The 68,080-nt window shown below is 60.8% G+C and overlaps 2 protein-coding genes across 5 annotated transcripts; one reads left to right on the forward strand and one right to left on the reverse strand.

The window, feature by feature from the left end:
* Positions 1-7,636: 7,636 nt before the first annotated feature.
* AGPAT2 (1-acylglycerol-3-phosphate O-acyltransferase 2) lies at positions 7,637-21,393 on the forward strand. The gene is made up of 6 exons (XM_082623814.1): positions 7,637-8,035; positions 16,806-16,939; positions 17,367-17,542; positions 17,769-17,864; positions 19,809-19,881; positions 20,681-21,393. Exons 1-6 carry the CDS (start codon positions 7,854-7,856, stop codon positions 20,854-20,856), a joined length of 837 nt encoding a protein of 278 aa, XP_082479940.1. The 5' UTR covers positions 7,637-7,853; the 3' UTR covers positions 20,857-21,393.
* A 465-nt stretch (positions 21,394-21,858) lies between these two features.
* On the reverse strand, positions 21,859-30,148 carry EGFL7 (EGF like domain multiple 7). Of its 4 annotated transcripts, none has more exons than XM_082623824.1 (9): positions 30,055-30,148; positions 26,083-26,204; positions 25,717-25,833; positions 24,410-24,525; positions 24,103-24,198; positions 23,805-23,969; positions 23,125-23,189; positions 22,404-22,534; positions 21,859-22,195 (listed from the first exon to the last, which is right to left on the reverse strand). In XM_082623824.1, exons 2-8 carry the CDS (start codon positions 26,160-26,162, stop codon positions 22,451-22,453), a joined length of 723 nt encoding a protein of 240 aa, XP_082479950.1. In that variant the 5' UTR covers positions 26,163-26,204; positions 30,055-30,148; the 3' UTR covers positions 21,859-22,195; positions 22,404-22,450. The 4 variants fall into 4 exon arrangements, with proteins under 4 accessions (XP_082479950.1, XP_082479947.1, XP_082479948.1 ...); XM_082623821.1 differs by having other exon boundaries at positions 22,404-22,566; XM_082623822.1 differs by having other exon boundaries at positions 22,404-22,566; positions 30,042-30,139.
* Positions 30,149-68,080: the final 37,932 nt, after the last annotated feature.

Here is a 68,080-nt window from a genome sequence, read left to right on the forward strand (position 1 = left end):
GAACGGATCCCAAACGGAGCTCCAGCGGGTGGGAGGAGAGAAGTCCCCCCAAACCCTGCACAACCCCTGACACCATCTCGGCCATAGGGTGGGCGCCAGCAAGAGCCCAAGAGTGCCGGCCGTCCAGGGCCAACCACTGTGTGCATCGCCAGGGCAGCCAGCCCAGGGCCAGGTTGACTCTCAGAGGGTTGTGCCCCGCTGGGGAGCACAGGGGCCCGGGAAGGGGGAGCGGGGCTGGGGGGCGGTGGGCCCGGGAATCCGGAGCTCCTCCTTCCGTTCCTCCACCCTGCGGCCACGGCTGCTTCCACTAGAAGGCAGTGCTGCTCAGCCGTCGGCAGAGGCCCGGCCAGCTTGGCAGTTGCAGCCGAGAATGAGAATTGGGGCTGGGGTACAGGATGGGGCCCTACTCTGGGGAAGGGGTCACTGGATAAAATACAGGACACCTGGTGAGATTTCCATTTCAGATAAACAACGAATGACATTTTTTAGTATGGGACATTTTTTAGTATGGGACATACTTGTCCTAAAAAAGTATTCCTTGTTTATCTGCCTGAAAGATCTTACCCAGTGCCCTGTATTTTTTTTAAAATTTATTTATTTATTATTTATTTTTGGCTGCATTGGGTCTTTGTTGCTGTGTGCGGGCTTTCTCTAGTTGCGGCGAGCAGGGGTCACTCTTCGTTGCTGCGCGCGGGCCTCTCATTGCAGTGGCTTCTCTTGTTGCAGAGCATGGGTTCTAGGCACGTGGCCTTCAGTAGTTGTGGCGCACGGGCCTAGTTGCTCTGCGGCATGTGGGATCTTCCCAGACCAGGGATCAAACCTGTGTCCCCTGCACTGGCAGGCGGATTCCTGAACACTGAGTCACCAGGGAAGCCCAGTGCCCTGTATTTTTAAAAAATATTTTATTACTGATATTTATTTTGTTAAAGTAATTTTACTTTATTTATTTTTTGGCTTCATTGGGTCTTCGTTCCTCACACGAGCTTTCTCTCTAGCTGTGGCGAGCGGGGGCTACTCTTTGTTGCGGTGTGCAGGCTTCTCGTTGCTGTGGCTTCTCTTGTTGCTGAGCACAGGCTCTAGGCACGGGGCTTCAATAGTTATGGTGGGACTTCCCTGGTGGTGCAGTGGTTAAGAATCCGCCTGCCAATACAGGGGACACGGGTTTGAGCCCTGGTCCGGGAAGATCCCACATACCACGGAGCAACTAAGCCCGTGCGCCACAACTACCGAGCCTGCGCTCTAGAGCCCGTGAGCCGCAACTACTGAGCCCGTATGCTGCAACTACTGAAGCCCACGTGCCTAGAGCCCGTGCTCCGCTACAAGAAAAGCCACCGCAATGAGAAGCCCACGCACCACAACAAAGAGTAGCCCCTGCTCACTGCAACCAGAGAAAACCCGTGCGCAGCAATGAAGACCCAAAGCAGCCAAAAATAAATAAATAAATCAATTTATTTGGAAAAAAAAAAGTTATGGTGTGCGGGCTTAGTTGCTCTGTGGCATGTGGGATCTTCCCAGACTAGGGCTCGAACCCATGTCCCCTGCATTGGCAGGCAGATTCTTAACCACTGTGCCACCAGGGAAGTCAGAGTGTCCTGTATTTTATTACTTTATTTGCTAGGTCTGCTGACCATTCCTGGGACAGCACAGGCAAGCGCAGGGAAGGAGTCCCGGGGGGGCTGCAGCCCCGGCTCCAAGTTCATCAGCTCAGTGACTGATGTCCGGATGGGTCACCAGGAGGTCACACCTGCCCTGCACGGTGACTCAGGTGAATCTTGGCAGTGGTGCTGGCTGACATCCAGGCAGAGCTGGGCGGGGCAGGGCAGGGCAGGGCGGGTGGCTTAGACTGAGCTCTGAAACCTTGCCTCTGACCTCTTACCCAGAAGTAGCAGGACCCACTGACTTTGACTCGGGACTCATTTATCCAGGCCTCTGAATGGTGACGGGTGTGGTGAGGGTCAAAGGCCGGAGAACTGGGTCTGCTCACTCTGAAAGGGACGGCTGCTGCAGTTCATGTTGTTGGAACTCTCTAGACTTGTGTGGTGCACTACCTGGGTAACTGTGCCAGGGGGTCCTGAGCCGTGTCTCTGTTTCCCTCTTCACCCAGGGGCTCTCCCTCATCTCCACCTGCCAGGCTTCTGCTCCCACCACGGTCCCTGTGCTCCCACAGGAGTTTCCTTGGTTCGATGTAGGTCATGAATTCACCTGGAGTTTCAGTGGGTTTATGAACAGAGGTAGGGGCTCTGACTCACCCTCCCATCCGCCACGTGGCCAGCACTCCACTCCACGGCTCGCTTGAGTGGGTGTGTGTGAGTGCCGCAGAGGGGCAGAAGCCAGAGCTCAGATACCCCGCTCCCTGGGACTGGGTCTCCACGGGGAAAGACGGAGAGGGCAGGACAGACAGAAACGGCAGCAGCACCTGAAGCCTGTGTGCAGGTCATTTCAGTGACCAGTGCCTTCTCGTGTCTGCTTATCTGGAGGGCTATCCCTGGCGCAAAAGCAAGCCAGCCGTTCCTGCCAGTGGCTTTTCCCCGATCTGTGGGTGGTGGGCCCAGCTCAGCAGTTCAGGGCCTCAAGTGTCCGCGGACAGCCTGGGAGCGGGCAGGCTCAGGCAGCAGGCGTGCTCCTCCCTGCACTTGTAAGGGAAGAGTCCTTCATGCACTCACTCTCGTGCTCATTCATTCATTGACCAGTGAACTGTTCGGGCCCCGGCCATGGAGCAGGGAGCTGCGTGGAGAGGTCTCAGGGGCCAGACAGTGGGACTTGAGCCAACGGGCGGTGGCGAGGTGGGGCAGGAAGCCGCCTACCTCTGCCCACGGAGCCCCAGGGCCAGCAGGACCCAGGGACACTGGCTCCTTCCCATGCACACAGCACCCCACGGCCCAGGCCTGGCCTGGCTGCGGGGGGATTGGGGGGTCCCTGGAGGCCCTGGGTGGCAGCCATGGGTCACCCAAGCAGCTCGGGGACAGAGAGGAAACATGGGAGAAGGAACCCACGGGGAGGGCCTTGCGTCCCCCGGTCCCTTATTCCCACTGGACCAGGAGGGACGATGGCCCACACAGGGGAAGGCCACTGGCCAGCGGTGGCGGGCGGAGCACAGGCCCGGGTCTCTGCAGAGCGGAGCGCCCAGCCTCCCACCTTCCGCCTCCTCTGCTCAAGGGGCCGCCTGAGGAAGAGTGGAGCGCCGCTCCCTGAACTGAAGAGTCTGAGTCTCCGGGGTGAGTTTGCAGAGCTGCCACCAAAGGCCCTCCCCGACCACATAACGGACCAGACAGACGTCCCACCTGACCTCACTCAGGTGAGGGGCTGAGGGGAGCAGGCCGATTTGGGATTTCGATTCAGCATATGCAGGGGAGGGTGAAGGAGGCCTGGGCAGCAGCGGGGGCACAGCCCCGGCCCCTCCCCCTCCCCCCCTTCACGGTGGAGAGGACGCCCCCACCCGCCCCGGCGCAGGGGGCTTCCCTGGTATCTGTGGCCTCCTCCCCTGCGGCGGTGAGGCAGGACAGAAGGGACCAGGGCCCCTCCGAGGCCCCATGGCCCGAGAGGCAGCCCCTTGGTTGGGGGTGGGGCATCAGCCGAGGCCGGGACTGGGTGGCGTGAGGCAGCGGGCGACCTGTCTGGCCTCCAGACCTGTCCAGCACCACGGGCTGGCCTGCGGAGCACTGGGGCAGCTGACGGAGTCTGGATGCCAGCTGGGCCAGGGGTGAGGCGGCTGAGGGCCGCTGCCCAAGGAGAGGCCTGGCACGCCACGCAGCCTGTCCGCCTTCAGCTCACGGGCCCCACGCACAGCTGAGGAAACTGAGGCCCAGAGAGGAAGGGCTGGGCCGAGGTTATCCAGGGGGCTGGACAGGGATGCCTGGGTCCGACTCTGGGCACCAAACCCCATCTCCCGCTCCGTCTTGCTGGCCGGGGACCCTGGGGGGCCCTCTCGCCCTTCTGGGCCCCTGTCTGTCCAGTGCGGGGCTCAGTGAGGCCATCTCCGAGGACCCATCGGAGGCCTGGGGTATGGCTGATGTCAGGGGCAGGGAGGCCGGTGGGGCCCGTCGGGCGCCGGCTCCAGGGCCTCAGCTCGGCCTCTGCTTGGATGCTTTCTGCCTTCAGCCCCTCTTGTCCCTGCTGCCCCTCCCACCCAAGCCTGGCACTCAGACACGTGTGTCGTGGCCATGAGGGGCTGTGCAAGGGGGCCGCCACCTGGGACGGGGGGCCCAGCTCTCCAGCGATGGGAGGGGCTGCTGCGGAAAGGGCCTCACCCCGGAGCCTTCAGCTCTGGCTCCTCTTGGGGCTTTTGTCTCCCCTGCTCTGTCCAGAGGCATCTGCCCCACGGCCCCGCCGCTCTCCGCGCTCCTCCGGCCCTCTGTCTCCCAGGCTACACACCCTCTCTGGGAGGAGAAGAAGCTGCTCTGCCCTGCCGGCCCCTCCCCCCGGTCTTGTGACCCAGGAACTCCTGACAGTACAGCCAGATGGCGATTTCCTGTTGACCCCGGAGCCTCCGTGTCCCTGGCTCCCTGTGCCCTGGCCAGCACCCCTGGAGCCCCGGCCGCACGGTCCTCTCCCCCATCCCTGGGGAGTTTGTGGCCCCAGCACCGCCCCCTGAAGAGACCTGGGAATCAGGCCCAGAGGCCTCACTTCATCTATTTTTAAGCACAAGTCCATGAAAGATTCACAGGCTCCTTTATTTACTGGTGGTGGGATGGCACTGGTGCCTTGTGGCACACCCACCAAGAGGTCCCAGATCACAGGCCCCAGCAAGCTCACCTGAGTGCCCGGGGGCAGCCCAGGCGCCTCCCTCTGCAGGGCCCCGCTCTGCTCTCCCGACCTTCCTTCCTCCCAAGGAGCTTCTCCCCAGGAGATGAGACTCCTGGAGATGCCTCCCCAGAGGGAGTGGGGCTCCCCCCTGTGCCCCCGACCAGCTATGCAACTGGCTGCTCCCCATCTATGTGGTCCCTGATCTCCGGCGACTGCTGAGGCTTGTCCCCTCCCTGGCTTTCGCGTCCTGGCCTTTTATCTGGGCAGGTTTGAAGGGAGAGGAATCCACCTCCGGATGCCAGAGGCAAAGTCGGGAGTGGCCTTGCTTCCTGCTGGCCTCCTAGAAACAGGCCACAAGGAAACTGAGGCTCGGGGATATTGGAGCTTAGCCATTTCTCTGGAGTTCAAAGGCTGGGCATCCCGCCCCTGCCCCTAAAGCCACATGGCGAGGAGGGGTGCTTTATCTGGGCCTTCCTTCCAGATACCCCACCCAACCCCAGATAAACACAAGGACTTCAGGGCCCCTCCCCTTGGCTGCTGCGGGCTCCTGTGGCCTCAGGAGGTGGTGCCGGTTCAGCCCGATTGTGTCACCTGGTGTCAGGTGCTGTCTGGCTGGGCAGGTCCCAGCTAATGCCCAGGAGGGCTCTCAGCTGTCCTCCAGCAGGGGATGGGACTGACTTAGCAACAAACTCCCCCAGCACCTTCCCTGGGAGCTTGTGGGGACTCGGGGCACCCAAGAGGGTCAGGCAGGACGCTGGTACATCCCTGCCTGTCAAAGTAGCATTCTCCACGTGGGAGGAGCCCGGAGAAAGCCCACGCCAGGCCCTGCTTCGTCATGAATCACTCATTTTAGAGGAAAATCTCATGTCTCGGTATCTCCACCAACCCAGAAGATTCTCTGGTGATTCACTTTCAAGAAACAAAAAGAGTTATTGTTAGCCTTCCAAATGGGGCATTACAGGAGAGTATTGAATATTTATTTCAGACCCAGTGGAGTCTGAGGCCCCTCCTCCTCTCCCTCCCTGTCAGGGGAAAAGTGGACGTTTTCTTTCAACACTTCCCCAGAGGAGGAAGGAACTGGGAAAGAAGGCAAAATTGAGCAACAGCCTGTCTGTCTGTCTGAGGACAAAACAGCGGCGTCCAGAACCACCAGCCCTGGGAGCAGGAGGACAGGGCAGCGCACCAGGCGCTAGCAGCCTTCCCGGGGCCGTGGGTGTGGGATACGGGGCCGGGCCGGCTTTTCCCCTGTCACCTCTGTAAAATGGGGAGGCGCTTGCTCTGGGGAGTATTTGTGGAGCACCTACTGTGTGCCAGGCATTATTCTCTTGGGTGTCAGACGCCAGAGCAGGCACGGCTCAGTGGAGCAGCCCTGGGAGGTGGGGGAGAACGGCCACGAACACGAAAACCCACGAACGCGTAACTGAGTCACGGGAAGCGCTCGGAAGAATGAAGCCCGGGAAGGGATGTGAGGGGTGGGTGGGGCTGCCTTGGCAAGGTTGGTGGGCTGGGAGCTAAAGGACCAGAAGGAGCCCTTGGGTAAAGCAGCTCTGTCTGCCCCTGGTGGTTGTGAGCATGGGATTCCGTTCCTCTGTAAGGACCCTCTGGGGCCTCCAGCTCAGTGTATTTCTACACCCCGTCTGAGAAGCCCTCCTGGGACCCGGCCTCCTGCCCCGGCAGCACTGCTGGCTGTCGTGCGCCCACCTGACCTACGAGCCTTTTCTGGAGTCTCACTGTGGTCTGTCCAGGGAGCCCCAAATCCTGCAGCCAGCCCAGGCACAGCAGTGCCGGCACCCCCTCCCCGGGGGGCTCTCAGGCCTCCTCTAGAGGGGGCAGCTATATCCTGTTGCAAGAGTGGAAAAAGAGACAAGCTGTTCTATTTGATGCAGAATGGTGGCCAGACGGATTTGGAGCAAGACTGAGCTGGAGAAACGCCCCCATAGGCTTGTGAAACGCTAAGGACACCTGTGAATGGGCTGCTCCACCCACAGCAGGGAAACCGCTCCTCTCTTTGGGCCTGGGACCCCCATTCACTCCACGATGGGAGCTTTTGTCCTTGTCAGCCAAAATAGCAGTTTGGAGAGGGGGGAGGCTTCAGTGAAGTATTTCAGTTACAGATCACCTTAGCATCTGAAAAAGGGAAGAGGCCAATAGTAGCGTTCTTAAGGCCCCTGGGGCTCCACACATGCGGCCACTGGTAAATTGCAGCAAACCCGGGACCCAGGCCACAGGTGGAGGGCACTTGTGCAGAAAGGAAACTTGGTTTTACAGCCCCGATCTGCTCTGAGGCCTGCTGGCTGGGCGCGCAGGGGGTGACCCGGAGCACCGGGCAGGGTCCCTGCTCCTTCCTCCCCAGAGCCAGCGCAGGCCCAGGCGCTGGTGTGGTGAACACAGCCGCCTGGCACCGGCCCCGGCCTGGCACCGGGAGCGCTGGAGATAACAGGCGGGCCCTGGCACCCAAAGCCGTTGCTCCCAGCCCCGCCCAGGAACACGCCTCACGCCTACTCAGAGCCCCCTCCCCTCAGTCCTTGCGCCCACTGGGCCGCACGAGGCTGGGTCTCCCCTCAGTCGCTGGCGCGGACCCGAAGCGGCAGGCTACCCGTCGGTCACCGGGCGCGGTTCAAGGGCCCCTTGTGTGGCAACCGGTCTGGCAAGGGCAGCCGCGTCCTCGGCCGCCTTTGGAGCCGCGGTCTAGGGCTCGAAGGCGGTGCCCGCGGCTGGGGGGAAGGCGGCCCGGCGGCGGGGACCTGCGGGGTGCCACGGCCCAGGCGACCCGCTGCGGGGATGCGGGGGCTGGGGAGGGGCGCAGGGCCAGAGGCCGGAGGTCTGGCGGCGGGGCACGGGCAGTGTCGCGGGCGGGGCGGGGCGGGGCGGGGGCGGCGCCGGGCCGGTGACCGAGCGGCGGGTGTGGACATCGCGGGCGGGGCGCACCTAGACTCTTCCTCGCTCGAACTCCACTCGCCACCCCGGCCGCCCCGCCCCGCCGCCCTCGCAGTAAGGGGCGCGGGCGGGTCAGGGCGAGGAGGAGGGTCCGCCGCCGCCAGCACGCGGCCGGAGCCAGGGCAGGGAGCAGGGAGTCGGAGGCCCGCGCCGTCGGGGCTCGGGGCGCGGCCATGGAGCTCTGGCCGTGGCTGACCGCGGCGCTGCTGCTGCTGCTGCTGCTGGGGCAGCTGAGCCGCTCCGCCAAGTTCTACGCCAAGATCGGCCTGTACTGCGTGCTCTGCTTCACGGTGGCCGCGGTGGCCGCGGTCGTCTGCCTGCTGCGCCACGGCGGCCGGACGGTGGAGAACATGAGGCAAGGGGGCCGGGCCGGGTGGGGAGAGACGCCGAGGCGGGGGCAGCGGCGCGCCGCCGCCCGCTTCCGCTTCCCTAACTTTCCCGTGTCCTTTCCCTCCTTCCTGCCCTGCCGCGCCTCTCCCGGGCTCTGGGACCGGCCGAGGGGAGAGCGGGTCGGAGAGCGCGGCTGGGGAGGCGGCCGAGGGTGGGCCGGGGTCCCCGGAGCCGGCGTCACAGTGTCCCCGCGCCCTTGCCCCGGGGCCCCGGCCAGAGGCAGGCACGGAGGGATTTAAACAGGTCTCGCCCTCGGCGCCGCGCGGGGAGTGCGGGGTGCGGGCGGCCCCTAGAGGAATGGGGCCGGGCCGAGCGGGCCGAGGCTCGGTCCTGCTTCCCCGCGGGGAGGGTGGGCCGCCCGCCGTGCACCGCCCCGCCCGGACCCGCCTCCGCTCGGGGCCTGGGGCGTTCCTCGTCTTCTCTCGGGCACCCCTCGCGCCCACCTGCCGCGGGCGATGAGCGCACTTGTGCTCCCGCACCAGGCCGGTTCCCCTTCCCTTTCCTTTCACTTAGGAAGGTGTGGTGGCTCCGCGGGGGAGGGTGGGCGGGCAGTCCTTGGGGTCCAGCTTCTGGGCAGGAAGAACAGGTGGTGGCTGGGACGCCCTCCAGAGCTGGGGAGCTTGGAGTTGCTGGGGTGAGGGGTCAGGCTGGGCCGACCAGAAGAGTCGGGGGGCCTCTCTGGGTCAGAGGCTGGGCGGGTCACGGTGGCCTGAGAGGGGGCTCCTTGCCCTTTCTCCCAGTTTCCGATTGGGAGGGGCTGTTGCTGACGTTCCTCACTGGCTTTTGCAATGATGACCCTTGGCTGTGGCGTAGTGTGGGCATACTGTGGTCGTCGAGGCCCTCGCCACCCACATGCTTACAGGGCAGTGGGTGAGGGTTCCTGGCTTTCTGCCGTCCCTGTCCTTGTTCATCTGGGTGGGCTGGTCCTGCCGGGACTGGCCCACACTCAGTGGGTCCTCCGGGCCCTGTTTTCAGGGGTTTGTGGCTCCTGTGGCACCAGGAGTGGGACTGTGGACTAAGAGTGGGGAGCCTGGTGGGTGGGCCGTGGGTCTCTAGCACCCCCCCAAATGGCCCAGGCCAGCGTCCCAGGGAGCCCAGACCCCAGGGGCGGCCCACTTGTTGCCCTTCCAGCTGTCTTCTCAAGCAGCCGACCCTCTGGGGTGGGGAGGGCCTGTTTCCAGAAATGTATCTCTGAGGGCCTGGCCTGAGATCGAGGATCCCCTGCAGGCAGTGGGCTCACAGCCAGAGTCTCCATTCAGCACCTGCTGGGGACCGGCCTGGAGGGGCAGGGGGAGGGGGTGGCTGCAGGCAGCAAGGGCCCGTGGGCTCCTTGGAGGGGGTGCTGTCCTGGGTTCGGGTGGGAAGCAAGGCTGGAGCAGGTTTTCAGCAGGTGACAGGCGTTCCCAGAGGTGACCCCCCCCACCCCCCGTGTTATCAGGTGGCCTCTTCACAGGCGCTTCCTTGTCTTTCAAAGGCCCAACTCGCTCTTCCAGGCCTGGGCTTCAAAACTGCTTCCTGGCGTCAGATCAGAAGTCACCAGCTGCCCTTTCTGACGCGGTGGCCGGACTGGCAGGCCAGCCTGACCAGCACTTGGCGCTCCAGCCCCACCCTGCCCAGCCCGGCCCTCCAGCCTCTGCTGGCCCGCTCCCCTCAGCCCAGAGCCGGGCTTGGCCCCCAGCCTCCCCCAAGATTCTGGCCAACTGGGGCATCGTCTTCAGGACCCTGGAGGCCCTGATGGTGCTCAGGAGGAAGCTTCCTGCTCTCCTTCCCTCGCCAGGGCAGCCCCCGACTCAGGCTCTGCAGAGGGACCAGTCCAGGACATAACAGAGGTCCTGTGTCCTCCCCAGAGAGGGGCGGGCCTGGGGGTCTGGGAGCCCACAGCCTCCTTCCCCTGCACCCCCAGGTCCCATGGGGTGGGTCACAGTGATGACCCCCAAGACTCCCCAGTGATGGCAAAGACAGGGGGTAGGGACAGGGTGGCTTGTGAACACGAGTTCCCCAAGGCATGCATCTGTGGGGGGCTGAGAAATGCAGAGGATGAGGAGGTGCCCTGTACCTCTAGGTAGCCAGTCCAGGTACAGGGCCCAGGAGGACGGAAGTGGAGGTTGGAGTGCTGTGTGGACAGGCTTCAGGCCCCTCCTGGGCTGGGACCACTGAGCACCATGGGTGCCTGGCTGCTCCCCGCTCCAGTCCCATCCTAACTTCCGGAAGGACTCTGCCCACCATCCTCGACACCAGCCTCTGCTTCCATCTCTTGAGCACACACCATGCGCCGCGGATGCCTGAAGCTTGGGGACAGGGTTTATTACGTGTTCCATTTTACAGATGAGTCTGCAGAGAAGCAGCTTGAAACTCAGGCCTCCAAGGCGGGGAATGGGGAGATGACTGGCAGGGTCCCAGAGCTAGGACATGGGGGCCCCGGGCTGCAGACCCACTGAGAGTGGCTCCAAAGTGCACGCTTTTCATCTTTCCTCTGTCTCCCACGGCATTAGGGACTGGGGGCAGCGCCATGGCTGCTTTGGGGCTGGAGACCAGGCTCGGGGGAATCCCTGAGTTCCAGGAGGGGCAGCCCCACTCCGGCCGCCCCCTCACTTTCCCATGTTCCCGGTGAGCAGCCGCCCCTCCCCATGACGGGGCTCTGGGTGAGCACCCGAGGAGGCCTTTGCCATTTAGTTGCGAGTTCTGAGTGTGCAGGGCAGTGCTGGGAACTGAGAAGCAGAGGCAGGCTCTGTTCTGACCAGGCTGTGGGCTGAGGCTAGGGACCCCTCCCAGAGTGGCAGGGTCCCGCGTTCAGGGTGAGGCTGGAGTAGCAGGTCCTGTTTCCTCGTCCCAGGGGCACATGCTCTTATTACACGCATTCGACAGAGAAGAGCGCGAGGCCCAGGGGAGCGGTGTCTGTTAGAATTGGGTTCCCTGCAGGATCAGGAAACCTAACAACAGTGGCTTAACCCGGAGAGTTTACTTTTTCATGCATCACAGGCGACCAGGGCGGGCAGCCTGGGGCCACAGAAAGCTGCCGGCTCCTCTGTCCTGTGGCCCCCCCATTCTCGGGGTCCAGCATGCCACTGTTATGGCAGGACCTCTGGGGACTGAACTGCCCACTTCTGTGTCCATCCTAGTGGCCGGGACCTGGGGGGCATAGCTAGGCTGCAGGGTGGGGTGGGGGGCAGGGCAGATGGAGCCCCCCCCTGCTCGAAACATCGAGGACGGGCATCACTGCAGCCAGGGGCGGGGGGCTTGTCGATGCCGGTCAGGGTTTGAACCCAGCACTTCCAGCCACTGCGTGGCCCTGGGGGGATGCGTGGATGCAGACACAGCGCTGTCAGGAGCCGCGGCACCTGGGGGCTGGCCTGGGGCCCTGGTCTCGCAGGAAAGTCTGCCCTGGCTTTGCTTGGGGTGGGATAGTGAGAGGCAGCGCCTCCCCTCTGGGTGTCCTTCTGCGGGCCCAGGAGGCGGAGCTCCCGAGAGCCCTGGACGCTGCTCACGGCCCTGCCTCCTTCCAGGCCCCTGGCGTTCAGCCCGCTCCCGCGCCCCTCTTAACACCTCTGGGCACCTGAACAGGCTGGAGCCCCCACCTCCTGGCCCCCTCTGTGCTCCAGCTCTCGTGACACTTGGAAAACACTGATGCTCTGCCAGGTGGCCCTCCCAGGACCTCCTGTCCCCTGAGCAGATCAATGGCTCTGTGTGCTGCCCTCCTGGCAGGGCCGCCCTGAGCAAACCCCATCACGCCCCTCCCTTTCCGGGGCAAAGCCTGTGGGGTCTGGCTGAGGTCCGGCGCCTCTCGGCCGAAGCAGCTGCCAAGTCTCCCCAGAGCCACCTAGTCCGAGTCCAGGGTCTGAGGGCAGAGGTCAGCAGGTAGCTCAGACCTGACCTTGAACTGCTTCCCAGCCGCCTGGAGCAGGTGCTGCCGGAGGAGGATCCTCTTGCTTTCATTTACTTTGGATCCTTCTGTCCTGCCTGTGTCCCGCAGGTGTCACGGGCGTTCCAGCCTCATCTCGCTCAGTCCCTCCACACCCTTCCCCTTTCACGAGTGGAAACGGAAGTTTAGGGAGGTCAAGTCCATTGCCCAAGGTCACAGCTGGTGAGAGGGAGTCAGGGTCTGTCTGACCCTGAGCTTGGGCCGGGCCCAGGTGTCCTCGGGCGAGCACAGGTGGTCCAGGGGGACTGGCTGCCAGGAGCTCGGCCTCACGCCCCCCAAAATCTGCAGCGTTTATGATGCTCACTTCTAGGCTGGCGGCCCCGGTCAGGGCTAAGTGGAGGGCTTCTGAGAAAGACCCAGGAAGGGCCAGGAAATCCCCTCTGCTTAAGGGGATGGCTGCCCCTGCGGGCACTTGAAAAGAACCTGTCCTGGGGGCCACCTGCCTTGCTATGGAAAGCTGGCACCAATCACCTACCTGGCAGCTGTCAGCAGTGCTCCTGGAACCTTGTGCCATGCACTCAACCCAGCCCTGGGCCACCTGGGCTTCAGGCAACCTTAGCTCCACCCCCAGGGGAGGCAGGACATGGAGTTCAGGGCTGGAGGGTGTGGGACAGGCACATCCCTGGCGTGCACCCGTGTACCCGTGACTCCTGCCCTGCTCCCCGTAGGACTCCTGCGGCCGAGGGGCGGGGTGCTGGGGTCAGGTGGGTGTTGGGGCGCAGGGGGTGTTGGCGCTCAGGATGAGGCCTGGGCTGGGCAGGCAGGGCAGCCTGAGTAGGGTGGCTGCTTTGAGCTTCCTGCTGGGAGAGGATGACAGAGCCACTTGCAGCCCTGATGGGGGTGGGGGGAGGTCATAGAGCCCCCAGGGGAGGGGGGAGATGTCATAGAGCCCCCAGGGGAGGGGGGAGGTCATAGAGCCCCCAGGGGAGGGGGGGAGGTCATAGAGCCCCCAGGGGAGGGGGGGGAGGTCATAGAGCCCCCAGGGGAGGGGGGGAGGTCATAGAGCCCCCAGGGGAGGGGGGGAGGCCCCAAAAGGAGCTCGAGACTCCACCCGACAGCCCTGCAGCCGTCACCCCACCTCCAGCAGGCCCTCCGCTTGACATTTCCCACACATGTTTCAAAAGTCAGGTTTAGAGGTGGGCTCTGGCCCATCCTGGCCTCCCTGCTGTGTGACTTCGGGCAAGTCACTTAGCTCTGCTGGGCCTTGACTTCCTCACCTTGGTGTGATGAGTGTACGACCTTGTGGGGTTATTGTCTGACCGAAATGGGACAGTTCACATCTGTTCTAGGTGCAGGCGTGGCGTGTAGCGTTCAGGAGATGCCGGGCGTGGCTGTGGGGTGTCTGTCTCTGTGGTTAGGAGCGCGCTGCACTCCAGGCAAGGACAGACCGGCTCTCCCTGCCTGGGCACTGGAGGGGCCTCTGCAAAGCTCCGTCTGCTTCCTTCTTCTTCAAGGAAGCACTATTAAAATGATAATAGAGGGCTTCCCTGGTGGCGCAGTGGTTGGGAGTCCACCTGCCGATGCAGGGGACACGGGTTCGTGCCCCGGTCCGGGAGGATCCCACATGCCACAGAGCGGCTGGGCCCGTGAGCCATGGCCGCTGAGCCTGCGCGTCCGGAGCCTGTGCTCCACAACGGGAGAGGCCACAACAGTGAGAGGTCCGCGTACCACAAAAAAAAAAAAAAAAAAAAAAAAAGATAATAGATACTTTCTCACCACTTTTACAGAAAACCTTGAAAATATGGAACATTAGGAGAAGGAAAAGTGGGCACCTACGTGCACGCCGCCTGCAGGGAGTGACCGGTCCCCTCCCCTTGCGGAACATCCAGTTGCCTCTTTATGCTCCCGAGATGCGCCTTTCTTTCCCAGCTTCCTGTACTCACCCGGCAGCTGTATCTTTTAGTTTGTCTGAGAGCAATTATTTGTAGATGTGTGGAGAGTTGCCATGGGCGCCTCCGTCTCCTGCAGCATGTGGGGCAGCCCTGGGCCTGTCTGTCCATCCTGGAGCCTTTGGTGCGGGGGCTCTGCCTTGGCCTGGGCTCCCAGCCGGAGTGGGAGAGGCGGGAAACAAGCAGCAGAGCAGCTGCAGAGGGCCCCTGCTCGCCTGAATCTTATACACAGCATCTTTCATAGTTCAAACAAAACAAAATAAAAAACCTACCCATATACGACTGATCCCTTAAATTAGATACTAGAAGAAAATATAGAAAAGTTCTGGAGGAGGATGATTGGGGATGGCTGCATAGCAATGTGAGTGTACCTGTGCCACTGAACCGGACACTTACAAATGGTTTAAAATGATAAATTTTATGTGTATTTCACCCCAATTTTTAAAAAAGAAGAAAAGTGGAGCCAGCAGATGCCACTACCGGAGAGAAACACCGTCCCTTCCAGATGTGGCCTGGGCGGGAAATGCAAACGATATGTAGTTATTAGAAGTCAAGGGAACAGCCCTGGCAGCAAATAAATACAGATCTTTGCTATTTTCCTCTGCCACAGCCCTGTTTATTTTACCGCTCCCCACGGGGGACGTTGAGGTGTTTTCAGATTTTCCTAATTCAGACCGTGCCTATGCCTGCCTCACAACTGCTTTAGGATCCATTGCCGGAAGAGGATTGCAGCTCAAAGGGAGTAGGTTTGTTAAGGGCTTTTGCCAGGTGCTGCTAACCTGCCCTCCAGAAACCTCTGTGGCCTCTGACTTCTGCCAGCAGCCCTTGGGCCATTTCCTAACACCAGGCCAACACCTCCTGTTATCAGGCTTTCATCTGCCAACCTGAAGGATGAAGACGGGGTTTCTTGTTTCAATCTGCATTTCTTTGACTGCCAGTGAGGTTAAGTTTTCCCCGTGTTTATTGGACACACGTGCCCTCTCCCTGTGCCCTTCAACCCTCAAGATGACCCGAGAAGCTGTGTTTTGCAGCTGAGATGCCTGAGGCTCCCCAGCTGAGACAGCCAGTCAGTTCTCCAGAGAGTGTCCAGCCTGGCAACCCCTGAGCCAGATGGGGACAAACAGGAAGGTCTGGCTCGAGCTGGCTGAGGCTTACAAAGCTAAGGAAGAAGGCCTGGCTTCCAGATCTGGGGAAGGCTGGCCGGTCTGACTGTGAGAGCAGCCCAGGGTCAGCTGCTTCCTGGAGCCTCAGTTTCCCCATCTGCACCACGAGGTAACGTGGGGAGTTAGGCTTTGTGAGCTGGATACGAGTCTGCCTTTCAGACACAAAGAGGTAAATCCAACAGGGTCCACTCATGTGACGGCCTAGAGGAGACAGATGCATAGAGACAGAAAGTGGACAGTGTGGCCCAGGGCTGGGGAAGGCGGGCGGGGGAAGTGAGTGTTTAATGGGGACAGAGTGCCAGTCTGGGCAGATGAAAGAGTCCCAGATAAGGGGGGACGGTTGCACAACAATGTGAGAACACTTAATGCCACTCAACTGAAAACGAGTTAAGATGGTAAATTTTATGTTGTGTGTATTTTACCACAGTTTTAAAGACTTGAGTGTGGCTTTGGGTCAGGGGCCCAGCTCTGAGTCTCTGCTCTATTGAGGGCCAGCTCTGAGCCCAGGCCCTTCTGGATAAAGTGGGAAATCCCTCCCTTCCGGTCAGGACCGTGGGGAGATCAAATGACCCTGGTGTGTGTGTGCGCGCACACACATCTTCTGGGAGAAGTGGAACAGTTCTGGGTCAGGAAACCTTGGGTCACTGGGGCCCACCCTCAGCCCCCTGCCACCCACGGATGGGAAGGACCCAGGGGACCTGCCTGAGTTGCAGAGGAGTGACCTCAAGCCTCGGGCTCCATCACCCCGAGCAGGCTGACCCCTCACGGGCACCTGTCCCTTGTCAAGTGTGTGCAGTGTTCCCACAGAGCAGGGGGCCAGGGCCACCCTTCTCCCTGCCGGCCAGCCACCTACAGGCACCGTTCCCAGGGACGTGCCTGGTCGTGCCTGCCTGTCGAGTGCTGCTGGGCCAGGCCTCTCAAGGTCACGAGTGCCCAGGGCAGCCTCCTGCTGGGAGCGGGGCCCGCACACATCCTGGCTCCACTGCCACCCTCATGTGACCTTGGGTGTGTCTGTGGAAGGGGCTGGGGTGCTGCTTTGTAGGATGCAGAGGAGGAGTGAAAGCCTGGTGGGGCCGGTCTCCCCAGCGGTGGAGACTGGAAGCAGCCTTCAGCTCCTCGACAAGGTCTCTGCTTGGTACCCACGCTTTCTTCCCGGTGTGGCTCTGCCTTGAGGGGATGTTCACTTCTCGTGGGTGGGGGCCCAGCCTCCTCTGCAGGCGCCTCTCCATGGCGGGTCCTTCGGTCGCCGACAGGTCTGAGAACGGAGCCAGCCCGGCCCCAGGGGCTCTCGGCCTTCACCCCGTCCAGCTGGGCCCCCCGGCTTGTGGTGATGAGCAGGGGTGTGGGGCGCAGGCCTGGGGACGCAGACGTGGAAGGAGGCGCCCTCCCCACTGCCGGGCGTCCGGGCCCCCAAGGCCTTGCTCCCGAGTGACCTCACCCTCACCGGCTGGGGTAGCAGGGGTGAAGGGAGGCACTCGCCATCCCGTTGAGGGGTTGAGGGACAGGACCTGAAGGTTCTCCGAGGGGAAGGCGAGCTCAGGGTCAGCGGCCAGCCTGCCAGGGCGGGCGGGGGTCCCCGTGCTGTGTCTGGCTCTGGTCCTGCACTGGGATGACCCTGCCTAGGTCTGTGGAGCCTGAGTTACAAGGTGGGTGGCGGAGCCTGAATTACAAGGTGGGTGGCGGAGCCTGAGTTACAAGGTGGGTGGCGGAGCCTGAGTTACAAGGTGGGTGGTGGCCTCTGCTCACGGCCTGTCTCCCCCTCAGCATCATCAGTTGGTTCATCCGGTCCTTCAAGTACTTATACGGCCTTCGCTTTGAGGTAAAGGGCCGTCAGAAGCTGGAGGAGGACCGCCCCTGTGTCATCATTTCCAACCACCAGAGCATCCTGGACATGATGGGTAGGCCAGCTGCGGAGGGTTTGGCGGGAGGGCCGGCCCTTCCCAGTTGCCTGTGGGGGAGGGGGAGGAGGTGGGGGACGCTGCTTCAGTTGGGGGAGGCTGGGCCCGGAAGAGCTGGCAGGTGAGGGGGCAGGTGCGGACCAGGGACCTGTGCCCCGCTTCGGACACAGGCCTCCAGCTGGTAACAGGAGACAAGGCTTCCTGTGCCTGGCGCCGGGCTCGGGAGCCCTGCTTCAGCATCTTCCCTCTGCAGGGGAAACTGAGGCTCAGAGGCCAGGGGATGCCCAGGTAGCCAGTGGGAAGGCGTGCCTTGGCCCAGGCCTCTTGGTGGCCAAGGCCGAGGGCCAGCTCGCTCCTCCTCGGGGCGGTGGCCACCTGGCTCTGAGGCTGTGCTCTCTGTCTCCCCCGCCCCCCGACCTGGGCTCAGGCCTCATGGAGGTCCTCCCTGATCGCTGCGTGCAGATTGCCAAGCGCGAGCTGCTCTTCCTGGGGCCCGTGGGCCTGATCATGTACCTGGGAGGCGTTCTCTTCATCAACCGGCAGCGCTCCAGGATGGCCATGACCGTGATCTCTGATGTGGGCAAGCGCATGGTCAGGGAGAAGGTGAGCGCCTGGGGCTCGGGGCCTGCTTGGCGGTGTGAACGCTTTTGTGCTGTCAGGACAGCCCGCAAGTGTGACTCCCTCTGGCAGAAGAAAGCGCGTTGTCGGTCACGTCTGTGAACCGCGTGCAGAAAAGCCAGGCGCAGCGCAGCGGCTGTCAGGTGGCTTCTGGGGGGTGGGTGGCCGCCCAGGGGCAGCCCCCGCGACCCGCCTCCTGTCTCTCCAACAGCTCAAAGTGTGGATCTACCCCGAGGGCACGCGGAATGACAACGGGGATCTGCTGCCTTTCAAGAAAGGTGCCTTCCACCTGGCCATCCAGGCCCAGGTACGTCAGGGCCGCAGCCACCTGGCCATCCAGGCCCAGGTGCGTCAGGGCCGCAGCCACCTGGCCATCCAGGCCCAGGTGCGTCAGGGCCGCATCCACCTGGCCATCCAGGCCCAGGTGCGTCAGGGCTGCAGCCACCTGGCCATCCAGGCCCAGGTGCGTCAGGGCCGCATCCACCTGGCCATCCAGGCCCAGGTATGTCAGGGCCGCAGCCACCTGGCCATCCAGGCCCAGGTACGTCAGGGCCGCAGCCAGGGTGGGAAGCGCGTCCAGGTTGGTTTAAGGCTGCAGGTGACCTCCTGGCCAGGCCAAGGCCACTGGCGCTCCTGGACCACCTCCCGCTGGGAAGGCGGCAGGGCCTCCCCCCACCCAGCACCTGTCCCTGACCAGCTAAGGAGGGCAGGGCCGCTTTACCCACTCTGAGCATTAAAGCTGGCACCTGATCAGGCCCAGCGCCAGCGAGAATAATGCTTGTCACCACCGTACCGGTGCCTGGAGCTCCAGCACCCCGCTTTCTAGCTGGCCAGGCGAGGGACCTGCGGAGGGAGGCTGGGGTCGGCATCAAAGGCGGAGGCAGGAGGCCTGCTGGCTGAGCTGTCTCCGGAAGGCTGTGCCAGACTCAGGCCCCCAGCACCCCTAGCTGGGCGTGGGCGTGGGCAGTGGCTCACGGGGAGCGGGGCCTGTGGCGTGCGGCAGGGTCGGGCCAGAGCTGGCGATGGGCCAGGATAGGTGAGCTGGGAGCCCTCCACGGGGTTTGATGTTTTTCTGGTCCTTGACTTCTAGGGCTTGATGTTTTTCTAGTCCTTGACTTCTAGAGGTGTCCTGGGGTCTGGGGTGATGGCAGGAGAGACTGGGGCACATCCATCCATCGGGTGGGGTCTCCTGGTAGGTGAGGGGTGCCTTGTCTCACCCCGGTCCTGTGCTGGGGGACTTGTGTAGGGGAAGACAGCCATCGTCTGGGGTCAGGGGAGGGGGCTTTCATCCTGCCTGACTGGAGTCAGGGGGGCAGCTGGGCAGGGGTTTGCTTTTCTCTTGTCCTTCACCTGTGACAGGTGGCCTCTAGCACCCCCTGGTGGCCCTGAGCAAGGACAGGAGAGCCCTCCTTCCAGAAGCTGCCAGCCAGTGCCAGGCGGGTGTGGGAGCTGGAGCGTGGGATGGAGGGGCCCCGAGCCGGCGGTGGGTGCGTGGGAATGGGGGCCTGAGCCTGGGCTCTGACCCCAGCGCTGCCCAAGCAAGAGGAGGAGGACACCCCCGACACAGGCCTGGGACTGAGGTCACTTCCCTTCGCCGGTGGAGAAGGGGTCGTGGAAGAGGAGAGAGGAGATACCGAAGGAGCTTTAGGGGGCCGGGGCAGCAAGTCTCAGCCAGGAGACCGGACATCGTTTGCTGTCACCCCTCTCCCCCGCCCCGGGTTGATGATTACCCCCAGGTGCCATTTCCGACATTGGCATCACCATTGGAGTCACCATGTCTTCCAGAAATAGCCTGCCCCCTCCCCTGGCTGGAGCTGCCCCCATCTTCCCAGGGATGGGGGAGAGGTTGGGAAGGGAGGGGTGGGCAGAAAGACCTCAGTTACCTCCTCTGGCTAAACCGGACAGGGCCCTGGTTAATCTTAGGACCCCATGAGGAATGCAGATGTGCATCAGATGGATACGTACCAACCCAGAAAGTCTTCCTGGAGAAGGGAATGTTTGCATGATGATGTGCAGGATGAGTTTATGGACTCTGGGCCACCCAGGGCGGGAAGGGTGTCCGAGGCCCAGGAGTCAGTGTGTGGAAGCGCCCTGGGGCAGGATGTGGCCACAGGGACTCCTGGGGCCAGCCCCAAGGTGGGGGCAGGCTGGTGGCCAGGCAGGCCTCTCCCCAGAGCTCATCCTTGGGGATCAGGCTGGGCTGGGTGAGGGCTCCGGTCCATCCTCAGGCTGCCACGTCTACCGTCCCCAGGTGCCCATCATCCCCGTGGTTTACTCCAGCTTCTCCTCCTTCTACAACTACAAGACGAAGCTGTTCACCTCAGGTACCCCCAACCTGTGCGCTCGCCGGCCCACCTGTTCTCAGTCACTGCGACACCCACGCCCCTAAGAGAACAGTTCCCGTTTCTGGGTGGTCACTACAGACCCCTGCTACTCAGTGACCGCTTGGGGAAGGAAGAAGGGAGGGAGGGAAGGGTCTAGAGTCCCAGCCTTGGGCTGTGGGGAGACCGAGGTGCCCAGAAGGTGGGCTGGGTGCCCAAGTTCACACACACAGGCCCAGGCTGTGCACACGGCCCCGGGGGCCTTGAGGTGGCCCCTTCCTGTGCCAGGGTGGGCTTCTGAGCCAGCGCATCCAGGCCTAACTCTCAGGGGCAGCAGCCTCCCGGGCACCCCCATGCTCCCCGGCCATGGAGCTTGGGACTTCCCCCCGCCCTTCCCTGCAGACCCTGCACAAGGGCACCTGGTACCCAGGTGGGAAGTGGGGTCCAAGATAGAAGCTGCCTCCGCCCACATCTGAGACCCCAAGGCCGCCTGAACCACTGTGGAGGGTGGGAGTGGAAGGGAGGGTGGGTACCTTCTGGGGGAGGAAACATCTGGACCCTGGGTGGTCCTCACGGGGGAGCACACTCTTGTCCACACCCACTGAGAACGTGCTTGGGATGCGTGTGTGTGACTGTGGCTGTTATTCTCAACTAAAAGCCAACCACCCGGGACCAGGGTGTCCGGGGAAGAGCCCGGCCCGGCCCCTCGGGAGGCTCTGGGGGGGAGGCTGGCGGGCAGCCAAGGGGAGGAGGGGGCCCCCCTGGAGAGCCCCTCAGGCTGCCAACGCCTCCCCCCAACCAGGAACCATCAAGGTGGAGGTGCTGGACGCCATCCCCACCACCGGCCTCACTATCGCCGACGTCCCCGAGCTCTTGGACACCTGCCAGCAGGCCATGAGGACCACCTTCTTCCACGTATCCCAGCTCCCCCAGGAGAATGGGGCCCCCGCAGGGCCCGATGCCCAGGCATCCCAGTAGCCGAGGCCTGGGCGGGGCAGGACCTAGCTAGACAACGGACAGAGGGACCCCTGCCCACCAAATACCACTGTGTCTCCTCCCGCGGCTCTCCCAACTTTCCTCGGGCCCTGGAAGCAAGGGACCCCTTCCTGTCACTGGCCTCAGGTCCAGGCCCCTGATGTCCCTGCAAAGGAGAGTCACCTGGAGCCCCCCCAAGCTCTGAGGGCAGGGCCTCACCTACCCTTGTGCCTCCGGGGTCCAGTGTGGGAGTGGGCCTGGGCCCTGATGGGCTGATGGGGCGGGGCCTGTCTGCCCAGCCCCCACCCTCCTGCCTGGGCTTGGGGGGCACAGAGGTTGGATCTGGGGTCCCAGCCATGGCCTGCATCAGGCTCTCAGAGAGGCAGGGCTCTGGGGGGCCAGGACGCCTGGTCTTATGCCACCTGGGCCTCAGGGGGGCCAGAAAGCAGGATCTGTGGCTCCCACTGGCCTTGGGGAGCAAGTCTGCTGAATTGGTACCGCGCTCATCGTTGTTTTTTATAAACGAACTCTTAGAAGTACCTGGTGAGTTGTGGTCACTCAGGGCGGGCAGGGCTGCCCTTGCCTCGTCCTCCCTGGGAGGAGTGTGGGAGCACCATCCTCCACCCTTGGTGGTGCTCCCTGCCAGGGCCTGGGCCCATGGTCATCCTCTAATACTTTCTTCCACTGGGGGTGGCAGGCATGCCCAGGGGTCAGGGAGGCACTTGGGAAGGAGGCTGAAGATTTGCTCTTTGGCTGCTGGCTAGGGGTGGGGCCGGCTTGTGGCGGGGTGGGGGTGGGGGTGGGGAGCAGGGCGGGGGCTGTCCCTGTGGCCAGCGTCACCTTCACGAAACCACCTGCTCCAGCCCCTTTTGAAGAGGGGGCACCACGACCCTGCCTAGGAGGGCCCAGGGGGCGCGCTGGCAGCCTCCCAGCACGTGGTGGTCGGCCAGGGGGAAGCCCGTCAGGTTCAGGATGTTCCTGCAATCCATCCACGGACACAGCGGCTCAAGTCTCATTTTATTCTGACAATGATCAGGGCTGCCCGGTGAGCAGCACAGGCGCCAGGCCCTGGGCAGGAAGCCCTCGTACCTTCCTCAGCCGTGGGCCCACCAGGCCCCCAGAGCCGGCTGGGGGCGGGCAGGGGTCTGGCCGGGCTCTGCTCACAAGGCCAGAGTGCCGGCTGGGCTGCGGCTGGATTCGCACAGGAGGCCCGCGCCCCACCCCCACCCCCACGCGGGGCAGGGGCGCCTTCCGGGTCGGAGGAGTGGCGGGGCGGGGCGGGGCGGGGCCGGTGTCCTGAGGGGGCCTGGGCCGGACTGTCACACCTCCTTCTTGCAAGAACCTGTGGGTGGAAGGGGCGGGGCTGGGGTCAGCAGTCTCCATTCCCCACCAGCCTCCGGCCCAGCCAGGTCCGCCCGCTCGGCCTGTGGCTGCCCCTCCCCGCCCCCTCTGGCCTCTCTGGGCAGGAGCCGGCCCCAGCCTCGGGGTCCTAGGCTACCAGAGTGGGGGGACTCTGTGGGCGGGGAGGTCGCGGGAACCCCGGCACTCACAGGAGCCCAGCTGCTCCTCCAGGAAGGAGATCTGTTCGCTCAGAGAGTCAATGCGGTCCAGCTGCTGGAGGGAGTGGGCCAGGAGGCTGCCCGGGTCTGGGAGCCCGTGCTCCAGGGCCCGCGAGGCCAGGCTGTGAAGTGGGGTCAGCACGAGCTGCAGCTTCTATGGGGCGGGCGGAGGGCCCGGTGGAGAAGGGCCTGTGTGACCCTGGGCCAGCCCCTCACCCTCTCTGTTCCACAAGGATTTAAGGACAATAGGGTGGCCAACCCCCAGACTCAGTTCTAGCTGCAGGGCCCTGGACGTCCACCAGAGTGAGCTTCTGCGCCAGGAGACCGGGGCAGGGGGCAGCACAGACGGACGTCCCACAGGCCAGCCTGGCCAATGGTCCCTGAGGCCTGGGACCCCTGGGTGGAGGAGCTAGGAGGGGGGGACAGGGGCTACTGAGGGGTCTCAGGCCAAGGACCCTGCGGAAAGGCCGCAGGGGCACTCTGTCCCTGAAGGGACAAAGGCGGGGGTGGGCTGGGCCGAGTTCTGGCTCTCTGTGTGGCCCCGCCCCCTCCTTTCCTGGCATCCCAGACACCGTCTGCTGCCCCTGCCCAGCATGGCGGCCAGGCCAAGGGCACCCTAGGCTGTCAGCATCCGGAAAGCCTCCCGCCCAGGGCTCCCCGACTAAACCCTGCCCCCATGCCGAGGCCCCCGGGTACCCAGCCCAGCCCGCACCTGCTCCAGCACGTCCACCCTTGACTGAAGCCTCTGCACTTCCTCCTTCACCTCACTGTCCACTCCTGGGGAGAGCCAGGTGCCGAGTCAGGGGGGCCGGGCTCCCCACCCTGCACCCCACCATGGGCTGGCCTTGCATCCCGACGTGGGGCCACCAGCCTCTGCTCCAGGTGTGGGGCGCAGCCCTGGGTACCGGGTTCCCGCCCCAGCTGTCGTGGCGAGTCCTCCCCCAGCCTTGGGTCCTGGCCGTCCACCAAGGCCATCCTCCAGGTCCGGAAGGTGGCTCTGGGCAGACGCAGCCTCACCCCGCCCGCCCCTCGGTGCTGGGGTCCCCGTCATGCTGAGGGGGTCGGGGCTGAGGTCCGTGCCGCGCTCTCGGTCTTGGTGCCGGGCTGCCAACGGCGCATTATTACTCACGGTACGAGTTTGAAGTGTCACAGCGCGTACCAAAAGTAATAATGTCCCGTCACCAGCGGAGGGACGTGCTGTGTCTCCAGGCTGCCCGGGCAGGGACACTTGGGCGCCTTCTTCCACTCTGGGCTGAGTTGAGGCCCTCCCTGCGGTCCCCGGGGGATGCCACCACCCATCCACCCTCCAGTGCGCCCGTCACCCCCACCACCCTGGGCCCTCCCTGCCCACCCCCCAGGCGCATCAGCAAGGGGGGCAAGCGGGGAGTTTACCTGTCTCGGGGTTCGGGGCCACCCTGGGGGCCCCTCTCCCGGGCAGGCAGAGTGCCCCATCCACAGATGGGCTGTGCCCCTCCCGGCACTGACACCAGTAACTGCCCGCGGTGTTGACACAGCGCTGGGGACAGCCGCCCCCTCCAGCCCTGCACTCATCCACGTCTGTGGGAAAGGGTTGTCAGGCAGGGGCGCCCACCCTGAGCCCCCTCGAGACCCACCCATCGGTGGGCTACCCAGGACACACAGGAGGTGCCTGGAGGACCCCTCCCCTCTGGGAGGGTGGAGCCAGCCTCACCTGTCTGGCAGGTGTTGCCCTGCCATCCTGCAGGGCAGTGACAGCGGCCGGGCTGGACACAGCTCCCTCCGTTCTGGCACGGTGGCTGGCATATTGCTGTGGGTGGGTGGGGAGGCCCGTCACCAACTCAGGAGGGTCCCCAGGGCCCCGCAGCGGTGGCAGCCAGGGAAGGGGTGCCATACCGGAGATGCTCACTCAGGTTTTGAGAGGCAAGCAGCTGGTGCTTGGCCCCGGGTCTGGAGAGCGGGATGGACCGCTCGCTTGCTGGGTTCTACTTTAACTGACCCCAGGTGCTAGGGGCCCTTACCTGCTCCACAGGACCCGGGCAGCCCGCTGGTCCTCTTCCAGCCGGGACAGCAGGCATAGCGAGGCCGGGCGGGGGCCGGCCCAGGGCTGCGGCGGTAGGCAGTCTTGTAGAGGGTCCTGCGGGATGGATGGGGGCAGCTCAGAGGGGCCCGGCCCTCACGGGGGGCCTCAGTGGTGCCACCAGGTCTCCTGGGCCCCGGCCAGGCCTTCCCCAGCCGCTGGCCTTCCGGGCTGGCTCCGTCCCCATGCCCTCCAGAACCACATGAGCCGTCTCCCCCAGCGTGGACAAGGTCACCCAGGTGTGCCCCCAGAGGTCCTCTCCCCCAGGGGTGGCACCTCAGGGTCACAGCACAAGCTACCTCCCCGGCCCAACCTGCCGTGTTGAGCAGGACCCCAAGGCTTGGAAGGAAGCCTGGCTGAGCCTGGCGTGGAGCAGAGGTGGCACCCCGGGGGAGAGCCTCCTATTCTAGGGGCGGGGATCTAGGCCCTGAGGGGCAGGGGCTTGCCACACCATCTCCCATCCCCCACCAGGGAGGTCTTCAAGAACCTCACAGAAAATAAAATCTTTTTTTTTTTTGCGCTACGCGGGCCTCTCACTGTTGTGGCCTCTCCCGTTGCGGAGCACAGGCTCCGGACGCGCAGGCTCAGCGGCCATGGCTCACGGGCCCAGCCGCTCCGCGGCATGTGGGATCCTCCCGGACCAGGGCACGAACCCGTGTCCCCTGCATCGGCAGGCGGACTCTCAACCACTGCGCCACCAGGGAAGCCCGAAAATAAAATCTTTTAAAGCCACATCCCCACAGCGGAGAACCAGAGATGCACGCCCCTCACACTGGCACAGACTGGGACATCCTAGGTGTTGGGGGCAGTAGGATCTCCATCTGTAACTGCCGGGGGCTGCCATGGGGAGAGGGGTGCCCACTGGAGCCCCAAGGGCAGGGCCAGGACGAGGAAGGTTTCAGGGAGCAAAGTGGGTAAGAGATTGCAGCCAGCCATGTTGGGTGGGGGTGGGAGTGCCCCCAAAGTGGAGGGGAGCAGACAGGGTGGGTGACCCCTCTAAAATGAGGGTGGGGAGTGGATGCGCCAGATGCCCTTGTAGCAGCTGATACTTGAGGTCACGGCGGTAACTTCCTGAGTCGGGACGGCCCAGGGTACGACAGGTGTGAGTCTCCGCCACCCACTCAGACGTGGACTCGGCGAGTCCTTTCACTGCTCTGGGCCTCGGTTTCCCTTCTGGGGCGCGCTGCCTTCCCGGCCCCAGGGCGTGCGCGTGGCAGATGGGGCCCTGCGGCGGCAGGCGGCGCTCACCGGTAGGTGCTGCAGGCTCGGTACCCGTCGCAGGTGGTGAGGAAGGGCTGGTACACACGCTGCACAAAGGACTCGGACACGGGGCCCCTGGGAGCCCCGATGACACACACCTTGCGGCTATGGGGTGATGAAGGCCAGAAAGTCAGTGGGGGGCTCCCAGGGCTGTGACCCTCCCAGTCCCAGAACCCAAGGGAGCTGGAAAGTGGGGAAGGGATTTCCCATTGTCACCATGGGCAGGACCGTCAGCAGGAGCCACAGGGAAGCCATGGCTCCTCAAACATTGGGGGCTGCCCTGGGGAGGGGCCGAGGCCTCCTGGCTGCACATCCCCACTTCCCGAGCACCCAGAGGCCCGAGCCCTGGCTCACCCAGGCCGGTAGACATGCTCGGTGCCACCCGCCGCCAGCACCAGGAACCAGAGCAGAAGCAGCTCCTGGGAGCCCCACATGGCCTGTGTTTCCGGATGGAACAGCCTTCTCCTCAGGATGGCCTGACGCACAAAGCACAGCCCTGTAAGTCCCTCTGCAGATCCAGCCTCGAGCCCGTGCCCCTCGTGGAGACTGTCCTCTTGGCTCCGTGACACCCGCCCAGCTCATCCACTTTGTTGGGACCTCTCACCGCAGCGGCAGAGCCTCCACGGGCGGCGTCAGCTCTCCCCACCCCCATCCCACCTGGACAAGGAGGCCGGCCCCTCCGCAGCCACATACAGCCCGCCCAGGGACCACAGAAGGGCCACGACATCCGGGGTCTGGGAACAGACGCTGAAGCCCTTGCCTGGGGAGAGAGACACCTGGACAGCGCTGGGCTTGGTCAAGTTCACTGGGGAAGGTGGGGGCCCAGGGCGGGCATCTGGACTACGTCTCCGTCCCCTGGCTGGGTTTGGTGCCCTTCCCACAGGGCAGGCCTTGTACTCCCCACCTCAGTCTGCAATTGGGGTGTTAGTGGCAGGGCGGAAACCCACCCCAGCTGGCTTGGCCCTTGTGGCCTTCAGTGACCTCACGTGCCAGACGGGGAGCCAGCCGTGGTGGCTTGGGGGTCCACTGGGGGGCAGGTGCCCAGCAGGCAGGGGCCACTATGGTCCTCCTCAGGGTGGGGCCGGGGCCTTCACTTAAGAGGGGGTCACTCCTCTGCCGGGGACTAAGCCGGTAGTGCAGACAGCCTCCAGGGCTCCCAAGACAGTGGCCCTACTGGGCCCCCAGATGGTGGGGGGATTGGAGCAGCAACCCCACACGCCAGTGGAGCCGATCACCGTCCCTGCCCTGGCTGTGGATGGGAGCCGGGGAGGCCCAGAGAGGGATTCCCAGGGAGCCCCAGCTGGGAGCTGATGGTCTGCGACAAGCCAAGGGGACGGGGGCGGGGCTGCTATCTGCGTGCACAGCCAAGGGTCTGGGGAGCTGGGAGCTCCCTGCTCCCATGCTCCAGGCGCCCCATCCGAGGTTTCCCCCAGGTGGGCTGAGCCTGGCCCTGCAGGCTCCCCCCCGCCCCCGCCCTGCGAAGGAAAGGACACAGGAAGGAGATGAACTGGTGTGTATGGTGGGGGCGGGGAGCAGAGGCTGGGTACAGTCACCTCCCTCTCTGGGACTCTGGGACTCAGTTTCCTCAAAGACACCACTAGGGTCTTGGAGGCCCCTCCTCTGGCTCCTCTGGTTTATGGTCAGTCCCATAAACCACCATGAGCATTACTGAGCCCAAGATGCCCGCCCAGGCCGACCCAGAAGGAGGCGATGCCACGCCTGGTCCACGGGGGAATTCAGCTGGGTGTTCGGTCCATGCTCTTCCCACGGCACCACGCGGCCCTGGGGGGCAGGAAGGCAGCTGCACGAAGGCTTTCCTGCACCTCCTGTTCTCTGTCACGGGCCTGAGAGGGGAGGGCTGGGTGGCCGAGCAGGCAGAGGCTGCAGCGGGCAGCTGAGGTGTTGGACTTAGTTTGGGGGTGGGGGGTGTGCTTCTTAGCTGTTTCTGGGCAGGGACATGTCCTGCCAGTCAGAGTTGGCTCGGAAGATGAACTCTGCGGGGAGCACACTGTTAAACGACAGCGGGCCTGGTGGTGGTCCAGGCAAGAATTGAAATGGTGGGGACAGGTGGTCCTGCGGAGTGGGCCCTGGGAAGGCAGAGGTGGGCCGGGGCGCTGGCAGGGCTGGGCAGGGGCCTCCGGGGTTCCGCAGACCCTGAGCTCTCCCACACCGGGCACCTGGAGGGCGGTGCATCTCATTCAAATGTAACTGTCCTCCACAAGCACCTCCCCAACCTATCGGAAGCTGGTTAGAAAGGAAATCGTGCTTTTTAAAAGAAGAGAGTTGATTTTTGAAAGTCACGCTTTTCCCCTAGGCCAGAGGAAGCCGAGGGCGCTGACCAGCCTGTGCTGGGCTGGCAGAAGCTCCTTTCCCTTTGGTGCTACAGCCCTGCTGGGGCGGGGGAGCCAGGGCAGGGTGGTCTGTGGCGCCTCCAGAATGATAAGCAATAATGTCCCATCCCCTCTGAGTGTCTGCACGAGCCCGGCCACCGCCTTCCCTCCCACCTGCCCCGGGCTGCCGCCTCGCTGCCCCAACCCGGGGAGACAGTCGTTAGAGGGAGGGGCCTGACTCCACTGCAGGGCGATAGCCCTGGGTTCCCCCCTTCCACGGTGAAGGGTGCTTTGGACGTTAGGATGGGCGGGGGTGGATGCGGAGAGGCGGAGTGAGATTACAAGACTGATTCCCTGGGGGTGCGCCCTCTCCACCGCCCACCCCACGTCTCCCCTTCCCCCTGCACGGCCGGCTCCGTGGGGAGTGGGAGCGAGGGTGGAGTGACACCTCCCCCCCTCCGCCACCGCAGGGTACGGCTGGCCTGGGCTGCGGGGTCCGGGGCCCGCGAGGCTCTGAATCAGGCCCTGGGGGAGCCACAGGGCCCGGATAGGGGGATGAGGGGCTGCGGCGCCCCACCCGTCCCCCGCCCGGGTCCCCCGAGCGGCCCGGCCCGGGTCACCTGTCACCAGCAGGGGGCGCCCTTTCCCAAGGCCGCTGGGCCCATTCTCCGGACCCAGCCGCGAGATCCGGGGCCGGGCTGGGGTTCGGGTGCCCGCGCGGCAGAGCCCGGCGCTCCCGGCCCGTTCACCTTTGGGCTCCCCGCGGTCGCCCTGCGTCGCCCCCCAGCTCCGCGCGCGGCGAGGCCCCCGCCCCCAGCCCGAGCGGCGAACAGACACCCCGGCCGCGGCCGTCCCCTCGCCCCCAGCCAGGGGCCCCGCTCCCTCCGCACTCACCGCCCGATCCGGGGCGCGCACGCGCCGCTGTCGCCACCGCGCAGAGGGGCCTCGGCCCCGCCCGCCCGCCAACCCCGGCCCCGCCCCTCCCGGCCCGCCCCCGGCCCGCCCCCACTCTGGGTGGGCTCCGAACCCCCGCCCGCCCCCATTGCGCAGGTTGGGAAACTGAGGCCCCGCGGTGGACGGCGTCCCCGGGGCCGAGCGGTGAGTCAGCTGGAACCGGGTCTCCTGACGCACTACCCGCCTCCGAGCGCTACTGCCCCTCCCAGCCGGCTCCCGGGGACGCAGGGCTGAGCCGAGAGCCAGGTGCCCGGAGGCCGCATGGGGAGCCCGCGCTGGCCGCGGGTAGCTAGCTCTTGACTCCCCTAGGCTGAGCACCGACTCCCGGGGATGGCCATAGCAACCGGGTGGCCAGCTCCCTAGGCACCAGGGGCAGGCTAAAGCGGACCGCTGCCCTGCAGCCACACGTGGGGTGGACGTCAGTGATCCCCAGGCTCATAGCCGGTACTTCCGGAGATCACACAGGTGGGGGCGGGGCTCGGCAGAGCCCAGCTGGGTCCTAGGTGTGACACCAAGCCTCCCTCCCAGCCAGTGTGCCAGGTTAGGGGGTCTGCCAGGCTCCCACCTGGTGCCCCCTTTGTTCAGGACAGTTGGGACCACCCCTGAGTGCTCCTCAGGCCTCCAAGGAGTCCCCCAAGTGCATGGTCACCATTGGGGCCTCCTGGGCCAGTCACCTCTCCTCCTCTCCAGGCTCCCTCTCCACATTTGCAACATGGGCTAAAGCAGCCCCATGTGGTGGAGTGGCCAGCAGTGCCCACTGAGAGACAGCAGCCGGCACAGCTGGAACCAGGTGCCCCGTGCCCCAGCACCTCCTCCCCTGGGGAGCTCTGTCATGTCTGCCCCAGCGTTGTTACAGCCATCAGTGTGCATGACACCCTGGGCCTGCACCTCTTGGCAGTTTCTGCCCTGGAACTGGAGCCCAGGCCCTGTTCACCTAAGTGCGTGTGTGTGCGTGAGTGTGTGTGTGTGCACACGTGTAAAACGTGCCCAGGCCCAGCCAGGCCCCCCTGCTGCTGCCCAGAGCATCACCTGTGGCACTCACCTGGAGCAGCAGTCTCCCTCATGCCCCAGACACTGGTGGCAGCTGCTCTTCTGGGCGGTGGGGGCCGCCCATTCCTCCCTTGTGCCGGGGTCTGCGGATCAGAGACACAGTGTGGGTTAGCACACAGCCTTGGTCACCGTAACATCCAGGTGCTGGGGAGGGGGACGGGGCCAGCCTCCATGTGGCTGTGGGAGCTTGGCCTGCACTTGGCCTACAGACCCTCACCCCTCTGATGGCCAGAGCCGAACGGGCCTCTCAGGCCTGCCCACACCCTCAGCCTCCGTGTGTCTGTTGCCCGGGGGTCCTGAGTCCCGGGATGGAAAGCTCTGCAAAGCCCGGGGTGCTGGGTGGGCATCCTGCAGGTTCATGGGGAGGGGGGCCTTCAGCTCGAGGGGCATCCGGATCAGGCCTACTTTGGTGCACAGGAGGTAAAGGAAGGGAGGGGACACAGGAGGCTGGACAGGAGCCCCTTCCTGGACCAGGGGCCCCTGGAAGTCCCTGGAAGATGACCTGAGGGTGGCTGGGGTGGCGGGGGCTGGGATGCCTGTGACTGTGAAGTGGGGGGTGGGCCCTGGCGTGGCGGTGTCTCTTCCCCCCCAACCCAAGCAGGCAGCCCCAGGCAGTAAAGAGTTAAGGGCCAGGCCCAGGGGGACTGGAGGGAGAGCTGCCCTGCCCTGTTCCCTGCCCCCATCCAGTCCCTGAAGCTGGTCACTTGACCCTTTGACCTCAGGCCTGAGCAGAAAGAGGCAGCCTGGAGAGCTGCGTGGCTGGTCCTCGCTCTGCTGCTAAGCTGGGCGGACCGTTAGCACCTGCTTTCTCATCTACAAAGTGGGTGTTTGTCACACAGACTGCTGGGGTGGACATGACAACAAGACTGTCGGGGGCCAGGAAGGGCCCCCCAGCTCGGGGACCTGGGCTGCTCTGGGTGGGGGGCTCGCCTAGGCTGCAAGGGGAACCAAGAGAGCGCCCACACTGCGCCGCACCAAGCTCTCCCTCTGCCCGCCCCCCAGCCAGCACAGCAGAAGAGGGGGGCTCCTCCTGGGGCTGTGCTCAGTGCCCCCCACTTGCATGGCTCCTCCTGGCTCTAGATTTGGCTTTGGGGTTCCCACCCCTCACTGGCGCCCCTCCCCGACACCCTCGGGGTGCTCCCCCACCCTTGGGGGATGATGCCCTCGGGACACGCAGGTCACAGAGAAGAGGGCCAGCTGAGGTGGCCTTACTGCCAACCCGGGGGCTTCCCCGGGAAAGCAGAGCGGGCTCGGGAGGGCGTGCGAGGGGCAGGGAGGCCGCTGCACTGGCTTCTCCATCCAGGGGTCCCAGCAGCTGCTGGGCTGCCCAGCGTAAGCGTCAGGGTCGGGCAGGCCAGGCTGGCATCCAGATTGTGCCACCCCCAGCGGGTGCCCTTGGCCAAGGTGAGGATGGCACCCATGGGGGGGTGATGCGGTGGCCCCAGCTAGCGGAGTGCAGACCCTCAGAGCTCAGCCCGCAGGTGCCTGCGGTCCACAGAGCCCGCAGAGGGGCGCTCGCCCTGCTCTCCCCCCTCGCTGCCCTCCAAGGCCGCCCCTGCGTACCTGGTGCCGCCCCGGGGCTGGCTCGGCCATGGCCACCACTGCTGCCCCCTCAGGCCAGGGTTGGGCCCTACCCCTCGCCGGCCACCTTGAGGCAACTCCCGAGGCCGCCTGCCTGTCCTGTCGGCTGGAGCCTCCGTCTCGGCCATCGGGACGGTGGACTCGGGGCAGGGAGGCTCCTCCCGGAGCGAGGAAGGGCGGCTTTTTATGCTCCGTCCCCGTGTAAATCGGGATTGGGATGGGCCCTTCCCAGCCGGACTTCCTGTGTGTGCTGTCCGCTGATAACGGGGATCATGTCAGTGAACAAACAGGAGGCCGAGGGGCGGTGGGGGGCCGCCGGGGGAGGGGCCGGGCCCAGCGGCTGGGGCGGGGGTGGGGGAGCTCTCCCCGGGGACTTGAGAGTCTAATCCTGAAGCAGCCAGAGACCGTGCTTGGGCCCAGCTGCAGCCTGGCTGGTGACCCTGGGACCCGGCTGGGCCCAGTGTGTGACAGAGGACATGGCTGGCACACAGGGCCCTCCCAGGGCCGTGGGTCCACCAAGCTGGTGGGACCGCATTAGTGCGGCTCCACAGAGGGGCCCGTCCTTCCTGTGACCCCCAGGGCGTGCACCTGCACCCCTGGATGTGTGTGCCAGGGCCCGGGGGTGGGAGCGGCCAGAAGAGAGCTGGGGATGGGGCAGGAGGCTGGGTGGTCTGAGAACAGCCTGCTCTGTGAGTCCCTGGGGCCTAGAGTGGCCATGGTGGGGGGTGACGGAGAGGGGCAGACGTCAGTTCAGAGGCTCAGGCCTTCTCTAGGAATGGGACGGTGGGCCCCCTACTCCTGGGCGTGTGCAAGCGTGGGTGAAAGCCCCCAATCCTACTTCCAGGGTCCTGTTCAGAGGAGGGCAAAGCGCGTTCCCAGGCCCCCTCTCCTCTCCTGGCTTCCAGAGGCTGAGGGGGGCATTGCGGGAGGGATGCAGGAGCCTCTAGGTGGCCAAAGGGGGTGCTCCTTCAGATCCTCCAGGTGGTCCAGCCCCCAGCTCGGACCCGCAATTTCCTCATTTAGGCGGTGCTGGGGACCCGCAGGCCGAGCGCCTGTTGCTGCGATGCTGGTTGGCTGGGTGCCCAGAGGAACTGGGCAGCCACTGAGGACACAACTGGCTGAGGGCCCTGAGTGAGCAGCGCCCCCCAGACCCCATCGTCCTCGGGTCCGAGCCCTGCTCCGGCGTCAGCACTCACCCACCCACAGGTGGGACCCTCTCCGACTCTCTGGCCTTGAGCATCTCTGCTCAGCCCCACCTCCCTCCGGCCCCACCCAGCTGGATTTCCCGGCCAAGAGGGAGGCCTGAGCAGCTTGGGAAATTCCACTCCCCCCCCACCCAAAGCCGCCGAGAGCAGGAGGGAAGTCTGCCCACCCTACTGGCGGGTCTCAGTGGTCAGCAGGGACTGCTCCCTTCCCCGCCCCCATGGGAGGTTCTCTTGCAGGCATGAGGCTGGGGTCAGCCAGGGCCTTCTCTTCTCCGGACCTCAGTTTCCCCATCTGTCCCATGGGGCCAAGAGAGCTGCCAGGCAGTGAGGTGGCAGTGACGGCTGAGGAGGCTCTGGGCCGTCAAGCGTTGCTGGTTTGAGCGGAAGGAGGTCTGGGGGTGCTCATCCCCCATCTCTTCCCCTCCAACCCACGTGGCCCACTCTCGGCCCCCTGGCTCTCCCACCCGAGGGCACATCTGTCCAGAAGGGTTAGGGTTCCTTAACCATACACTGAGTATGTCCTGCTTTCGAGAATGTAGGGGCCACGTTGGGCTTTGCTCCCACCAAGGAGGTGACCCTCTGCCCACATCACTTAGACCCTAACCCTAAGCCTAAACCTAACCCTAACCCTAACTCTCTAACCCTAACCGTAACCCTAAGCCTAACCCTAGGCCCAGGGATCTGCTCTGTGCCCCTGGGTGGAAGAAACAGCAGACATCAGGGTTGGCTGGGCCCCGCCCCTTCTGTGTATGGATGCGGAGACTGAGGCCCAGGGAGGAAAGAGACTCACCTCAGGTGAGCAGGGCCGGACCAGGACAGAAGCTGTCCCCTCTCTCTCTCTTCTCAGTGAGCCCCCAGTTCCTCTGTGTCCCCCATGCAGGGGCCGACCTATCCCTGCCAGGGGACGGGCTGAGGTTGGGAGTCGCTAATTAGCCAACTCTGTGTAACGGTTAATGGGCCACCCCTCCCTCTAAAGCATGAGGCTGTTAGGGAACTTTCTGGAAGGATGCCCAGAGCACAGAGACAGAATGGTGGGTTGAATGGTGGAATTACAGGTATGGGGAGGGCAGAGTCCCGGGTCCTCCACATCCCAGTCTTCCCTTCCCTGGCTCCCCTGCTGCTGCCCACTGGTTCTGGGACCCCCACTGCTCTGTGACCCCCTCCCGACAAGCTCTGCCCTCCCACAGCCCCTCCTGGGCCGAGACCAGAACCAGGGCAAGGAAAGGAGGCTTTGGCTCCACACGCCAGCCTGGCCCGGCCTGTCGCCTAAAACCCCACGGTGCCCTCCACTCTCAGGTCCCAGAGCCTCAGAGCCAGACGCGGGAGATGGGCTAGGGTCCTGCTCTAACCCGCTGCAGGTCCGGGACCGGGAGGGTCTGCACAGGAGGGTGGGCTGGTGCTGGCTGGCACCTTCTCAGACTCCAGGAGGGTCCTGGGGGCTGGCAGAGGGGTCACGGGTGCTTCCTGCCCCATGGGCCCCCTTCCCGGGTGCTGGGGTGGGTGGAGCTCACTCTGTGGTCCAGGCTGGAGGGGGAGTCAACCTGGGGTGGGCCAGGACTACCCCCATCCTCAAGGAGTCCCCCCTGCCGCCCCCAACCCGCCCGACCCTGGCGTCTGTTTGAGATCATCCAGCACACCACCACAGCAGGAGTCAGTTTGGGAAGGAATTGGTGCCTCCCCTGAGGGCAGGGCAGACCCCCCTCTGGCCGGCTACCCCCACCCCACAGGCCCAGTGTGGAGGTGGCCACCTGGTGGGATTGGTCAGCGACCTCCAGGCTGTCCAGGCCGTCCACACCTGGGTGTCTCAGAGACCCGGGCCTGGAGCCTCGCTGGCCTTGGGTGTGGCGTCCAAGGCACGGCCCCAGTGGGGTTGGGAAGCTGGTGTTCTGGTCCCAGCTTTGGCTCGCACGGCTGGAGCCTCTGGCCACAGCGGGCCTCGGTTTCCCCACCTGCCCCATGGTCAGTAGGTGAGATGGAGCTGCCTCCCAGCCTGCCTACAGACGTGCTGAGGTTGACTGCTGATGAGTCGTGCTGCCTTACCTTCCCAGAGCGTGCTGGTCAGGCCGGGGGCATGGCGGGGGCAGCCAGGGTCTCCTGGTCCTCCTGGGACCTTCCTGGGAGCCCTCACCGCTGGGCTTTTGGCCTCCACAGGCCCAGGAGTGGATGGACCAAGCCCCCAGCAGAGGCCAGCGTGGGCATCTGAGATGGCCTGAGGGGCGCCAGGCGTGGCGTGTGAGCCGGGCTGCAGGAGGGAAGGCGCAGCGGACAGAGCAGGGGAGAGATGGGGCTTCCTGTTTATCCCCTGGAGTGGCCCGCTGGCCTCGGGGACAGGATGGCTCTGTCAGCCAGATTCACGCCAGATGCGGCTGACCCTTCATCAAGGGATGCGTGCGCTTGGTCCAGTGACCCATCCTCAGTGGGGCTGGAAGGGAGCTCGCCTTCCCCTGGGTCCAGTGAGCTGTTTTCAGTGCTGGGCCAGGTCCCAAAGGGAGCCAGAGGTCCCACAGGGAGAATGGGGTCTGTCCAGCAGCTGGGGGTCTTCATCTCCCCCCCAGCCCCTACAGACTCCTGCCTTGCACATCTGTTAGAAGTGCCCATGGCTGTGCAGCGTGCGCAGTGCTTACGTCTTACACTTGAGCTGATGCAGCTGAGGCTCACAAGGGAAGATGATCATCTAGGGTCGGCTGGCTGGAAATGGAAGCTCTGGTCGTGGAGCCCAGGGGTTCCTGGGCAGCAGAAGGCCCTCAGGGGACCCTTGGCCTCTTCTCCTTGCTGCTCCCCGTCCTCCCTCCCTGGGGACCACCCATGCAGCCGTCACAACCTTTCTGCTGCTCAGGCAGAGGCCCAGAACATGTCCTTCACTGCCCCCCGACCTCCAGACCCCAGAGGGTCTCCATGGGCTCTGCCACTGACCCATCCTGGTCACCACACTTCCTGGGAGAGTCGCTGCTTCCAGGAGAGGCATGAAACCAACCACTGCCCAACATTTCTCCAGGTCTCCCCCACCCACAGTGCGGGAGTGCACTGGACGCCCAGCAGCCTTGTCAGCACTTACTGCTCTCCGCTCTTCCATTTTAGCCACTCTGATGATCTTGCAGGGGTATTTCTGTGTTGTTATTTCTTTAATACAGGGAGATGGAGAAAATCTTATTTTTTGAACAACAGATTTCCTCCCTGGGGAAAGATTCATTTTATGGGGGAGACACCGGGGTGGGGGTGAGAGCCGGGCAGGGGGCACCTGGGGAGCAGGGCAGCTCTGAGGAGGCCGAGCTCCGAGCCTCTGCTTCGCTGAGCGGTCAGTAAAATGCAGGCACTGTGAATGTCCCAGGGCACCAGTGGTCTGGGCAGTGGAGAGGAGAAACCACCCCTGGGGAGTAAGCTTGGGGGGTCCCCTGGCATAATTTCTGCTGTGGGTGTGTAGTGTATCCCTGGCTCCCAGGAGCCTCCATGAAATGTTTGTCTCTAGAGCTGTTGGCCAGGTCAGGGTCAAGGCCAAGGTCAAGGTGCTGACTATGGCCAGGAGCTGGGCACTGGGTCCTGCCTGGAAGCTGGCAGGTGGGCAGTGGTGGTCCGGGCTGACCCCTGCAGGAGCCTCGCTGAGCAGGGAGAGCCCAGGACAGAGCCTGACACCCTCCCTCCCGGGGCTGTGGCCAGGCCCTAATCCTCGGGTCCTCAGCCCCATGGCCCGGGCTTGTCCCAGTGCCCGGCTTTGCCTGGAACCCACGCTGCCCCCAACCCCGCAGAGCTCCCCCTGTCATGGGGGTTGAGGGAGGGAGGCTTGCGCTCCCTGCCTGGCACCCTGGACGGAAGCCCCACTCACGGTCAGGCTGCAATTTGCCAAGCCCGACGGATGGGGCGGCCGTTAATGTGGAGGGGAAAAAACACTTTATCTCCCGGGAGGGAAAGGGAAGTTCCAGAGAATCGACGTGTGTGTGTGGAGGGGGGAGCAGGCTAGTGGAGGTGGGCCACGGTTCAGCACCCCCATTTTGGGCCATCCTGTCCCCTCCCCGCCCTGCCCACTCAGGGAGAGCCAGGAGCCAGGATCTCTGAGGCCTTCGGGGAAGAAAACAAGAAGGACGGCTGAAGCTTGCTGTTGCTGTGCTGCGTGTATGTGGCTCCTGCAGGCTCTCAGGCCCACCCTGAGGGGTTCACTCTGCCATCTGACCCTGTTTGTGGAGGACGGCTGACCTCTCAGGGTCACGAAGACCGTCACGGGCAGTCTGACCTCCAACCTCCAGCAGTGTGCAGGGCGGTGGGCATGGTGGCCCCCACCCCCAAGCAGGTCTCGGGCACCATGTCCGGACCGCCTGTCATCCCAGCTGTCTGGGGGGCCAGGGAGGCTGCTGGGAGCAGCGGGGGGTCCCCTCCGCAGGGGGACCGTGTGGCCAGGAGAGTCCGCCTCTCCGTGGGGCGGCCGTGGGCTCCAGAAAGGTCAGGGAGGTTAGAGTCTGGAAGCTGCCCTACCTCAGTTTCCCCACTTGTCAGATCAGATGGGGAGCCCTGGGGGGGATCTGGGCGTCTCTAAACACTGTCACGGTGGACAGCTTGTGCCCATGCCCTTTTTGGGGGAGGGGGCGGGGGGGGGGCCCACAGCTTCCACCAGGTTCTCAGAGGGGCCCATGCCCCCAGTGCAGAGCTCCCCGTGGGTGGCCCTGAGGTCCCTCTGGCCTCACAGTCCACGCTGCTGAGCTCCGAAGCCGCCTGTGATCATTACAGTTTAATATCTTTAAAAATGTAAAGAGACAGGCGGGGGTGTGGTGGGGGGTGGCTACCCGGCCAGAAATCTCTGTTTCCTCTCAGCCAGGAAACAGGAAGTGAGTGTGCGGGAGATTGGGAGCCAGGCTTCGAGAACAATAGAAACCCCCTCCAGAGGGGAAAGGGAACTGCGTCAAGGGGCCGGGGTGGGGGCCTCCTGACCTCTCCCCGCTGTGCACGGGCCTGGGCGTAAATTTAGTCTGGGTTCTTTTCCCGGTGAAAAGCTCCAGTGCCCCGTGGTTGGGCGAGGGGGTGCAAGGCCCTCCTCCGTCCCTGGGTGCAGGGCTCCTGGGGTCTTAGGGACCACCTGGGTAAGCTGAGGCCCAGAGAAGAGCAGAGCCTGGCCCAGGGGCTGCGGGGTGTGGGGCTGGAGCGCCGTGGCCATCCGGTTGGGGCTATGGGTCTCCAGAGAGGCCCATGTGTGCAGGGACAGAGACCCTCCACCAGGCTTAGGAGAGGGGGAGAAAGGCTCCCCCGCCCCCACCTGCTCAGCCCCCCTGCCCACGGCAGGCAACTGTGCTCCAAACAAGCAGGCTCTGCCCGGAGAGCTGTGTGACCTTAGCCAGAGCTCCGGGATGGGCCGGCGCTCGGTGAGAAACAAGGGCCAGACAGTGGTTTCTTCTTTTAATATAACAGCTCTATTGAGATGTAATTGACATACCCCACAAGCCACCAGCTCAAAGTATGCAATTCGAAGGCTTTTAGTACGGTCACTTGAGTAGCCATCATCATGGCCAATTTTAGAACACTTTCATCACCTGAAAGAAACCTGCGTCCTTATGCTGTCTCTTCCCCATAACCCTCATGGCCTGCACCTCCCAGCCCTAGGCAACCACCGATCTACTTTCTGTCTCTGTGGACTTGCCTCTTCTGGATGTTTCCTACAGAAGGAATCCTACGATGTGGGGGCTTGTGTGTGGGACTTCTTTCACTCAGAATCATGTTTCTTTGTGTTTTTTAAATTTTATTTATTTATTTTTATACAGCAGGTTCTTATTAGTTATCTGTTTATACATATTAGTGTATACATGTCAATCCCAATCTCCCAGTTCACCCTCCGCCGCCCCCAGCATCATGTTTTTGAGATTCACACATATTGTAACGTGAGTCAGGGCTTCGTCCGTCTTTATGGCCGAATAACGTTCCACTGTGCAGATGGACATGTGTCGTCCATTCTTCAGCTGATGTGCATTCAAGCTGCTGTGAACACACATGTGCAAGTTCTTGTGTGGACGCCTGTATTCCCTTTTCTCGGGAACGTATCTGGAAGTGGGATTTCTGGGCCGAGAGGTCACTCTGTACTTTATCACCTGGGGAGCTGCCCAAGCTGGTGTCTTGTCACATGCTCCCTGCGAACCCCAGGAGAGCTGGAGGGGCTGCTCCCTGATCCTGCCAGGACCCCCGGATGGAATAGGAAATGCACAGAGTTTGTGGCCTTTTCTGGGCTGGGCTTGGAGCTGAACCAAGGCCCCTTGAGGCTCACGGGACGTCACGTGGCCCGTGAGCCATCCCCTCCTTGCAGACTGTGAGCCAGGTGTCACATTGGACCCCTTAGGAGCCTGTCCCTCCCCTGGATTTGCTTGACTCAGCCACTGGAGCCCCTGGGAGTTGCAGGGGGTCCCTGGCTCTCACCCTGATGCCTGGGAGACACCTACAGGCCCAGCCCGACCCCGTTCTCGCCTCCCTGGCCCCCAATCCAGGGATGTGGGACCAGGATGAGGAAGACTGGGCCCCCAGCAGCTTGTGGAGAGCAGCAGTCTGGGGTCTGATCTGAGCTGTGTGTTCAGGACCCCCGGGGTCCAGGGCGATCCTGGGCAACTGGGCCCCAGTGTCCTCCGTGGCAATGATTACTCAGGACCCCTTGGCTAAATCTCAGGTTTCCTCCTCGGCAGCCACCGCACCAGGAGTGAACTGAGGCTCAGAGAGGCTGACCGCCCCTCCAGGCCACTGGGCATGTGGCAGAGCCTGGATTAGAATCCGGGCCACCCAGTGCTTTCTCGCTGCCTCTTCCTGCCCCCGGCCTCCCCCGCCCTGTGTCTAGGATTCCAGACGGCCCAGGTGAGCGGTGCTTGGAGTCTCCTGACTCCCTGTGAGTTTTCCACCAACACCCTGCTCTGGGGAACGGCTCTGCATTCCCCACTTGCTCCAGAGTGTGACCTGTGAAAGGGGCCCTGCGTCCTTTCCTGGGGAGGGAGGGGATGCAAGTCAGGCCCCTCGCCAGGCCCGGCAGGCACCCAGGTGTGTGCATCACCCCCTCATCTAGGGTATTGTTGCTGCTGCCATGGGCTGCCATCCCGGCCCAGAGGACGCCAGCTGGACTCTCAGCCAGGATGTCCCCTCCCCCTCCTGCCCAGCACCGCCAGGCCCGCCTGGGGATCACAGCTTCCTGAGCCAACCCCCCCTCCCCCCAGCCCCCGACAATGGCCGGAAACCCCAGGCTCAGGCTGCGGGCCAGGCAGGCCAGCAGCGGCCCTGGGACAGGCGGGAAGGCTGCTCTGCATGAGCACTAGGCGCCCTAGGTGGACCTGGGAGCCCCGAGGACCCGTCGTCTCGGGGCCGACCGTGGACAGCTGCCCACGGAGCCCCGGGCTGGTGGAGGGCTCAGGAGGCGGGTACAGGTGGCTGTCATACCCGGGCCCCCCGGCCCACCCTAGGCTTCAGAGAATGATGCTCACCTTCACCACCACCTCCAGGCTCCGCTGGGTTAATGGGGCAAAACGGCTCGAGGGCTCAGGAATGCGATCCTGGACGACCCTGACTGTTTCATTGGGTCTGACTCAGGAGGCACAGGGGTGCTCCAGCCCTCACCCCATTCGGCTCCCCCACCATTTGAAGGAACAACATTCAGAAGGGAAAGAGCCGCCTCCCCTCGCTGGGCTGGCTCCCTGGAACTTGTGGGCTGTGCTGTGGAGGGACGGAGGGACACGGACAAGGGGAGGAGTGCCCCCGCTCCCCCGACCAACCCCGGAGCCAGATAGGACGTGAGTCCTCCAGGGGCAGGGACGCCAGGGTCCTGTGTCTGGGGCAGGCCAGGAAGGGCCCTCTGGGCCCAAGATTGCTTATTTATATTGTATTTTACGATTCCAAAATGAAAATCAATTTTTTTGTGTGTGTTGTCCAGCCCACGAAGTAATAAGTGCTTGTTTTGAAAGAGCCAGTTGGATTTGATGCCCAAAAGCATAAAAGAGAAACCGCCATGCCTCCATCACATCGCCTGGGGTCCTGGGGGCCCCTGTGTTCCTGCAACACCCCGCCCGCCACTTACAGGCGGAGGGCGCCAGCATAAAGATAGACTGTTTTTAGCACAGCTCTGGGCTCATGGCATATTGAGAGGAAGGTAGGGAGAGTTCTCGCAGACCCCCGCCCCGACGCGCAGCCGCCCCTGCCGTCCACGTGCCTCCCAGCCGTGTGCTTGTTACAGGGGAGAAGCCACACTGACCACGCACAGAGTCCACCGTGTGGCCCGGGGTCACTCTTGGTGTGGTGCATTCCCTGGGTTTGGACAGGGGTGTAAAGATGCGTGTCCACCATATGGGCTCATGTGGGCAGCCTCACTGCCCTAAACACCCTCTGAGATGCACGCATTCTACGTGGATGGTTTCATGATTTTGGTAGAGGTAATCCCCCTGTAATCCCCACCACAGTCGACTGAGGTGCCACGCATCCCCCGACGCACCCACACCCACTGTGGTGACTATGCCCTCGGCTGGCCCCTGCCATCTTGGAACCACACAGCAGTGCCCTGCGCTCAGATCTGGGCCTCAGAGGCGGTCTTGGCTGTGAGTGGGTCCGTGATGTTCCTGCCCGTGGCTGAGCGGGACCCCTCGGTGTGGGTGGACCACAGTTCAAAGCAAATACATTTTATTTTATTTATTTACTTTTTAGAATCTATTTTATTTATTTTTGGCTGCGTTGGGTCTTTGTTGCTGTGCATGGGCTTTCTCTAGTTGCAGCGAGTGGGGGCTACTCTTCGTTGTGGTGCACGGGCTTCTCACTGAGGTGGCTTCCCTTGTTGCGGAGCACAGGCTCTAGGCGTGCGGGCTTCAGTAGTTGCAGCATGCGGGCTCAGTAGTTGTGGCTCGTAGGCTCTAGAGCACAGGCTCAGTAGTTGTGGCGCACAGGCTTAGTTGCTCCGCGGCATGTGGGATCTTCCCAGACCAGGGCTCGAACCTGTGTCCCCTGCATTGGCAGGCGGGTTCTTAACCACTGTGCCACCAGGGAAGCCCCGCAAATACATTTTAAATGAAGGGGCCCGTCGTTTCTCAAAAAGTAAACATAGAACTACCTCCGGCCATTTCGCTCCTAGGTGTGCACACAAAGGACCTGAAAGCAGGGACACCACAGCCTGTGACTATTATAACTCACAATAACCAAAAGAGGGGAACAACCCGAATGTCCATCCACCGATGAATGGCGGATGAAGGACACATGCGGTCCAGCCAGGCAGCGGAACATTATTCAGCCATAAAAAGGAATGAAGCACTGACACGTTACAACATGGATGAACCTTGGAAACGTGAAGCTGAGTGAAGGAGGCCAGGCTCAAAAAGGCAAATGTCGTATGATTTCATGTGTATGAAATGTCCTGCATGGACAAATCCAGACAGACAGAAACTAGACTGATGGGGGCAGAGAATGGGGAGTTACTGTTTAACGGATGTAGAATTTCAGTTTGGGAAAATGAAAAAGTTCTGGGAAGAGATAGCAGTGGTGGTTGTACAAATGTGGATGTGATTAATTCTACTGAATGGTACACTTGAAAATGGTCAAAACGGCAAATTTTATGTCATATATTGATATATGTTACCACAATATAAAAGAATTAATAATGCAATATATCCAAACTCACTGAATTGTACACTTTGAATGGGTGAATTGCATGGTATGTGAACTACACCTCAAGAGGCTGTTGTAAAAGAAAAAGAAATGCCCCAGAGTGCTTCCCGAGCAGGTAGCCCGAGTGTCTGCCCACCAGGCCCTGCTACCAGCCCCACAAGGTATGGGGACATGTTTTGGGGAGACCAGGGAGCCAGTGGGGAGGCAGCACCCCAGGGGTCCCAGGCCCTCTCTCCCACTCTCTTGGGAGTTCCGGAAACAGACACCCAGCCCAGCCTTCCTGGGCTCTGCCTGCAGCCCACCGCCCACCCTCAGACCTGGGCACGCTTTCCTCAGCCAAGGGCAGCTCCTGGAGTTCACTGGATGGGAGAGATCCCTTTGGGGGCCAGTGGAGCCCTCCTCAGCCCAGCCCACCAGAGCTACCGTGTGACCGAGTCCTGTGGGCACGTGGGCAGTGGGGGTAAGGGGGACAGCCCTCTCTCTGCTTGATGTCGGGTCATTTTAGGACAGATGAGCAGCCTAGGAGGTGGGTTCTGAGTCCGGCTGAACTGGGTCCATGCTTCCCTGAGACCTGAGGAAGGGAAGGGGGCAGTGTCTGCTCCCGAGGGAGCCTGAGCCGGGCCTGAGCCCCCAGAGCCTCCCTGGCCAAACGCTCCCCGCTTCCCCACTGCCCTGAACTCAGCCAGCAGACTGCTGGCCCTGGAGAGGACCCAGCAGGAAGGAAGCCTGGTCAGCTCGGTCCAGATTCCTGCCTGGTCCTGGGGCCCCTGCCACCTGGGGCCTCAAAATCCCCCAGACCCTGGACCTCGGAGCCCGGGGCAGAGAGGAGGCGGAGGGGAGGAAGGCCACCGCCAGGCGCTCAGTCCTCTGTCCTGGCAGGAAAGAATGACCGGAGCTGGGGACAAAAGGCGGACGTGCGGCTGGCCATGTGCGCCCTTATCAGGGTCTGCACTCGCTGGGTCCGGGGCCTCGGCGGAAACACTCCTCTCCGCCTGCCTTCCTGCCCATTGCCGGGCTACACCGCAGGCCAGGCACTGTGCAGGGCAGGGGAGCCGGGGGGGAGGGGCAGCGGTGGGGGGGCACCTGGCCTGGGTTTGGGGCTGTAATTTGAGTAACGCATTAGCATTATTCACTCTGCTGCTGGGAAGTGGAAGCTAAAATTCTCCCCATCTGTCACATGAGGAAACTGAGGCCCAGAGCAGCAGCGACCAGGGGAGGGGGGGCGGGCAGGCGCCCCGGAGCTCTGCAGGGCCCGCTGGGAGTACCCAGTAAGGGGTGGGGACGACCGGGGGAGCACACGTGTCACAACCACACTGTACACTTAGGAGCCGCTCGTGTTATTCCGTGTACAGAAAGTGCGTCTCGATGGACAGACATGAGGAGGCGGCCGCAGGCAGTGGGTGCGGGGCGCTCCGTGGATTTCCTACAAAGGAACGGTCGGTCGTGGCGGTGGGGGTCCTGTCCCTTCCCACCACCCGGCCCCTGCAGTCCCCGCCCCAGGCCCCGCCCTCTGGTGGGCGGGGCGGGGCTGCAGGCGCGGACTCGCAGGACGTGGCTGGTGGGGGTGGTGGACCCAGACGAGCCAAGTCAGCGGCCCTTCGTGCTCACCTTCTGCCCGTCGGTTGTGGCATGAGGTCCGCCTGAGGGCTGCCCCGCTATGAGGAGGGGCGGCCAGGGGCACCTCCAGCCCCAGGCCACATGAGCGGATTGGCCTCAGGGTGGGCCCAGTGCGGGGCGACCTGGCCCGGGCAGCTTTCCCAGCAGGGCTCCAACATTTGTTCCCTCCCAGCCCTGGGAGGACACAGGAGCAGGTGGGGACACTGGGGAACACAGCCAGCCCTCTGGGGGTTGTCAGTACTGGGGGTACAACTGTCCCCCCAGCATATTAAACCCAAAGTTGGGGTGACTATTTACCCCAGCACTAAGCCCAGGGTTGGGGGTGATGACTTCTCTGCCCCTCCCCCTAGCACACCAGCCTGGCCCACAGTGGCCCCAGGTCCCGGGCTCTGCCCTACAGACTTTGGACAGGTCTCTCTTGAGCCTCAGGCTTCCCCTCTGTAAAATGGGCAGGGGTCTCTCCTGGATGCCCCCTGCTGCCCGGGCTGAGGCCTGATCTGAAAGGGCCCTTAGGTGCTTATGGCCTCCACCTCCACTGCCATTGGCTTGATTATTCCCATTTCCCAAATGAAGAGAACGAGGTACAGAGAAGGAATGGTTCTCAGTCCTGGTACCTGAGGAACCCTTACAAGTCCACTGTGTGGGCCCGTCCCGACCCTGGGGTCAGGGGCCGGGCAGTGGAGACTTTGAGAGCATCCCCCGGGGATGCTGGCGTGAGGTCAGTGTTCCACCCTTTCTTGGGTGGAACAGGGCACTGGGGCTGGGGGAGACCCTGACAAATTGCAGGACACAGACGGGGGCAGCGGTGTCCTGGTGTCCGCCACCCCCAACCCGGGGCATCTGTGGTCACGCAGTCTACCTTGATGACACCGGGTGCAGAAAGGCACACAGGGCCCTCCGCAGGGCCCCCCTTTCTGCAGAGAGCAGGAAAGGCCATGGAAGAGGCCCCCAGATGCTTTGCCCCTATAACCCAAGGGCTCTCCTCTGGGTGGTTGGGCAGGCGAGTGGGGAGGGGCTGGTCAAATGTTCCTGTTTGCATCTCGGGGAAACATGGGGAGCTCAGTCTTCCAGCCCAGGGTTCAGGTCCTGTGTCCACCGTGGGATGTGGCCTCCACGTCCTCGCCTGAGATCGGGTGACGGCTGTGCCCCGTGGGCAGTGTTGGTACAGCGTCTGGCTGTGACAGTCCTTCCCGTGGGTCCAGGCTGGGGCCTGTGGCTCACAGGACAAGAGGGCAAGACCCCAGCCAGGATCCTGCTGCCAGCTCCATCGTCACGCTGGGCTTGGCTGTGCCTCAGTTGCCCCTGTCACAGGCGGCCAGGCTTGGAGCGTGAGCAGTGCCTGACCCAGCCCTGGAGGCAGCCCTGCTGAGCTGTAGGACGGGACGTGCTCAGGGCCACATGAGGGTCAGCAGTCGTGTCCAGAGCACGTCCACACTCGGCCCTGGCCCAGCCTGGCCGGAGGCCCTGCCTCTGCTGACCAGAGAGGCCAGAGGAAGTCCCTGGCGGCCTCTTTCCTCGCTGACCCACCCACCTGGGCTGCTTCAGGAACACCGGGGTGCACTGGGGCCCTGCAGCCGGCCCCCTGTTGCCTGTCACCTCTGAGGCCTGGTCCCCAACACCTTGTTCCCCGTGACACCTGGCTCCCACCTCCAGGTTGGGGGGTTCCCTGGGGGCAGGGGTCATCTCTGTGTCCCATACCCCAGACACAGGGCCTAGCACTCGGGGGGGCACCAAGGCCTACTTGGCGAGAGGTCCGCAGCACGTCTGTGGCCCATCCCTGTCCCCTCCAGGCCCGGAGGAGGAGGTGGGGCAGAGAGGCCTGGGGAAGCCTCTCAGGACGGAGGAGCCCCGAGGCCGGCCGAGCGTCCTCAGCCCCACCAGTTCCACCGCCCCTCCCTCTGGGCAGCAGCTGGCTTGGAGTCCAGCAGGGCACCAGACCCGTTCAGTTCACCCACTGGCCACCGGGCGGCAGTGTTCACCGCGTGGCCCGGCCCCAGTTGCCGGGGAAACCCTGGGCGGGGCCCTGAGTGGACCGCTTGGGCGGGCACACTCCCCTGACCGTCCAGGGCGGCCCGCGCATGGTTTCCTCCCGAAGGGGCTTCAGGTGCACAGGGGTCAGTAGACCAAGCCGTGATGAAGCCGTTCCTTCCGTCCGCGAGAACCTTCCGGACCCCAGGCTTCGACCCAGAGGCTTCACCCCCGAGCCGGTGCCAGCCCCCGACCCGCTCTAGGTGTCTCTGACCCTCTAGGGTCCCACCGCCTGCAAGGGGCCAGCGGGGCCAGGAGCGCGGGGCCGGACCCCAGTGTGGGAGGTGGGGGGTGGGGCTGGTCCCAGGGCCGCCGGCTCGCGCCCCGGGCCCCTTGGCACTGGCCCCTCAGAGCTTCTCGCGCCCTTCAGTCCGCTCACTTTGTGGCAGCGCTCAGGGCGGCGAATCCCGCTGGGTCTGTGCCTGGCCTGGCCTCGGGGCACAGTAGGAACAGGAGGGGCAGGAAGCTGGACGGGCACCTGGATGCTTGTGTTTTTCTGGGTGCCCGGTGACCTGTGGGCTGAACGCTTGGTGATGCGGCTGGTCTCCTGGCCTCCTGGCTCTGCTGCTGGACAGGAGATTCCTCACGGGCGACAGATGTGCACACCGTTGTAGGGGCAGACTGGCTCCGGAATCTCTGGGACCCACAGGGCCATTTCTGTGATGATGAGGTACCAGGATCACAGCTGAGCCACAGGCTTAAGGAGTGGCCGGTGGAGAGCAGACGGGGCACAGAGGGCTCCGGGAGGCAGGCATTTGAGAAAAAGGTGGACTTGAGCAAACCCCATGTTTTGTTTGTTTTTTACATTTTATTTATTTATATATATTTTTTTGCGTTGGGTCTTTGTTGCTGCACGTGGGCTTTTCTCTAGTTGCAGTGAGCGGGGGCTACTCTTCGTTGCAGTGCGTGGGCTTCTCATCCCGGTGGCTTCTCTTGTTGCAGAGCACAGGCTCTAGAGCGTGGGCTCTAGAACGTAGGCTCAGTAGCTCTGGCGCATGGGCTTATTTGCTCTGTGGCACGTGGGATGTTCCCAGACTAGGGCTCGAACCCGTGTCCCCTGCATTGGCAGGGGGATTCTTAACCACTGCGCCACCAGGGAAGCCCAAACCCCATGTTTATAACCACACTGAAAGACTGTGTTGGATGCAGCTCGCAAATCTTGTTCAAGCTTCAGGAGGCCAGGGCATGTCACGGCTGCTGCTGGCGAGGAAGGCCATGGAGGCTCTCTTATCTCGGCTGCCAGCTTCAGTCGGGTCAACTGGCGCTGTGGCTGTGGTGGCAGTGACTTCCGGGTTCCTGGTGTGTGGCTGTGGCTCTGGGTGACATCCCTCTCTGCACAGAGCTGAGGTGTTCAGTTCAATGTTTGTCGTAAAATATACATGACATAAAATTTGCCATCCAGGGCTTCCCTGGTGGCGCAGTGGTTGAGAGTCCGCCTGCCGATGCAGGGGACACGGGTTCGTGCCCTGATCTGGGAAGATCCCACGTGCCGCGGAATGGCTAGGCCTGTGAGCCATGGCCGCTGATCCTGTGCGTCCGGAGCCTGTGCTCCGCAACAGGAGAGGCCACAACAGTGAGAGGCCCGCGTAGCGCAAAAAAAAAAAAAAAATTTGCCATCCTAACCTTACGTTTAAGTGCACAGCTCAGTGTCATAAAGCACATTCCATTGTTGTGCCACAATCACCACCATCACCCACAGAACTCCTGCCTTGTCCCAACCTGAACGGCTGTTCCCACTAGACATGCACTCCTTCTCCCCTCCCCCAGCCCCAGGCCCCCGCCATCTACTTTCTGTCTCTATGGATTTGACTGCTCTAGGGCCCTCATTGTATTAGTCAGGGCTCTCCAGACAAACAGAACCAGTAGGGTGTGTGTGTGTGTATCTTAGAGAGATTTATTACAAGGAATTGACTCATGCGATTATGGAGGCTGACAAGTCCCAAGGTTAGCAGGATGAGTCCGCAGACATGACATGCAGGGGAACGAAGGCTTTATTTGGAGTCTGAAGGTAGAAAAAGATCAACGTCTCAGTTTGAAGGCCCTCAGGCAGGAAGAATTCTCTCTTATTGGGGGTGTGGGGGGGGATCAGCCTTTTGTTCTTCTCAGGTCATCAAAAGATTGGATGAGGCCCGTCCACATTAGGGAGGGAAATCTGCATTACTCAGTCTACTGATTTAAATGTTAATCTCAGACAAAAAAACAAAACAAAACCCTCGCAGAAACATGCAGAATAATGTTTGACCAAATACTGGGTACTCCTTGCTCCAGTCAAAGGGACACATAAAATTAACCATCACACTTATATAAGTGGAATCCTACAGGATTTGTCCTTTGGTACCTGGCATATTTCATTCAGTATCATGTCCTCAAGATTCATCCATGTTGTAGCCTGTGTCATCATTTCCTTCCTTTTTTTTTTTTTTTTTTTTTCCGGTACACAGGCCTCTCACTGTTGTGGCCTCTCCCGCTGCGGAGCACAGGCTCCGGACGCGCAAGGCTCAACGGCCATGGCTCATGGGCCCAGCCGCTCTGCGGCATGTGGGATCTTCCCAGACCGGGGCACGAACCCGTGTCCCCTGCATCGGCAGGCAGACTCTCAACCACTGCGCCACCAGGGAAGCCCCATTTCCTTCCTTTTTAAGGCTGAATAATATTATGTTGAATGGATACAGCACATCTTGTTTACCCTTCCTTGGTCCGTGGACACTTGGGCTGTTTCCACCTTTGGCTACCGTGAATGATGCAGCTGTGAACACCTCTGAGCAAATCTCTGTGTTCCTACTTTCAGTTTTCCAGGGTTATGCTCAGAGGGGGACCTGCCGGATCAAGTGAGTTCAATGAGTTTTGTCCATTGGATACACCTATGTGGCCACCATCCAAAACCAGACTTAGGACATTTCCAGTAGGAAAAACTTCCCCTTCCAGATGTGATGGAGAATTTACCCGCCCACTTGAAACAACCAAAAAACAACACAAAACCAGACAAAATGCATGAAACAATGGCTCTGAAGGCACTGGATACCAGGCAAAATGGGACAATGATCCCTAAGAGATGGGGGCAAGTGAGGCGAGCCCTAGACTTGCCCCAGCTCACTGCCTTGAGGGAGTTTCCAGGCTGTGACATGAGAAGTGGGACGAGATGGTCCCTGTGGATCCCCTGGGTGAGAGCCTGGGGAGGTCAGGCCGCTAGCAACATGACACAGAGTGTCAGAGAAGAGGGAGCTGCCCAGAGAACCCAAGTGAGCTGAGAGGGTCCACGGAGTTTCCAGTGGAGGACTGGCCCATGCCTACCTTGGAAGGGGCATGTGAAGCGTCATCTGGAAAGATTAGAGGCTACAGTGCCCCATGGCACTGCTGCTCTCATCAGCCAGACCTTTGGACAGACTTGCCTCTGTGATGGAGAATAATTAGTCCTAGACTGAGCCCTGCTCTGGACCCACTTAACAAATCATAAAATCGAGGATCAAAAGGATCACACTGTTCCCAAGTAATGTAACTGCATTCTAGAAAAAAGTTCAAGAGGATTTGCAGGAATATGAAACATCCAGCACTCCATGAGGTAAAACTCACAATGACTGGCATGCGAGCAGAAATTACCAGACATGCAAGGAAGCACGGAAACGTAACCTATGATGAGAGTGACCAATCCCCGCAAACTTCCCCAGTGTTGATAGAGATGTTATCACAAATCAGCAGAGGAAGACATTGAAACAGTTATTATAGCTGAATTCTGTATGTTCAAAAGTTCAGTCGAGGGCCTCCCTGGTGGCGCAGTGGTTGAGAGTCCGCCTGCCGATGCAGGGGATACGGGTTCGTGCCCCGGTCTGGGAGGATCCCATATGCCGCGGAGCGGCTGGGCCCGTGAGCCATGGCCGCTGGGCCTGCGCGTCCGGAGCCTGTGCTCCGCAACGGGAGAGGCCACAACAGTGAGAGGCCCGCATACCGCAAAAAAAAAAAAAAAAAAAAAAAAAAAAAAAAAAAAAAAAGTTCAGTCGAATCATGACGAGGTACCACTAAGAGAAAAACAGAAAATAAGTGTTGGTGAGGATGTGGAGAAATTGCAACCCTTGTGCCTTGTTGGTGGGAATGTAAAATGGTGCAGCTGCTGTGGAAAATAGTATGAAGTTTTCTCAAAAAATTAAAAATAGGGGGCTTCCCTGGTGGCGCAGTGGTTGAGAGTCCACCTGGCGATGCAGGGGACACGGGTTCGTGCCCCGGTCTGGGAAGATCCCACGTGCCGCGGAGAGGCTGGGCCCCTGAGCCATGGCCGCTGAGCCTGCGCGTCCGGAGCCTGTGCTCCGCAACGGAAGAGGCCACAACAGTAAGAGGCCCGCGTACCGCAAAAAAAAAAAAATTACAAATAAGGACTTCCCTGGTGGTCCAGTGGTTAAGAATCTGCCTTCCAATGCAGGGGACGCGGGTTCGATCCCTGGTCGGGAGGCTAAGATCCCACAAGCCGCAGGGCAGCTAAGCCTGCGCGCTACAACTAGATAAGCCCGTGAGCCCCAGTGAAGAGCCTGAGCATCACAACAAAAGATCCTGAATGCCACAACTAAGACCCTAAGCAGCCAAATAAATAAATATTAACTAAAGTTTAAAAAATAGAATTACCATATGATCCAGCAATCTCACTCCTAGTTGTATACCCAAAAGAACTGAAAGCAGGGTTTAGAAGAGAGATTTGCACGTCCACATTTACTTCAACATCTTTCACAGCAGCCAAGAAGTAGAAGCAACCCAGATGTCCACTGGTGGATGAATGGATAAAGAAAATGTCCTCTATCCACACAACGGAATGTTATCCAGCCTCAAAAAGGAAGCAATCCTGACACCGGCTACACCGTGGGTGAACCTTGAGGGCATTATGTTGAGTGAAATAAGCCAGTCACAAAAGGACAAATATTGTAGGATTCCATTTACATAAGGGACCCAGAGTAGTCAAATCCACAAAAACAGAAAGGGGAGTTAGTGTTTAATGGTTGTAAAATTGTCTACTTGCTGGATGAAAAGTTCTGGGGATGGACCATGATGAGAGTTGCACAGCAATCTGAGTGTACTTAATGCCCCTGAAATTTACACTTAAAAATTGTTAAGAGGCTTCCCTGGTGGTCCAGTGGTTAAGACTCCACGCTTCCACTGCAGGGGGCACAGGTTCCATCCCTAGTCGGGAAACTAAGATCCTGCAAGCCGTGGGACGTGGCCCAAGGGAAAAAAAATGGTTAAGAGGGTAGATTTGGGCTTCCCTGGTGGCACAGTCGTTGAGAGTCCGCCTGCCGATCCAGGGGATACAGGTTCGTGCCCCGATCTGGGAAGATCCCACATGCCGTGGTGCGGCTGGGCCCGTGAGCCGTGGCCGCTGAGCCTGCATGTCCGGAGCCTGTGCTCCGCAACGGGAGAGGCCACGGCAGTGAGAGGCCCGCATACTGCCAAAAAAAAAAAAAAAAATAGTAGATTTATTTTATGTGTATTTTGCAATTAAAAATAATAATTTTGGGGCTTCCCTGGTGGCACAGTGGTTGAGAATCTGCCTGCTAATGCAGGGGATACGGGTTCGAGCCCTGGTCTGAGAGGATCCCACATGCCGCGGAGCAACTAGGCCTGTGAGCCACAACTACTGAGCCTGCGCGTCTGGAGCCTGTGCTCTGCAACAAGAGAGGCCGCGATAGTGAGAGGCCCGCGCACTGCGATGAAGAGTGGCCCCCGCTTGCCACAACTAGAGAAAGCCCTCGCACAGAAACGAAGACCCAACACAGCAAAAATAAATAAATTAATTAATAAACTCCTACCCCCAACAAAAAAAAAAAAGAAAAATTAAAAAAAAAATAATAATAATTTTGAAAAAAGTAGAGACAAGGAAGGCATGACACTAAAAAGTTCCCTCAGGCCCCCTCCCACATCCCCTCCCTCCCCCCACCTCTGCCCCACAATCACTTTCTGATTCCTGTCACCACAGACCAGCTGTGACAGCGCTTGGACTTTGGACATCATGTAAATGGAATCAGACAGCCTGTTCTTGTCCTTATCTGGCTTCTTTAGCTTAGCGTAATTTTTTTAAAATTGAAAATCACATATTGAATTTTACTATCACAGCTTGTTTAAAATACATGGACGTTGGGACTACTCTCAGGTGTTCCATTTCAAACTTTGAAAAAGGGGTTTTATACAATTAAGAGGTAGTTATACTTGATAAAGCCGATAAACTTAGATAAATTAGTAGAGGGAAAGAAAGAATTGGGACAGAGATCTGACAGCAGGGTAGGTTGGTGGGAGGAGGTGGGCTCCTCCTGGACCAGATGACCATGTCCACACACCCGACGGCTTCTCAGGCCCCCGCAGGGATCAGATGGACAAGGACAGTTTTTAAAAACAGATTGGAATCCTGTCCCGTGCATTTTTAGAAAGTGAGACCAGGCCTTGGCATCCACTGTGTTTCATTTCGTTGTTTCTATCCATAGCATATGCTTTGAGTTACCAGGAATGGAGTTTGGATTTTACCAACCTGCCCCCTTCCCTGCCTGTCATGTGTCTGCAGCGCACATTTTAAGGGTTTTTAAGTAAACTTTTAATTGTAGGATAGACTCAGACTTACACAAAACATCAAAGAGAGTACAGAAAGTAGCCATACACCCCACACCCATTTCCTCATTAGTAACATCTTACTTCGGGATAGTCACAACTAATGACCCAACATTGAGACAATATTTGTCATTAACTAGAGGCCCGAACCTTATTCAGATTTCCTCAGCTTTTCCCTAAGTCCCTTTCCTGTCCCAGGACCCACAAGACAGTTGGTCGCCGTGTCTCCTGGGGCTCCTCTGGGCGGTGACAGCTTCTCATGCTTTCCTGGGTTTTGATCACCTTGATGGTTTTAAGGAGGACTGGCCAGGGATTTCATAGAATGTCCCTCTATTGGGATTTGTCTGATGTTTTCCTCAGGACTGGAGTGAGGGGTATGGGGGGAAGACCACAGAGGCGAGGTGCCCTTCTCATCACCCCGTATCAGGGGCATTTGCTGTCAACATGACTTATCACCAAGGACGTGGACCTTGACCACCTGGCTGAGGTGTGCTTCCAGGTGTCCTCGGTAAAGCTACTCCCCACACCTTTCCTGCTGTCCTCTGGAAGGACGTCCCCATGCACACCTGAAGAGAGGGGACAATGCTCCCCCTCCAGGGGTATCTACATAAACCATTTGGAGTTCTTCTGCTTGAGAGATTTGTCTACTACCTCAACTTACTGAGCCAATTATTTATGGGCTCCTGGATATTTATTTTACACTGTGGGTTAGAATCCAATAAGAAATTATTTTGTTGCTTAAATTTCTCCAGCTTTGGCCCATTGGGGGTTTTTGGGGGTTGGCTTTTGTGTCCCTTTGATATACACCCCACCATTGTGGGTTTGTTTATTTCTGGGAAGGGGGTTGAACAGTTCCTTACTTTCTGGCACCACAAGATGCTCCAGGCTCATCATCTGTATTTCCTGCCCCAGCCCTAGAATCAGCTATTTCTCCAAAGAGCCCTGGATCCTTTCATTGGAGGATGGTGTTAGAAACCAAGATCTGGGTGCTGGGGTGCTCATTGCCCTTGGGGTGTCGTAGCTGCTAAGCCCTCTCACAGTCAGAGCAAGGAAACATATGTGCATATTGGAACCTATGTATGCACACATATCCATAAATATTTCTCTGTGTAACATCTGTATTTATATGAAGCTAATCATGGGTTCATACTGATGCCTTCAACTTGAATCCATCACCACAAGGACCATTCTAGCACCTCCCCGGCTTACCTGCAACGCCCACTCCAACAGTGACACGCTGGTTCCCACCATCCATTTACTTAAATGGGCCATTCCAAGATGCATGCACAGTGGGTTCAGAACTGCTACCCTGTACTCCTGTGGGAAACAATCTTATCACTGTAATGTTTTGATATCATCCATGTTATGTGCATCTGTAGTTCCTTTTCAGTGCAGAGTATGTCCACCATATGGCTACAGCACAAGAGGCTGATCCATTCACCTGCTGATGGACATCCAATTGGCTTCTGCGTTTTGGCTCTTACAAATGAGGCTACCTGGAACATTCCTATACAGGTTTTTCAGTGAATGAGGTAGGCAGATTCTAAGACTGCCCCTAATGACTTTACCCTTCCATTTTGAGCAAGTGGGACCTGTGAATATGGCCAGCTATTACTCCTGAGATCAAGTTATGTTGTCTGGCAACAGGAGACCATGCGGTGAGAAGGACCTAATCACATGATCCCTTAAAAGCAGAGGGTTTGGGGGACTTCCTTGGTGGTCCAGTGCTTAAGACTCCAAGCTCCCAATGCAGGGGACCTGGGTTTGATCCCTGGTCAGGGAACTAGATCCCATATGCCACAACTAAGATCCCGCGAGCCGCAACTAAGACCCGGCACAGCCAAATAAATAAATAAATACATATTTAAAAAATAAAAATAAAGTAAAATAAAATAAAAGCGAGGGTTTTCCCCAGTGGAAGTGGGGAGGGAGTCAGAGAAGAACACTATGCTATTGCTTTAAAGATGGAGGGGGCATGAGGGTGAGCTTTAGGAGTGGAGGGACAGCCAGCAGGAAGTGGGGACCAGATCTTACAACATGAAGAACTGGATTTGTCCATGAGCCTCCAGACAAGCCCAGTCTGACTGACCTTTGATCTCAACATCATGAGACCCACGCCACAAGAGACTTCTGACCTATGGACCCATGATTTAATCAGTGGGTATTCTCTTAAGTCACCAAGCTTGTAGGGATTTGTTACGTAGCCACAGATGACTGATACAGGGATGTGTTTTCATTTCTCTCAGGTAAATCCCTGAGAGTCAAATTGTTGGGGTTTAGGGCAGATGCATATTTAATTTAATAAGAAACTCCCCAAGAGTTCTCTGAATGGTTATATCATTTTACATTCCCACTGGCAAAATAAGAGAGTTTCAGTTGTTAAATGTTCTTAATAACACTTGGTGTCATCAGTCTTTGGACTGTAGCCATTCCAATGGGTGTGTACTTGTATCTCACTGTGATTTTAACTTGCATTTCCCTGATGTCTGCAGATGTTGGGTACCTCTCCAGGGCTATTGGTCATTTGTCCATCTTCTTTTGTGAAATGCCTATCCAAATATTTTGCCCATTTAAAAAACTGAGTTGTCTGTATTTTCATTGTTTGTTTGTTGGTGCTCTTTACATATTCTGAACACAAATCCTCATCAGAGATTGTACTGCGAATTTTTTCTCCAGCTTGTGGATTGCCTATTCATTTTCTTAATGGTGTCTTTTTAAAAAAAGTTGAAGTAGGACTTCCCTGGGGGCGCAGTGGTTAAGAATCCACCTGACAATGCAGGGGACACAGGTTCGAGCCCTGGTCACGGAAGATCCCACATGCCTCGGAACCACTAAGCCCATGCACCACAACTATTTAGCCTGAGCTCTAGAGCCCGTGAGCCACAACTACTGAAGCCTGTGCACCTAGAGTCCATGCTCTGCAACAAGAGAAGCCACCGCAATGAGAAGCCCACACACCACAACAAAGAGTAGCCCCCACTTGCTGCAACTAGAGGAAAACTGCATGCAGCAACAAAGACCCAACTCAGCCAAAGATAAATAAATAAATTTATTTTAAAAAACTGAAATATAGTTGATTTACAATGTTGTGTTAGTTTCAGGTGTACAGCAAAGTGATTCAGTTATGTTAATGGTGTCTTTTCATGAGAAGAAAATTTTGATTTTGATGAAAGCCAATTTGGCAATTTTTTTCTTGTATGGCTGGTGCTTTTGTGACCTGAAAGAAATCTTTGCCTACCCCAAGGTCATGAAGATTTTGCCTTCTGTTTTCTTCCAGAAGGTTCTGGGATTTTTTTTTTTTTTTTTTTTGGCTGCATTGGGTCTTCGTTGCTGCACGTGGGCTTTCTCTAGTTGCTGCGAGCGGGGGCTATTCTTCATTTTGGTGCGCAGGATTCTCATTGCGGTGGCTTCTCTTGTTGCGGAGCACGGGCTCTAGGCACACGGGCTTCAGGAGTTGTGGCTCATGGGCTCTAGAGCGCAGGCTCAGTAGTTGCGGCACACGGGCTTAGTTGCTCCACGGCATGTGGGATATTGCCTGAGCAGGGCTTGAACCTGTGTTCCCTGCATTGTCAGGTGGATTCTTAACCACTGCACCACCAGGGGAGTCCCGTTCTGGGTTTTATGTTTAGAGGCCTCTGATCCATTCAGATTTCATTTTTGTGGAGAGAGTGAAATAAATGTTGAGGTTCAATTTTTTTCTCTATGTGTATCCAGTTGTTTCAGCACCATCTATTAAAGATTTTTTTCCCTATTGAATTGATTTGGCATCTTAGTTGAAAATGAATTGACCATATGTTTGGGAGTCTATTCCTGGATGCCCTGTTCTGTTTTCCATTAACCCATTTGTCTCTCCTTCTGCCAGTACCATGCTGTCTTAATTACTACAGCTTCATAGTAAATCTTTAGAGTGTAGGCCCTTCAACTTTGTCGACTTTTCTAAAATTCTCTTGGCTATTCTAGATCCTGTGCAATTCAATTTCAAATTAAAATCATCTTTTGTTTTTGGCCTTGCTGCGCAGCATGCAGGATCTTAGTTCCTCTACCAGAGATGGAACCTGAGCCCCCTGCAGTGGAAGCACGGAGTCCTAATCATTGGACCACCAGGGAATTCCCTCAAATTAGAATCATCTTGTCAAAACCTTTTAAAAAGCCTCATGGAATTTTGATAGAATTTGCAATGAACTTCTACATTATTTTGGAGAGAATGAGTGCCTTAGAAATATTGAGTTTTCTAGTCTACAAATACAGTATATCTCTCCCGCTATTTAGGCCTTCCCTAGTTACTCTCAGCAAAGTTTTCCAGTCTTTTTTTGAAAGTCTTCTGTATTTTTTTTCATTATTTTGATTCCTTAATATTTTATTCATCATTTTGATTATTTGATGTTTTTAATGCTATTGTAAATTTTTAAGCATTTTATTTTCTGGAAATTCCTTGGTGGTCTAGTGGTTAGGACTCTGGCATGGGCTGGATTCACTCCCTAGTTGGGGAACTAAGATCCCGCAAGCCACGCAGTGTGGCCAAAAAAAATTTTTTTTTCTCCAATGCTTCAATACTAGCATATAAAAATATAGTTGATTTTTCTAAATTTACCCTTTATCCCTCAAGTTTGCTAAATTTACTTATTAGTTCTAGAAGTTACTTTTGAAATTTTAAAAGGATTTTCTACCATAGGATCATGTTGCCCTTTTAAATCCGTATGTCTTCTATTTCCATTTCTTGCCTTCCTGCTCTGGCTAGGACCTCCAGGACAAGGTTAAATGGAGGCAGCAAGACTGGACATCCTGGCCTTGTTCCTGCCATTGGGGGCGGCATTCGGTTTTTCCCCATTATGTACGACTTCAGCTCTAGGTTTTGTATATAGATGCTCACATCAGGTTAAGTTCCCTTCCATTCCCACCTTGCTGAGCATCCGTATCATGAATGTGGTTGAATTTTGTCAAATGCTCTTGCCTCATCTATTTTTTCAAAAAATATTTATTTTGGCTGTGCCGGGTCTTAGTTGCGGCATGCAGGCTTCTTAGTTGCAGCATGTGAACTCTTCGTTGCAGCATGCATGCAGGATCTAGTTTCCCAACCAGGGATTGAACCCGGGCCCCCTGCATTGGAAGTGTGGAGTCTTACCCACTGGATCACCAGGGAAGTCCCCTTGCTTCTTCTATTGAGGTCATCACATGGATTTTCTTGTTCACTCTGCTAATATGGTGCGTTATGTTGATTGATTTTAGAACGTTAAACCAGACTTGCATTCCTGGGATAAACTCCCCGTGGTCATGGTGTAGTCTCCTCTTACATTTTGCTCAATTGGATTTACTAATATTTTGTTAAAAGATTTTTGTGTCCTTGTTTATGAGGGATATTGGTCTATAATTTTCTTTTGTGATATCTTGTGTGATTTTGGTCTCAAGATAATGGTGGCCTCATAAAAATCTTATTTTCTGGAATAGTCTGTGTAGAATTGACATTTCTTCCCTGAATGTTTGGTTGCATTTGCCAGTGAAACTGTGTGGGCCAGGAACTTTCTTTGTGGCAAAATTTAAATTATAAATGGAATTTCTTTAATATTCTGATTACATACTTCTTCTTGTGCCTATTTTGATCTCTTGTGTCTTTCAAGGAATTTTTCCATTTCATCTAAATTGTCCAATTTTTCAAATTAATTAATTAATTTTTGGCTGTGTTGTATCTTCATTGCTGTATGCAGGCTTTCTCTACTTGTGGTGAGAGGGGGCTACTCTTTGTTGCGGTGCGCAGGCTTATTGCGGTGGCTTCTCTTGTTGCAGAGCACAGGCTCTAGGCATGCGGGCTTCAGTAGCTGTGGAACATGGGCTCAGTAGTTGTGGCACACGGGCTTAGTTATTCTGCAGCAAGTGGGATCTTCCTGGACCAGGGCTCGAACCCGTGTCCCCTGCGTTGGCAAGTGGATTCTTAACCACTGCGCCACCAGGGAAGCCCTAAATTGTCCAATTTTTGGTCATCAATTGATAATACTGAAATATTATTCTTGTAATGTCTTTAGGGTACGAAGTGATACCTTCTCTTTCACTCCTGATACTGGTCATTTGTCTCTTCCTTTTATTTTTCTTGATCAGACCAACTGGAAATTTATCCATTTTATCGATCTTTTCAAATAACCAGCTTTGGATTTCACTGATTTTCTCCATTGTTTGTACATTTTCTATTTCACCTATATCTACTCTTATCTTTGTTATTTCTTCTACTTCTTTGGGGTTTAATTTCCTCTTCCGCAGTCCTTGGCAGGATCTGGCAGCTCTGCTTGGCTGCCCAGGCAGTCTGGGTCCCCAGGAAGGGTGGGGCTGTGCTGGGACCTGTGTCCTAACTTCGGACCCGGCTCTCTAGGGAGAACGGTCTTGGAGCCCCTTCCTCCTGCACTAGGGAGGGGGTGGGTGACTGTTAGGTCTGGAGCCCAGGGCTCCAAGTACCAGACTCAGACTGTCCCCGGAGACTTGGGGGGCAGAGCAAGGGGTCCATGGCTCGCCAGGTTCTGCCCTCACCCAGGCCTCAGGGTCCCCCTACAACACGTGGCTGAGGGACCAGCATTCCTGCCAGGGCCTCAGAGTCTGGGTGGTTGAATGGGCTCCATGCAGCGCATCCTGCTGCCACAGGGGGGCAGTGCGGCCCCAGGAACGGCCAGTGTGAACGAGAGAGAGAGAGAGAGAGAGAGAGAGAGAGAGAGAGAGAGAGAGAGAGAGAGAGAGAGAGAATGTGTGTGTGCCCGCGCCAACCCTCCTCAAGCCACCCAAGGTCTCACAGGACTTCTCTGACCCTCCCCGTCTGAGCCCCCTCCCCACCTGAGCCACTCCCCATCTGAGTTCCCACCTGGGCCTCTGTGGTTGAGCCGGTGGAGCACAGCAAGCGTCCACTTGGCCCAGCAGGTGGCGCCAGGAGCTTGGGGAACTGACCCGGGCGGGCAGGAGGCGTTGGGGTGGGGAGGGCTCTGCTGGGTGAGGGGACTGGCTCGCGGGGCTGCGGCTGAGCCCCAAGCGCTGGACTGGAGTGCGGGGGCACTGCCAGGCTTACTGAGCTCAGTTTTCACCTAATTTATTAATCACCGCTGGGGCTAGGGGAGGCTGGGAGGGGCGGGGCCTGGGGGTGGGGATGCTGGGCGGTGAGCTGCGGTGGTCCCGCAGGTGGGGGCGGAGCACCGGGCCTTCCCCGAGGTCCCGCAGAGGGAAGCGGTGGGATCCCGCCCAAAGGGGGGTGGGGTGGGGGGTGGCGGGAGGCGTGGAGGAGGGAACTGGGAGGAGTGTGGGGCCTCGGGCCCAGGAGAGGCAGGGCACAGCAGGTGGGGCCCCACTCTGCCGGCCCCTGCTGGGCAGCAGGACGGGCCTGGGGCTTTGGCATTGGGGAGGAGGTGACCCTTCCCCCTCTACCTCCTGGTATGGAGCTGGGTAGGATCCCCTCAGGCCTCTGGTCTGTCCCAGCGATCCCCCAGTCCTCTCCCGCCCTCTGGGGACTGAGCTGTGACGCCCCGTGCGGACCGCCACACATGGGCAGCCTGCCCAGCTGGGGCAGCGGAGGCATCGGTTCCAGGGCTGTGGGGACGGAGTTGGGGGAGGGGGCGTTGGGGGGCTGGGGGGACCCCTGATTAGGGAGGGGCCCGGCAGTCTAAGAGGCGTTTCTGTGGTGCCAAGGTGGCTGGGTGGGGTGTGCCAGGCCTCCCCCCAGCCCAAACAAATCAGAGCAGCAGCATATGGTCAGCAGGGCCTTTGTTTGCCAAGAAAGGGCTGGGATACTGTGGAGGTCCCATCCCAGCGCCTGTCCCACCCCAGGGCCTGTCCCATCCCAGCGCCTGTCCCACCCCAGGGCCTGTCCCACCCCAGCGCCTGTCCCACCCCAGGGCCTGTCCCATCCCAGCGCCTGTCCCACCCCAGGGCCTGTCCCACCCCAGCGCCTGTCCCACCCCAGGGCCTGTCCCACCCCAGCGCCTGTCCCACCCCAGGGCCTGTCCCATCCCAGCGCCTGTCCCATCCCAGGGCCTGTCCCATCCCAGCGCCTGTCCCACCCCAGCGCCTGTCCCACCCCAGGGCCTGTCGCACCCCAGCGCCTGTCCCATCCCAGGGCCTGTCGCATCCCAGCGCCTGTCCCATCCCTGGGCCTGTCCCATCCCAGGGCCTGTCCCATCCCTGGTGCAGAGCCACAGGTGTTCCTGGGGAGCCTGAGCTGCAGAGCAGGACGCTGGTCAGGGCAGTGCCAGGGGAGGACCCTGGTCTCTATCCCTGACACAGATGACGGGGGGGGGGGTCTTCTGAATGATGGGGGAGGCAGCTGAGGGGCTCCGTTCCTCGTTCCCCCTCCCCGTCCCCGCCTGTGCCCCTCTCCCCTCCCCGGTGCAAAGCTAAGGGGAGGGGGCCCCAGTTTTCTCGCCTGTGGGATGGTGAGAAGGTTGTGCAGGACCTTGCTCCTCCTGGCAGGTGTTCTGGTCGGGGGCTCTCTTGGGGTTCACAGGACAGAGGGCTGCAGTCTTCAGGTCTGAGCAGTCCTGCCTCGGGGTCCTTGAGGGGCTGCTGGGTGCCTGGGCCCCCTTGACCCCAGAGGAGGGTGGCAGGGGCTGTCAGGGCCAGTGGAGGGAGGCGGGAACTCGAGAGCAGCAGGTGTGGCTGCCCTGATGGATGGCAGTTTAGCCACCAATGGGGGGACGGAGGGGGGCAGGGGAGGCGCCCGCACGCAGCTGGGGGACACAAGGGCTGCGGGTCCCCGGGCAGGCGGTCCCAGGAGGGAAGTGGGGCAGACAGTGGGCAGAGCTCTGTAGCTGGGAGGCCGCAGTGCAGGGGGGCAGAGGGAGCTGCCCCGGCCCCACCCCACCCTGTTCCCCTCCTGGAGCGCTGGGTGGGGACCCCTCAACCCGTAGAAACGCCCCCTTTCCCCCAAGCCTGCCATTGGCCTTCAGGAACCTCCCTGGAGACCGTTTAGCCCAACCCTTCACTGTGCACGTGGGGAAACGAGGCCCAGGGCCAACCAGCCTCCTCATCGCTCCCTGCTGGGACCTCTCCAGGCTGGGATCGCTCCCTGCTGGGCCTCCCCCCACACCTGCAGCAGCGTCTCCCCCACACTCCGGGCTGCAGCTCCAGCCCCTCCCCCCGCACCTTACCCCCACCCCCACTCCTGCGTAAACCTCCTGTGGTTCCTCTTGGTGCTCGGGACAAGCCCTAGCCCCAAGGAGCCGGGTGCCCACCAGAGGCCCCGCCCACCCGCCTCCACGAGGCCCCGCCTCCACGCTTCGAGGCTGCTGGAACCCTGGCTCCATCAACCTCCAGGAGCCCCAGGCTCTTCCTGCCTCTTCCCCGGCCCCTCCTCTCTGGCTGGCTCCCCCTGTGTCCTGTTCCGGGCTCTGGTGTCACATTTTCTGAGTCGCATCCCCGACCCCCAGCCCAGGTCCTGGGCTCCTGAATCCCCAGAGACCGACTCCCCTTTCAGGCCCAGAGACCAGGAACCAGGAGACTTTCAGAGGCTCAGGGAAGTATTTTAATGTCTTTTAAAATCAGGAGAAAAAACTGAATTTTTAAGAACAAGAAAATGCTTTCATATATAATATTAATATATTTGTCTTTAGACCAACACATCCATAAGATCTAATTTTCACTCTTTTTGTTTTTTACGGAGGAAGGGACTTGGGAAGGCAAAGGGCCTGGGCTCACCCAGGTCACACCGCAACCTGGTCCCGGAGCCACCTGACCCCGGGCCGGCCATGCTGGCACCCTTGCCTGGAACCAGCCTGCCTGCCTAGACCCGGGCTCCCCTGGGCTGGACGCGGTGACAGCGCCGTCCGGGCGCCGCTGTCCCACTGAGGCCCTCGAGGAGGCCAAGGCTACCAGCTACCTCCTTGCCTCTTCCTCCTGGCCCGTCCCCCTAAAGCCCGTGAGGGCCCCCAAGAGCAGCAGGGGGGTTCCCATCCTCAGGGGGTGGGCTGGAGGATTCTCCAGGCTGCTGGTACCAGGCAGGCTTTGAAGCAACCAGAGGTCCCGTAAACTGGGTGATGAGGATGATTAACCCCCAATAAACCCAGAAAGGAAAAGGGCCTCATTGGAAGCAGCCAGGGAGTGGCTGAGGGTGCTGGAGGAGGCTCCTGCTGGCCAGCAGTCCCCCAGGCCTGGTACCTGGGTGGGAGGGCATGCCCAAGCCCGCCTCCCCTGGGGCCTGGTCAGCCTGTGGGGTGATGGGGGGCGATGGCCCTACTGGGCCCAGTGTGGAGGCGGGCGGTGGTGTGGGGGGGGGGCTGAGCATCTCATCCACCTCCCCACAGCTCTATGGTGTGGGACTCACGAGCACCCCGTTTAATAGCTGGAAACTGGGGCTCCCCAAGTCACACGGTGCCCAAGCGCACGGAACCTTCGTGTGCCTTAACCACCAAGCCACACTGCCTCCTTCGGGCAGGGTCTGGGCACCCTGCCGTGGGCCCTGACTTGGGGCTGGGCCTGGCCTCCTGCGGGGCTTTGCTGTCCCCAGCCTCAGCACAGCCCCTGGACACTCCAAGTGGACTTTCCCACGTCCCAGGTGTGGGCTGGGACAGCATGGAGGCAACCAAGCCCCGCGGGGGGGTGCGCAGCTGTTTCTCGGGCTTTCCTATGAGAAAGGGCTTCTCCGGCCACGCCCTTGTGCGCCGCTATCGGAAGCCAAACTCAGAGCTGGGGAATGTCAACACCGCAGGCACACCACCTGGCATCTGGTGCCCGCGGGAGACCCCTCCGAGCTGAGAGGCTCGTACTATTTATAACACCACTGGGAGAAGCGGGCAAATATTGTCAGCCCCTCCCCACCCCGTTGTGACCTCCAGCCATGTTTGAACTCTCGATGGGCAAACAGGCGGCGATAAGGCCCAGAGATTAGAGCTCCAAATAAACACAGCTTCTTTCCCCTCAAGCTCGGGATGCCCAGGCTCAGCTCCTGGGAGGCTCAGGGAGCCCGAGTTGGTGGCTGCAGGGGCCCAAGAGCCCAGGCTGGCACCCCTCCCACCTGAGGGCCCAGATCCGGCTCCGACACCCCAGCTCGGTGGTCCCCTACCTCTCCCCCTGATGTCTCCCCCCGCCCCCGTGAAGCTGCCCCACCCACTCAAGGCAGCCCCCACCCCATAGGCTGGTGGTGTCGGGATCAGGTTGAGGTCTGTCTCCAGCACGGCTGGCTGGGCTTCGGGTCAGACTGACTCGGGTCGTGCTGTGTACGTTTGGGTATCACTGACCCTGTCCGGCCCGGTTCCTCGTCCACAAAGCAAGGCGGGCGTGCTCCGCCTTTCAGGGCTGGCTGGAAGACAAGGTGGTGGAGGTGACACGCTGGCTCACACGCTGGAGGTGACATGGGTCCCATCAAGCTGAGCAGGCCTCCTGCCTCCGCACCAGCCAGCCTTGGCCCCCTCGGCGCCCCCAGACCTGCACTCTGGTCTCCCTCCTGCATCCGCTCCAGCTGGTCTGCGGACCTTTGAAAATGCAGGACCAGGAAGGGACACAGCATCCAACAGAGTGGACCGTCACCTTCCCGATCCCGGTGGATGGCCTCTGCTAATGCAACCCAGGATGGTCTCGGTCTGGGGTCTGAGGAAGCAAAGAGCCAGGGGTGGACAAAACTGGAGTTGGAGGTCAGCAGAGATGAGGCTGGTCTGTCTGGAGCTGGGGTGGTCTGTGCCTGGATCAGGGGCCGGTCTGGTTGGGGTCAGGGGTTGGTCCAAGGCTGGGGTGTGTGCTCAGTTCACGCCTGTGTCAGGGCTCAGTCTGGGGCTGGGGTGAGCCGTCAACCTGTAACTGGGATCAGAAAGCAGCCCGTGGCTACAGTCAGGGGCATCTGCAACTGGGATCAGGGCTCAGCCAGCGCTGGGGCTGGAGCCCCGTCTGCGCAGCCTGCGTCTGCCCCCAGCAGCCCATCTGCTCCGCAGCAGCTGAACTTTGCTTCCTCTTTGGATCAGAACGGCCTTGGCCGGCGCCCAGCCGCTGATTCCTGGGGGAGAGGCCCTGTTCCCGCCAGTCACATTCCCACGCCTGCCTGGGGGGTTGCCAGGGTGTCGAGGGGCTGCCTCCCGGGGGGCCTGCCTCCATCTCCCCAGCCTCCGACGGCAGCTGGTGACTTGCAGAAGGAGCTCTTAAGCTATGGGGCCCTTTCCCCAGAGCCTCGCGCCCCATGCCCTCCAAAGGCCTGCACATCACGGCCAGGAAGGCCCGGGGCCTCCGGGGGCCCAGCTTGGCTCACGAACCCAGCCGTGGGCTTGCACCTCCCTGGGCCTCAGTTTCTCCATGTGACCACAGAACTGAGGAGGGTCTGTCCAGGGCACCACTCCAGCCTGTCCCATGTCCCACTTTACCCCTGCCCCCCACTTCGCCGAGGCAAATGGGACAGGCCAGGTACTCATGCCACCCTCCTGGGGACCACCCTCGGCCTGGGTCCCCACTAGCCCCACAGGCGTGGTGCCCAGAGAGGATCCGGTTTTGTCTTTACAACCAGAGGCCCACTCCAGGACCTGGTGGGTTGAGGGGACCCACAGGCCGGCCTGACCTCAAATGAAATGGATTTGCTCAGGGGCCAGAGTCTGTCACCAGGGGGTTAGCCCCTGAAGGGACTGGCTGGAGGCGGGGGCCCTGCTGGAGGAGGGCCTCCACCCAGCTCTCAGCTGGAGAGTGAGCCTCACCAGTTCTGGCCAGAGAGATCCGAGGTCTTGTCCCGGGACTGAGTGAGGCCTGGGAATCGGGGGCCATCAGGCCTCTGTCCCCGCAGTGCATCAGCCTCAGGGGCCCTTAGGAATTCCTGGCTTTCTGTCCCAAAGTCACAGCCGTGATGCTGCAAGACCCAAGACTCCCAAAGTGTGGATTTCTTGTTGGAGCCTCCCAGCAGCCCTGAGGTAGCTATCCTGACATCCCACTCTCCAGAGGGGAAAACTGAGGTCAGCACTGCTGACCACACCCCCAGGCTCCGACAAGGTGCTGAGCGTGTGGGTGCACATAGGTGCCCCGATGAACCTTTATGATCCTCAATGTCCTCAGTTTCCAACTGAGGACCAGAGGGGGGCAGGGCCTTGGCCCAAGCCCCTGGGTCTACCTCTAGGAAGGATGGGAACCCGCCTCCCCGAGCCCACCCATGTTCTCTGCCCTCCCCAGCGGGGGGGTAGGTGCCAAGGTAGGCGGACGGACTGGGACACGGGCCAGGTGTGGGCCGGGCCCCCTGCAGCTGCTCAGCCGGTGTCGCAACCCGGCTCCACCACTCCAGGCCGCGTCTTGACTTGCGGTGGCCCCTGCCCCCAGGCCCAGAGGAAAAGCCTCGCCCACCTTCCCAGGATGGGGTGACAAGTCCCAGCACGCAGGGTTCGCCATGCCAGCTCTGAGCGTGAGAAAACGCTGGGCCGAGGAGGAAGGTGTGGCAGGCAGTGGGGTGTGGGTGTCAGCTGGTGTCCACCTTCTGCTGCCCGAGAGGAGGCCAGGCCACCTCCGGCCCCTTCCCTGGCCCTTCCCGGGACTGGCCTGGAGACCACGCCCACCGCTGGCCCCTCCAGGGCTGACCCCCGGCTGCCGCTCCCTCCCACCCCATCGGTGGTCTCTAGCAGGAGCCTCAGCTGGGCAGCTTGGCCATGTGGCCGGTGGGGGTCTGCAGACAGGAGAGCTGCCGGAACACTTGCTTCAGGGTCACTAAAGCCCGAGCCATGCCGGCCCTTGGGGACAGGTCTGAGAGACGCCCAGAGGCCCTTCGAGAGACTGTTGCTCCCCGGCACAGGGGAGGACAGTCCCCAGGCTCCCAGCAGTCCCTTGAGGCCCCGGATCATGGCGGTCTGGTTTCTGGGTCTCTAGTTTGCCGGAGAGAAGGAGGGAGGAAGGAAGCGGGGGCCCAGAGCCAGGAGGGTGTGACCTGTGGGTGGGCACCTCCCTGACCCTGACTCCCAAGGGGGCATGAGCCAGCGGCGGGGCAGGAGTGCCATCCTCTGAGCCGCCAACTGCAGTGGGCCCTGCCCGGGCATGTGCCGGCTCTCAGCACCTTGAGCTGCGTGGTGGGAACGGGATGGGGGAGACCCAAGTGCCCAGCGGGGTCAGTGAGCGTGGGCCCCCCTAACAGGCCTCCTGAGTGTCCCGGGTTTCAAATGTCCCGAGGGTCCAACCGGGCCCCACAAAGGCCCCTCAGGGCTCCCTCAAGGCAGGTGGGAGATGCGGGCTCTTCCCATCTTCCCAGGACCTCTGGGGGGTGGCCCTTGAATGCCAGCATGACTTTCAAAGGGGGCTGAGCTGCTGCGGAAGCAGAGACGCACCTGAGGGATGGGGCACGGCTGCACCAGCGGCTGGGGATGCTACCTGGGCGGGGGCACGTGGAGGGGCTTGGGGTCCTGTACAGAGGGAGGGGTAAGGCCCGGAAAGCCTGGGCTTTGTGTGAGGTGGGAAGGCGGAGGTTCAGGGCTGCGGGGAAACTGGGGGCTACATGGGTCCTGGGGGCTGGCAGAGGGACACGGTGCCCTCAGTTCGCTGGCCCTGGCACTGAGCCCCTGACCAGAGGCTCCCCTGCGCCCGCCTGTTCCCTCTACCGCCAGCTTACTCTCTGCCCCGGTCCTGGGTGCCTTACCAGCAAAGCCTATCTCCCACGGCCCCAGGCCCCTCCCGCCCCCCTGCCTTCTACAGACCTCGGTGGGATTCCAAAGTGGTTTGATTCCGGCCCTGGCAGAGCCCACAGACCAACGGGCCGGGATGGTGGAGAGAAAGGTGTCCCAGGGACCAGGAAGTGGCAGCATGCTGTGACCAGGGTGCCGATGGGGAGGGCAGAGGCAGCAGGAGCACAGAGCTCGCAGGGAAAGTGAGACCCAAGCTGAGAGCCGTGGCGGGGGCCGGGGAGAGAGGAGTCAAGCTTCATCCCTTGGGGGGGGGGCATGAGAGGGTGCGTTGCTCTGGGTTTAAGCCAGCACTTGAGGAGGGGCTCCAATTCGAGCTTTAGGAAGATGCCTCGTGTGTCAGGACCACTGCCCTGACGCCTCACAGTCCCTTAGCAGTGCCCAACCTGCACACACACGCAGGGCGGCCCTGCCAGCTTCAGAGCAGGGAGCAGCCAGAGGGGCCTGGTCCTGGTGCGGAGAGGAGACTGCCTGCCTTCAGGTGGGCTCTGGCCACAGAACCAGCCCCCTCCTCCGCTGAGCCCACCTGTGAGGACCCTGCTCTGGCAGCTCCCCACAGGGAGGAGGCCCATGGCTTGTTTATCCCCCGTCACCACTGCTCCTTCACCATCTGCTGCAGAGGAAGGAAGGCCCCACCTGCGGTGGCCAGTGCTGGGAACAGGAAGCCAAGGGTATCAGGCCACCTGCCCACCTGCCCTCGGCCTGCCCACCCCCCCACCGCCCAAGAGGAGCAGAGGGGGAAGACGGCTGGGCCTGAGGCTGGACGGACCCGGGGGCGTCCAGCTAGAACCTAGGGGCCCCCAGTGCCCACTCACCCACCCAGACCTGCTGCTTCTTC

This window comes from Mesoplodon mirus (assembly GCF_964341445.2).
Source record: "Mesoplodon mirus genome assembly, chromosome: 1".
Taxonomy (NCBI): Eukaryota; Metazoa; Chordata; class Mammalia; order Artiodactyla; family Ziphiidae; genus Mesoplodon; species Mesoplodon mirus.

Coding starts and splice junctions, on each gene's coding strand:
- EGFL7 (XM_082623821.1), bottom strand. CDS start 26,162: ATGTGGGGCTCCCAGGAGCTGCTTCTGCTCTGGTTCCTGGTGCTGGCG. Junction 24,526..25,716: donor CGAGCCTGCAGCACCTACCG/GTGAGCGCCGCC, acceptor TCCATCCCGCAG/GACCCTCTACAAGACTGCCT. Junction 23,970..24,102: donor GGGCAACACCTGCCAGACAG/GTGAGGCTGGCT, acceptor CCTTTCCCACAG/ACGTGGATGAGTGCAGGGCT.
- AGPAT2 (XM_082623814.1), top strand. CDS start 7,854: ATGGAGCTCTGGCCGTGGCTGACCGCGGCGCTGCTGCTGCTGCTGCTG. Junction 8,036..16,805: donor CGGACGGTGGAGAACATGAG/GCAAGGGGGCCG, acceptor TCTCCCCCTCAG/CATCATCAGTTGGTTCATCC. Junction 17,543..17,768: donor AGCGCATGGTCAGGGAGAAG/GTGAGCGCCTGG, acceptor TCTCTCCAACAG/CTCAAAGTGTGGATCTACCC.